General features: G+C 43.6%; 1 protein-coding gene across 1 annotated transcript; it reads left to right on the plus strand.

The window, feature by feature from the left end:
• The first annotated feature begins 34,783 nt into the window (after positions 1-34,783).
• Positions 34,784-51,660, plus strand: MMP19 (matrix metallopeptidase 19). The gene is made up of 9 exons (XM_066584862.1): positions 34,784-34,963; positions 37,372-37,460; positions 38,624-38,754; positions 39,860-40,072; positions 43,227-43,472; positions 45,769-45,894; positions 46,016-46,180; positions 46,382-46,509; positions 49,762-51,660. Exons 1-9 carry the CDS (start codon positions 34,877-34,879, stop codon positions 49,996-49,998), a joined length of 1,422 nt encoding a protein of 473 aa, XP_066440959.1. The 5' UTR covers positions 34,784-34,876; the 3' UTR covers positions 49,999-51,660.
• The last annotated feature ends 9,288 nt before the right edge of the window (positions 51,661-60,948 follow it).

The following is a 60,948-nucleotide window of genomic DNA, read 5'->3' on the forward strand; positions in this document are numbered from 1 at the left end:
ATTATAAGGCTAACCTCTCGGCCCAATATCGCGCTCGCCAACATGGTATTTCCCTGTGAAGCATTTTTATATCAAACCGCATCGCATCCGCAGGGGAAGTAGCAATCCTCAAGTGCAGCCTACAGCCGTGTCAGAGGATCGCAGACTGTCTCCCATTGTTCTCAATGGGGAAATCTTGCATCGCACTACGTGCACCTAGTACGCGGTAAGATGCTGCCGCCAGCCCTATTGAAAACAATGGGAGTTGCGAGGGCACACCCAAAGATAGGACGTGCCGCAATTTTTTCCTGCACTGCGATGTGGGGAAAAAAATTGCTCATGTGTACGACCCCATTCAAAAGAATGGGGTTCATATTCGTGTGAGATTTGTGTGTTTCTCATCTTGCGCAAGAATCTCACTCCCGTGTGAAGCCGGCCTTATTCATATATATGGTTATCTATATATATAAAGCTGAAAGCCCTCACTGACTCACTGACTGACTGACTGACTCACTGACTGACTCACTGACTGACTCGCCAAAAGTTCTCCAACTTCCCGATATCGTAGAAACATGAATTTTGGCACGAGCATAGATTATCTCCAAAATAGGAAAAGTAATTGGGTCCCAACTCGATTATTCAATTCTAGCGCAAAAGAATTGGCGTCGAAATTTTACGTACATAATCTAAATCTCTTACTTCCCGGTGTCATAGAAACTTAAAATTTGGCACGGGCATTGATTATGACATAAATAGGAAAAGCTAATAGGTCCCAACTCGATTATTCAATTCTATGCGCAAAAGAATTAGCGTCCAACTTTTACGTACGGAATCTAATTTTTTCACTTCCCTGTGTCATAGAAACGCGAAATTCGGCACGGGCATTGATTATGTCATAAATAGGAAAAGCTAATGGGTCCCAACTCGATTATTCAATTCTATGCGCAAAAGAATTAGTGTCCAAAGTTTACGTACGGAATCTAATTTTCTCACATAGAAACTTAAAATTTGGCATAAACATTGATTATGTCATAAATAGGAAAAGCTAATGGGTCCCAACTCCATTATTCAATTCTTTGCGCAAAAGAATTAGCGTCAAAATTTTACGTACGGAATGTATTTTTCTCACTTTCCAGTGTCATAGAAACGTGAAATTTGGCACGAGCATTGATTATGTCATAAATAGGAAAAGCTAATGGGTCCCAACTTCATTATTTAATTCTATGCGCAAAATAATTAGCGTCCAAAGTTTACGTACGGAATCTAATTTTCTCACATAGAAACTTAAAATTTGGCACGGGCATTGATTATGTCATAAATAGGAAAAGCTAATGAGTCCCAACTCTATTATTTAATTCTATGTGCAAAAGAATTAGCGTCCAAATTTTACGTACGGAATGTAATTTTCTCACTTTCCGGTGTCATAGAAACGTGAAATTTGGCATGAGCATTGATTATGTCATAAATAGGAAAAGCTAATGGGTCCCAACTCGATTATTCAATTCTATGCGCAAAAGAATTAGCGTCAAAATTTTACGTACGGAATGTAATTTTCTCACTTTCCGGTGTCATAGAAACGTGAAATTTGGCATGAGCATTGATTATGTCATAAATAGGAAAAGCTAATGGGTCCCAACTCGATTATTCAATTCTATGCGCAAAAGAATTAGCGTCCAAATTTTACGTACGGAATGTAATTTTCTCACTTTCCGGTGTCATAGAAACATGAAATTTGGCACGAGCATTGATTATGTCATAAATAGGAAAAGTTAATGGGTCCCAACTCGAATATTCAATTCTAGCGCAAAAGAATTAGCGTCCAAATTTTACGTACGGAATGTAATTTTCTCACATAGAAACTTAAAATTTGGCACGGGCATTGATTATGTCATAAATAGGAAAAGTTAATGGGTCCCAACTCGATTATTCAATTCTATGCGCAAAAGAATTAGCGTCCAAGTTTTACGTACAGAATGTAATTTTCTCACTTTCCAGTGTCATAGAAACGTGAAATTTGGCACGAGCATTGATTATGTCATAAATAGGAAAAGCTAATGGGTCCCAACTCGATTATTCAATTCCATGCGCAAAAGAATTAGCGTCAAAATTTTACGTACGGAATGTATTTTTCTCACTTGCCGGTGTCATAGAAACGTGAAATTTGGCACGAGCATTGATTATGTCATAAATAGAAAAAGCTAATGGGTCCCAACTCCATTATTTAATTCTATGCGCAAAAGAATTAGCGTCCAAATTTTACGTACGGAATGTAATTTTCTCACTTTCCGGTGTCATAGAAACGTGAAATTTGGCATGAGCATTGATTATGTCATAAATAGGAAAAGCTAATGGGTCCCAACTCGATTATTCAATTCTATGCGCAAAAGAATTAGCGTCAAAATTTTACGTACGGAATGTAATTTTCTCACTTTCCGGTGTCATAGAAACGTGCAATTTGGCATGAGCATTGATTATGTCATAAATAGGAAAAGCTAACGGGTCCCAACTCGATTATTCAATTCTATGCGCAAAAGAATTAGCGTCCAAATTTTACGTACAGAATGTAATTTTCTCACTTTCCGGTGTCATAGAAACGTGAAATTTGGCACGAGCATTGATTATGTCATAAATAGGAAAAGTTAATGGGTCCCAACTCGAATATTCAATTCTAACGCAAAAGAATTAGCGTCCAAATTTTACGTACGGAATGTAATTTTCTCACTTTCCGGTGTCATAGAAACGTGAAATTTGGCACGAGCATTGATTATGTCATAAATAGGAAAAGCTAATGGGTCCCAACTCGATTGTTCAATTTTAAGAGCAAAAGAATTAGCGTCCAAATTTTACGTACGGAATGTAATTTTCTCACATAGAAACTTAAAATTTGGCACGGGCATTGATTATGTCATAAATAGGAAAAGTTAATGGGTCCCAACTCGATTATTCAATTCTATGCGCAAAAGAATTAGCGTCCAAGTTTTACGTACAGAATGTAATTTTCTCACTTTCCAGTGTCATAGAAACGTGAAATTTGGCACGAGCATTGATTATGTCATAAATAGGAAAAGTTAATGGGTCCCAACTCGATTATTCAATTCCATGCGCAAAAGAATTAGCGTCAAAATTTTACGTACGGAATGTATTTTTCTCACTTGCCGGTGTCATAGAAACGTGAAATTTGGCACGAGCATTGATTATGTCATAAATAGAAAAAGCTAATGGGTCCCAACTCCATTATTTAATTCTATGTGCAAAAGAATTAGCGTCCAAATTTTACGTACGGAATGTAATTTTCTCACTTTCCGGTGTCATAGAAACGTGAAATTTGGCATGAGCATTGATTATGTCATAAATAGGAAAAGCTAATGGGTCCCAACTCGATTATTCAATTCTATGCGCAAAAGAATTAGCGTCAAAATTTTACGTACGGAATGTAATTTTCTCACTTTCCGGTGTCATAGAAACGTGAAATTTGGCATGAGCATTGATTATGTCATAAATAGGAAAAGCTAATGGGTCCCAACTCGATTATTCAATTCTATGCGCAAAAGAATTAGCGTCCAAATTTTACGTACGGAATGTAATTTTCTCACTTTCCGGTGTCATAGAAACGTGAAATTTGGCACGAGCATTGATTATGTCATAAATAGGAAAAGTTAATGGGTCCCAACTCGAATTTTCAATTCTAGCGCAAAAGAATTAGCGTCCAAATTTTACGTACGGAATGTAATTTTCTCACATAGAAACTTAAAATTTGGCACGGGCATTGATTATGTCATAAATAGGAAAAGTTAATGGGTCCCAACTCGATTATTCAATTCTATGCGCAAAAGAATTAGCGTCCAAGTTTTACGTACAGAATGTAATTTTCTCACTTTCCAGTGTCATAGAAACGTGAAATTTGGCATGAGCATTGATTATGTCATAAATAGGAAAAGCTAATGGGTCCCAACTCGATTATTCAATTCTATGCGCAAAAGAATTAGCGTCAAAATTTTACGTACGGAATGTAATTTTCTCACTTTCCGGTGTCATAGAAACGTGCAATTTGGCACGAGCATTGATTATGTCATAAATAGGAAAAGCTAACGGGTCCCAACTCGATTATTCAATTCTATGCGCAAAAGAATTAGCGTCCAAATTTTACGTACAGAATGTAATTTTCTCACTTTCCGGTGTCATAGAAACGTGAAATTTGGCACGAGCATTGATTATGTCATAAATAGGAAAAGTTAATGGGTCCCAACTCGAATATTCAATTCTAACGCAAAAGAATTAGCGTCCAAATTTTACGTACGGAATGTAATTTTCTCACTTTCCAGTGTCATAGAAACATGAAATTTGGCACGAGCATTGATTATGTCATAAATAGGAAAAGCTAATGGGTCCCAACTCGATTGTTCAATTTTAAGAGCAAAAGAATTAGCGTCCACATTTTACGTATGGAATCTAATTCTCTCACTTCCTGATGTCATTTTATATAAAGGAAACGTCGCATGGTTACCTCCCGTGGTGTTTCCTGGGTAACACAGAGAACTATGCAAAATGGTGAACATATGTTTTTCCGGTATCTCTAAAGTAACCACAACTTCATAAGATTTCTGTGTGAACACCAGATAAACACCAGTACCAAATTAACTCGGGCGAAGCCGGGTATATCAGCTAGTATATCATATATATATGGTATATATGATTATTTTCTACCATCATACCATGGAAGGAATTGTATCCTTCAAAAGATCTGCTGATATACAACACCTGATCTATTACATTCTAAGGTCAACTGCCATTTTTACTGAGTGCCCGGGTCCCTGCATATAGGGCTGACCACAGCTGCAAGCAGCCAAGGGTTGGTGTAATGTAGACAAACAGGCCAGAATATTTTTAACATCAAATTAGTGACTTAGGCCTTAGTCACACGACCATATATACCAAAAATCGTGACCATCTGAATCACTGGATTCCAATGTATTCATTCAGGTGAACGATTTTTGGGCGCATAAAAAAAAAAAACGCATGGGAAAGATAGAACATCAGCAACTTATTTTATAAGGCGTGTGAAAACATAGGTCTTGCCCTATCTTTTCCTGAGATATGCTGGAAGCTCCCATAGACTTCTATGAGAGCTGAAAAAAATGTAAGGGAGGGAGTTTAGCTGCGTCCAATACTGGAAAAAGAAGACAGCTGGCTCTATTTAAGCATTAGTGGTCATTCTGAGGATTTCTGCTGACCGGGGGATTTCCTCACAGTAGCGTATTTCTTTGCCATCACGCGGCAGCTGCTCATGTGAATGGCGAATATGCTAATTAAGATCACAAGTCGAATATTCTTCTTTCATGCAAATTGTTACTGCGTACGGCCAAGTGTATAAACGCATACGGACGTGTAAAAGAGGCCTTAAAGTGATTCTCTCTCTAAACAAAACCTACTCAGGACCCCCCTCTATTATCCAAAGGGGCTGCTGCTAACAAAGCCCGGCTCTCGTCCTGGCCTTCCATATCCCATTTGTACAGGCAGCTGTTCACCATCTGGGTGATCAGCTGCTTATTGGGACACATCCGTTGTAAGATGGGTCGTCATAAGAAGAAAAATAGCTTTTATCCTGGAACTCAGTTTGCTGCTTTAACTTTTTAAAGTTGATTTATCACCTAAATATACAGCTCCATGTAAGGGTAGAACAATACAAGGAAAGGTCTGCTGTTCTAGTAGCTCAGATGGTGCAAAAAGTAATATGCCATTTAGTTAATAGGAGCAATTAAAGAATATAGCACACTAAGGACTAAAGTACACTAAAATATGCCGATACGCGTGCAAAAAAGTATCATTCAATCTGCAAATACGCAGCGCTAAAGCATACGCAAATACGCTTATGCTGTCCTTGCAGTTATTAGTCCACTGTCTAGATGAGGAAAGTACTCCCCCGTCTCCCTCGAGTGATACACAGCAGCCCACCACTGCTGAGAATGTAAGGGGGAGAGCATGGAGGGGTAAGTAACTTCTCTCATAAATACACTATAAGGTCGCCTGCACACGAGCGGAAATTTTGCGTCGGGATTTCCGCCGCTGCAAGCCTGGATAGGATTGCGTTAACAAACGCAATCCTATGCAGACGGCCGCGGTTTGGCCGCGGGAAATCTCGCGCGACAAACAAACTGTGGCACGTCCTATTTCTGTGCGGGGCTCGCAGAGCCCGCACAGAAACATCACTCACCTGCCGCCGGCTCCGGTCTGAGCATACGACGGCTGCCCGGCAGCCAGCACATCAAACAGCCGGAGCCGCGGGCGCGGGTAAGTACGCGCCTCTCTCTGCAGGTGCTCGGGTCGGGTCCCACGGCGAGAATCCTCGCCGCCGGATCCGACCCGCCCGTCTGCAGGTGGCCTAAGTCTGCTGTAGTTTTTGATCACTGCTATTCACTTTACATTTTTTGTGCTGTTTGGGCTAATGGACAAATAGGACAGTGGACTTAAACTTACAATAAGCTGCTCTTAAAACCTGCGAGTCATAAGGTGACCATATTCTTTTATATTTTATAATCTTGTAGATATGATGCCTTTTAATGGTGAACAAAAATACATGATGTTATAGGGACTAGCGAGCTTTCGAACCTCTCAGGATTCTTCCTCATGTTGAGTGAAATAGATCCAAAGAGGCATGAATATATATACACATATATATGACAAAGCACAGACGTGGATGTGATTAATTTGTACTTAAAAGAATACCACAACAGGATGAGTAGAGAAATAAATAAATACTTACATAATCCACTGATAAACATGTGACAGATTTATGGTCTCTAAATTAGTGTTGGGGGATCATTAGGCCAGAATATTATCTGTGCTATAGATTCCTCAAACTTCCCATTCACACATGAATCCTCTTGATGAATGTACATTTTTGTTGAAAGTGTCAAAAGTTGTTATAAATTTGTACTCCTAAATTCTTCTATGGCTATGTGATTTGAAATTGCCTTTAAGTATAATAACTTTCATGTGCTCTATGTTGTGTCCGTGAATAGAAAAGTGCTCCGCCACAGGTAGTTCTGTCTTTTTTTCATTAATAGAGTGGCGATGAGATCCCATCCTCGCGTTCAGTTTTTGTCCTATTTCTCCAATATAAAGCCCTCCAATAGGACATTTACTGCACAGGATCAGGTACACAACATCACGTGGAACATATGAATGTCCCCGGGATATTATAGTCCTGCTGTGTGTTGGGGATCCGTATCCTGTCCGCAGTCAGTACATGTGAGCAGGTCTTACAGCTCCTTACATTGCAGGGATAAGTTCCTTTTTGTGTGTCAGAGGGCAATGCACTCCTGATTATAAAGTTCCTTCAAATTTGGAGGTTGCCTGTAACACAGAAGGGGAGGGTCCAGGAATATGGTCCTCAGACGGTCATCCTTGTGTAGGGTATGAGGGAGTTTCTTTGCGGTTTTCCTTAGTACCTCTAGCTGTGGATTGTAGGCGACTACTAGAGGCACACGACTGTTCCCTTCCTGCTCCGTGTATTGGAGTAGTTGACTTCTGGGTATCCTGGTGACTCTGGTGATTTGAGGTGGGATGGTAGCCCTGATTTATAAATGTTCTTTTAAGATGGTATAGATGTTCCTCTCTGTCTGTTGGTTTGGAGCAGATCTGGTTGTATCTGATGGCCTGGCTGTAGACGATGGACTTTCTGATGCAGGTGTGTCTCACGTATGCAGTGAACAAGAGGGTTTGCTTGGAACATGTTTGCCGGTTGCTCATGTGTTGATGCTTTTATATGGGTTGTGCGCTCCATTTTACTTTTAACATGATCTAATATATTTTAGAGCCACTCCGACCCCGCATCTCCAGAGAGAAAAAGAGCAAAAAGCACACATAAAGCAGGCAACAAACACAACTGTAAAAAGGTTCCCATAGTACAGAATATAATGTTTGAAGGTTCAAGTATACCAAGAGATCCTATAGTGACCTTAGATAAGCTTTACATTGAGTGAGTATCATGTATGATGGGACATCAAGGAGTGCGTACTCATTTAGGTTATATTCACATGAGTGATTGTCAATTTGATCGGTAATAATTAGTCAAATTTTTTTGTGCGATTTTCCTATGTTTTAACTATTTCTAAGTGCAATTTTCATCTCTTTTCATGCGTTTTTCTTGCGCGTAAAACAAAAAATCAAATTTATTTTTTTGGTCCCAAAATCACATAGAAAAATCGTGAATTTATCCTTACAGTTTTTTTTTTGTTTTTTTACAAAATTTAGCCATGGTTGCCATATTGATATAAATGTATTTCTAGAGTGGTACTCCCATCCAGCTATTTCTTTAAAGCAACACATCTGTGAAATGTTTTATCTCCGTAAGGAAAGCGTAGGAGGTTCGGTTTCTATTTCTGTGGGGTTAACCCTTTCCAATCCACTGTCTGACGTCTTCCTATATTCTGATTGAAGCTCATACAGCTCCAATGTCAGAAGATGTCCAACAGGGTATTCTTACCGTCTATTGCCAGCCACTCTGCTGTCAGATTCTGTCTGGTGCACACACACTGGCTTTAGCCAGCAGATGGCACTGTTGTATAACAGCAAAAAGAGAAAGCCTTTTAGGAAACCCTGAATCTAAAATTGGATTGGAAAGGGTTAAGAACGTTGCAGCGGAGCGCAGTCCTTGGTCTCTGTACTCTAGTATTGTATCCCGCTGTATCTGGAGATTGGCATGTATCACCCTGATTGCCTGTTATGTTTTAACTTTCTCTGTTTAATAAAAAGAGATTGCAGAAAAACAAAGACAACGCCATGAAGGTTCACGTTGAAGAGGTGGATTATAATATATAGAAAGAAAATCAACTGAGACTTTGTTTTACAGAGCCATGTAATACAGTACTACCACATGGCAAACATGCCACTTCAAAGCTCTGGAGACCGGTATTATATTTGACTCCAGTACAGGCAAAACAGTTGGCTCCAATAGACAATGGAGACTTCTTGGTAGGATTTCCTAAGGTTTCTTTGTGTGAACCTGACTGGGCTTGGAAATCCTTTGCTCACAATGAACTGTGCTTGTTTTGTACAAGTGCAAGACCTGAAACTTTGTTTCTAGCTTGGAAAAGCTGGCTTCTCACAAAGTACTTTTATAAATGACATTGTGTTCCAGTAATTGATGCTCGTTACAGCCTCGCCACGTAACATTTATCATTCACATACGCAGTATTCAGAATACCAAAGTGACTATTCGTACCGTTAGAAAGAAAACTTTTTTCCAACTTTTTGCAATCTTCCTAATAGTGAAACCTTTTTCCAGCTCTGTTTTTTTCCAAATAGCGGTGCCAGACCAAAGTAGAAATTTTATTCATGTTATTAATGTCTTATTTCAGAATTATGTGAATTTGACTAGATTTGCTAAATCACAGTATTACTAATGTCTATTTATTGCATAAGTACAACATGGTATGAGATGTAACATCTGCTTAGCTTGGTTAGTGTGCTATAAGAAATGGTAAAAGTTTTATTGCTTTCATTAAGAGAAACAATATAATATTCTTGCAGTTATGATACCTTTTAAAGGAAAAGTGCTGGAACATACTGTCTAAGGGTGCATTCACACGAACGTATATCGGCTCGGTTTTCACGCCAAGCCGATATACGTCGTCCTCATGTGCAGGGGGGAGGATGGAAGAGCCAGGAGCAGGAACTGAGCTCCCGCCCCCTCTCTGCCTCCTCTCCGCCCCTCTACACTATTTGCAATGGGGAGAGGCGGGACGGGGGCGGGGCTAATTCTCAGAAGCCTAAACTACAGACATCGTATTATGGAGCTGGAGAAGCTGAGTAGATTAATATATAGTTTTGTGGGGAAAGATTCAGTAGAACTTGTATTTTATTCATTTATATCTCTGCACATTATGATCTTAGTGATCCAACAGGTGGTCTTATCAGTGATTGACAGCCATGTGTGCATGACTGTGCATACAAAAAGAGCTGTCATTCACTGGTAGGACTGCCTACTGGACCACTAAGATCATAATGAATAGTGAATTAAATGCTTTGATCCCCATTGAATAGCAATTGTTTCCCATTTAAATTCAGGTATTTTGGGCTGACAATCATTTTTGCAAAAGGGTTTAATCAAAAATGTTACATCATTTCTTTTCTGCTGCTTCAACATATCATTGTATATAGACACTACATTTCAAGGGCTTATATACATAAAATGCGTAAACAGGCGCACAAATCTAATGTTTGTGCACCCGTTCAGACGGCAAAGGCCTAGCGCATATGCACCAAGGGCGCAATGTTGTTGGGCGGGGGGAGATAGTTTAGTTCTGCTTAGCTCTGCCCTGATCCTGTCCCCTCCCATTGCAAACAGCCAGCAAGGGGGTGGGAGTTTAGCAGTCACGCTGCCAAACTCCCTACCACCTCCCTTCTCTGGCATCTCTCATAGGCTCCCATAGGAGTTTATGCAGCCGTCGCCAGTGTAAAAGCACCCAGTTGAAATCTTGGCCGGCCGGGTGCTTTTACGCCGTGGAAATACGCCCATGTGTTCTGATGCATTGTAAACCAATGCCTGAAAACACGGCCGATATACGCCCCTGTGGAACTGGACTGATGGCTTAGTTCCACTCTGCACTCTCCTGTCTTGTACCCTCTTATTAGCTAATTTATGAATGTCACGGTAAAAGGATTTACAGGTTCTACAGTCACCAGCATGTGACATACAGTTCTCCTTCCTAGGATTCTCTTACCAGAGCCAAGGGTCCCCACACCCAACTTCTGTGCAGGAACTCAAAGGGGAAGAACCCTGTTGAGGCTTGAGGTACCTCTCTGTAAGCAAATAACAGGAGAGGGAGGTACCGCTTCCAGTTACGTCCATGGGACTTGACCAACATCTTAAGCATCTGCTTCAACAAAACAGAAACTGTATTAAATGGACCGTTCATTTTTTTTTTACATTGTACTCTATGGGGGACGGACACAAGCGAAGACTTCTCCGGTTGTATGCTGTTTAACAGATCTGTTTAATACGACTGTGAATGTGCAATTGTAAAATAGAGCTGCAATTCAGACAAGCAAAAAAACAGATCAGCTAAAAACTGCTCATATTGGATGTTTAACTGATGCAAATGTAAAAACAAATTCTGACAGAACAATTTGCTTCAGTTTGTATCAGATAAATATCCATTTTTTTGTTGTGAGCAGAAAAAAAATATGACTTCATTAAAGGGGTTTTACCGGGCACAAAATGGAAATTCTGAAAATTCTGAAATCTAACCGCTAAGTAACAGCAACCAGCTCACAAGACCTACAACTTACTAGCAACAACCTCCCTCTCATTCGGAGTACCAGAGAAAGCTGCCCAAGGAGACAGACCGGACCTTCCAGCACTCTGAACTGCACATGAGCAATACAGCGCAGTGCTTCCACTCCTGCCCTCCTGTAGTAGAAAATGATGAATTATTACCATAAAATGTCTATTGATTTGTATAAACTAGATGTATTACACAGCTATAGTGATTTATCTCTGCAGAGACTCCTAGCAGCATCGTTCATTATGGCAATTGCTTGACAATGGCATGATGAAAGGTTGTGTGCTATAACATTAGCCCAATGTAAGTTTCAATGCAGCCTCTCTAGGGTTAAATTACATAGGTATGCAGTTAAACTGGAAAGTATACCTTGGGCATCTCTCCTGCCCTTCCCCCTCCCTCTCAACTTCTGGGACAAAGGAAGAAGTCTTTGCCTGACCACATGTTGAGGGGACAAAGACTTGGGAGGGGAGGGGAGTAGATTCTATATAGCTCAAGCAGTAACAATAAGTATATACTACGTGTGTCATATGTTAGACGCCCATAAAGGGCAGGTATTATGTGTTTTAATAGAAGAGGCTCTGGCATTCTAACTGGCCAGAGCTGATTGAGATTCCAGACTGATAACTGCGTCAGAGTGGTTTCTTTCACGCGTGTACATGCTATACTATAAAATTAGGAAGCTACAGAATACCTCAAACCCTGCTGGAGAAATTCGGATCCAAAACACTCCCATCATGCACTGCTCACAGGAAGTTGGAGGCTATGGACAGGAGAGGAAGTAGCAAAGACAGACAAGATGTCAGAGGAAGGGGAGAGATTTTTCAGGCGAAAGGTCACGTTTAGAGATGAGCGGGCTTACTCGCTAAGGGCAAATACTCGAGCGAGTATTGCCTTTTGCGAGTACCTGCCTGCTCATCTCAAAAGATTCGGGCGCCGGCCGGGGGTCGGCGGAGGAGAGCCTTCAAATGAATAAAATACAAGTTATACTGAATCTTTCCCCATAAAACTATATATCCATCTGCTCAACTCCTCCGGCTCTACAACATGATGTTCAGTTTGAACATCACGCTTGAGGTGACCAAATAATGGAGATCTCAAATAAAAAATAATGTTTAATAGCAAGTTTTCAAGACTACTTAAAGGGGTTGTCCCGCGCCGAAACGGTTTGTTTTTTTTCAACCCCCCCCCCCCCGTTCGGCGCGAGACAACCCCGATGCAGGGGTTAAAAAAGAACACCGGAGAGTGCTTACCTGAATCCCCGCGCTCCGGTGACTTCTTACTTACCTGCTGAAGATGGCCGCCGGGATCTTCTCCCTCGGTGGACCGCAGGGCTTCTGTGCGGTCCATTGCCGATTCCAGCCTCCTGATTGGTTGGAATCGGCACGTGACGGGGCGGAGCTACACGGAGCCGACATCCTGCACGAGCGGCCCCATTGAGAAAAGAAGAAGACCCGGACTGCGCAAGCGCGTCTAATTTGGCTATTAGACGCCGAAAATTAGTCGGCTCCATGGAAACGAGGACGCTAGCAACGGAGCAGGTAAGTGAAAAACTTCTTATAACTTCTGTATGGCTCATAATTAATGCACAATGTACATTACAAAGTGCATTAATATGGCCATACAGAAGTGTATAGACCCACTTGCTGCCGCGGGACAACCCCTTTAAGTCTCTTTAGTAGTAAAGAGTGTGTATAGCTTTCCCTGCAACTCACACAGGAGGGCTTTAATTGACATTATTGTGCGTTCATTCTCCGTCTAAGCTATAATTTTGGTTTATTGTGGGTCTTCAGTTTCATATCTTTAAAAGAGATGGACTGAGATCAACCAAGGCGTCTGGCAGTGATTATAGCCGCACCGCCCACAAACGTTCTCAGCTGTGATATTAATATTACAAGCTCGTCGCCCCGAGGAAGACTTCCAGATTCATAGATTTTACAGCGCAGGACATCAGCTGTAAGGAAAAGGACAAGAACAGCACGGCACGGCAGATAAACCTCGGCGGACAACGTGAAGAAAGTTCACTGAACTGAGCCGAGTCAGGCGAAGTGCTCATTCCCACGGATGTCGGCAGCTTCGGTCTGTGAGATGCACAGCGTTTTCACGGACTGAAACTGCACATATTTACTGCGGATTTGGTCATTCTTGCATTTTTTTGCACACGTTTTCACTGTATTTTTCGTGCATGAGCACAAAAAACGCAAGAACGACCCATAAATACACAGTGAATGTACATGTACATGTATTCACTGCATATTTACGCAATTTCATTGTCTTTAGGTCCATAATACAAACCAAAATAGGAAATGGGCTTTATGCTGTCTGTATTACGTATGTAAAAGGTACACATGCAATACAGAGCCAAATACGCCCGTATGAATGAGGCCTAAGATGTATGCAGGCCCTTGAGCAACAGAGTCACATTGGTCCCCTATATGACCTATTCTGGGCTTGGCACACATTAAACATGTTTACCTGAATCAGCATTTGGCCCCGTAAACCTGTTGGCATTTGCCATGTGCTCTGGTTTGCCAGGTGCAGATACCAGCCCTGGAATTAAGTAGATGCCGTACTGAAGGTTTATACAGGGGCATAACTATAGAGGGTGCAGGGGATGCAGTTGCACCAGGGTCCAGGAGCCTTAGGGGGGCCACAAGGCCTCTCTTCTCCATATAGGGAGCCCAGTACCATGAATAAACCATTATAGTCGGAGGCCCTGTTACAGGTTTTGCATTGGGCCCAGAAGCTTCAAGTTACATCTCTGTTTATAAATATTGGGCCCCATTTATGAAAAATTTTCAAGGCCCCGTTCAAAGAGTGTAATTTTGGTGCAAATTCTGCACCAAAAGTCACATTGGGAATCCACACCATTTTGCTGTATGCTATGGAAATCCATGCAGTAGTTGATATGGCATGGGTTTCTCTTTGTGTGGATTTTCAAATACACATTGCCTAAAAAAAGATCTGATGCGTCAACTCAATGCGGAAACCGCAGTGGGTGGCTACACACAGATTTGGCCCACAGGCTAGGGCTAAACTCACATGCATATCCGCATGCAGATATGTGGTAGAACTGTGAGGCTCAGCCTAATGGCTTATTCCGATGAGGGTGGGTGTAACTACGCTCGGCGGCATGGAGCATAGTTGTGCCTGAACGATGGGAATCCCACTTTCCTGGCTTTCCCAACTCCACGGCAAAGTGCAGGAGTTTGAAAATAACCGCGAAAAGATAGGTGCTGCCCGATCTGCCCCGCATGTAGTATTCAGGACAGGTCCTATCATTTCTCGCCTGTTCTATTAAAGGACGTGAATCCCGCCAGTGAAAACAAAACCACTGAAATCCATTGATATCAGTGGCTTAATTTTGTCCCAGAAACTGCTCTTAACAAATTAGTCAATGACTATGGTTAACCCCATAAGGGCTTTTTGTCAATTTATGTTCTTAAGACCATTCAGTTTTTCGTCTTTTCCAGCTCTCTTTTTAAAGGACATCAATTTTATAAACCCCTTTAAGCCACATATCGGTTCTTATTTTCAGCTACTAACTATTTCACTTATGTCTTTGCTGGGGGCAATGCTCTTTTAATTTGGATTACCCTTAAAAGACTCAATTGTTTAAACTATCTGGCCTTATCTCAAGCCAAGACTATATTTACCATGACCGTTAATGAATTGGCAAGCTGAGCACAATGAAATATGTGATTGCATAAAGTCTGTTCATACTTTTTATAAGTCATTGCCCTGTGGTAAAATAAAATATACTAATTAATGATTACGTTGCTGGAAGTTCGTCTAAGGGCTCATTCACATGAGCGTATGCGTTTCTATGGTCGCCCGCACGTGCCTTTAAATCGCGTGAATGAAGAAAACATGCGATCAAGTCCCAAGCTTAATTAGCATTTCCTCGTCCATTCACACGGCCGGGTGCAACGTATTAGCGAAAACATAGCCGGCATACATCCTTGGAAGGACTTCTAATGCCTAAATAAAGGCACCTGTAAGCTTTTCTCTGCGTTGGACACTGATAAGTGTGTTTAACAAAGTGGATGCGTTGACAACCTAATGGTGTTCCAATTGGAAGGTCATCTTGAAAAATTACAGAACCTGAAAGAAACTTTCATTTCTAAGGGCATATTTTATGCGATTGTCCACACCATTTTGAAGGGTGGTGCCATGGAATGAGAGATAACTTTCAGACTGGTGCAGGTCCAACCACTCTTACCCCCTCCAATACCATGAATGGCATGTCATAGGCTGTAGGTGCAAAGAGACTGAGCTCCGTTTATCATAGGAACAAGTCTAGGTGAGACTTATCATGTTTTATTTAATTGTCTCCCATTGTCTTATCCATCTTCCTTTCCCTATCTTTTATTGGTAAGTTAAATTGATATCGGCATCCATCCTGTTATTGATACCTTGTAGCATTGTTAATTAGAGCTAAGCTATAGAAATGTAAGACGGGAGGTCCTTAGTAGAGATGAGCGACTACCCAAATGCTCGGATCCTCGTTATTCGAGTCGAGCTTTTCGTGACTTCAATGGGAGACTTGAGCATTTTTGTATGGGACCCGCCGATTGCCGAGCTTTTTTTTTTGCCTGTGTTCGTTCTCTCTCTCTCTCCCTCACGTCACAGCGGTGAGGGGCCAAAACTGGGACGGGGTCAAACACGGCGTGATGCTCACTCGAGTAGCGGGCACCTTTGAGTACGCTAATACTCGAACGAGCATCAAGCTCGGCAGAGTACGTTCGCTCAACTCTAGTCCTTAGGCCTGTGCATCACCCCTAAGTGCACCAACTTACGTGCTAATCAGAATTATACTAGAATTGAATCGGAAGCGAACAGTGGGCAGCAACTAAATCTAAAAGAAATCTCCAAACTTTTCCTTCTAAAAACTTTTTTTATCAAAACAGATAAGCACAATGTTAAAATCCTTAATTATGGGCCCTCTTTAGGCCTTAATGACCAATCAGTTTTTCATTATTTTTTTTCATTGTTGCATTTCTACAGCCGTAACATTAATGTTTCCGTTGACATAGCTGAATGAGGGCTTGTTTTTTACAGGATAAGTTGTATTTTTTAATGGCATCCTTTTTGGGTACATATAACTTTTTGTATAACTTTTATTAATGCTTTTTTGGGGGGGATTGGGAAAAAATAATTTCTACCATTTTTAAAATTTCATTCTAGGAACATTCAGCGTGAAGAATAAATGTGATAACATTATTTTATGGGTCAGCACGATTCCAAATGGATTGCTATTTTTGTACACTTATAACACTTCTTGTTTTAACACTTGCTTTTGTGTTGCAGCCTTCCAAGAGCTATAAAACTCTTGTTTTTCCATTGACAGAGCTCTATGAGGGATTGTTTTCTGCGGGATGAACTCTAGTCTTCATTTAGCCCATTTTTGGGAACATATAGCCTTTGGATCCGTTTTTATCATGTTTTTTTCTAGAGACAATTTTTTTTTATGGAGTTTACCATGCGGTATTGTAGTAGACATGATAATTAATTAGTATAAAATGTCTATCAATTTGCACTAGACGTATTATGTGTGTTTTGTGACTTCAGCCTAATGTGAAACTCTGCTGCATAAGGAAAGAGTTAAATCACAGTGTTATATGTTATTGCTTGAGTGTTCTCCCAGTCCTCCCCATCCCCCACACAGAATCTTCTTGAACAAAGAGATATCTACTTTCAGTTTCAGATTCGAGCACATGTTTCTGAGACAAAGACTTGCTTATACATTGGACTTGAGAGAAGGTGGGCAGGAAGGGGGGGGGGATTCTATATGATCCGACAAATGAGAATCCTATATGTTACTGATGTAACCTGTTGCCCGCCCATGTTATGCTGTACAATAAAAGGCCCTGTCTGGCTGTTTCTGGGCAGAGAGCCATTTTGGATATGAGGCTGATAGCTTGTGTCTAATTTGCTCCACGATGTGTGCAAACGATACAATTCAGAAGCGACAAAATACCCCGAAGCCTGCTGGAGAAAATCATAATCCGGATCAGTATAAATGTTAAAATTAATTCTGTTGATCAGTATAATTACATCAATGCTAAACCTATATAGTTTTTCTATATTTTGTTACTTTTTTCACACTTTTAAAAAAAAAATGCATTATTTTGTAACAGCATTCAAAGATGTTTTTTTTGTCAGTGGTGCTGTGTGAGTGTTTTTTTTTTGGGGACAAGATGTACTTTTTAATGGTACCATTTGGTGATTCATATGACTTTTTGATTGCTTTCTGTTCCATTTCTTGTGAGGTGAGATTTGTAAAATTAGCTATTTTTGCCATGGAATTTTTTGCACGCCATGCACCTGTGGCTAAAATAATTTTTTTTTTTTTACGTGGGTCATTATGAATGTGGAACGATATATATTAGAAAAAGGACCAAACTATATGACATTTAAGTCCTGTGGTGGGGCAAAAATAGAAAGTTGGTGGTGTCCTGGATAAAAAAGGAACTGAATTTACGTCAAACTTGCTCTTGAACAGAAAGGGGTGCTGTGGAAGTAAAACGAACCCCCTTCCTATGGATGACAAATTAATTTTAACACTGTGCTCAAAACATCGGAAGGCATACTCCAAATCTTTGAAGCTACAGATGGAACAAAGTGGTGTCAAACAAAGGAAGAAGAAGCTTTTGACTCCACAAATGAAGGCTAAACACCTTACTTGGGTAATCATCAGGTAAGAGAAGAAAATCTGTATAGGGAAAGTTGTCAGGGCCACACACACACATACATACACACATATACACTACCGTTCAAAAGTTTGGGGTCACATTGAAATGTCCTTATTTTTGAAGGAAAAGCACTGTACTTTTCAATGAAGATAACTTTAAACTAGTCCTAACTTTAAACAAATGCACTCTATACATTGCTAATGTGGTAAATGACTATTCTAGCTGCAAATGTCTGTTTTTTTGTGCAATATCTACAAAGGTGTATAGAGGCCCATTTCCAGCAACTATCACTCCAGTGTTCTAATGGTACAATGTGTTTGCTCATTGGCTCAGAAGGCTAATTGATGATTAGAAAACCCTTGTGCAATCATGTTCACACATCTGAAAACAGTCTAGCTCGTTACAGAAGCTACAAAACTGACCTTCCTGTGAGCAGATTGAGTTTCTGGAGCATCACATTTGTGGGGTCAATTAAACGCTCAAAATGGCCAGAAAAAGAGAACTTTCATCTGAAACTCGACAGTCTATTCTTGTTCTTAGAAATGAAGGCTATTCCATGCGAGAAATTGCTAAGAAATTGAAGATTTCCTACAACGGTGTGTACTACTCCCTTCAGAGGACAGCACAAACAGGCTCTAACCAGAGTAGAAAAAGAAGTGGGAGGCCGCGTTGCACAACTAAGCAAGAAGATAAGCACATTAGAGTCTCTAGTTTGAGAAACAGACGCCTCACAGGTACCCAACTGGCATCTTCATTAAATAGTACCCGCAAAACACCAGTGTCAACATCTACAGTGAAGAGGCGGCTGCGGGATTTTGGGCTTCAGGGCAGAGTGGCAAAGAAAAAGCCATATCTGAGACTGGCCAATAAAAGAAAAAGATTAAGATGGGCAAAAGAACACAGACATTGGACAGAGGAAGACTGGAAAAAAGTGTTGTGGACGGATGAATCCAAGTTTGAGGTGTTTGGATCACAAAGAAGAACGTTTGTGAGACGCAGAACAAATGAAAAGATGCTGGAAGAATGCCTGACGCCATCTGTTAAGCATGGTGGAGGTAATGTGATGGTCTGGGGTTGCTTTGGTGCTGGTAAGGTGGGAGATTTGTACAGGGTAAAAGGGATTCTGAATAAGGAAGGCTATCACTCCATTTTGCAACGCCATGCCATACCCAGTGGACAGCGCTTGATTGGAACCAATTTCATCCTACAACAGGACAATGACCCTAAACACACCTCCAAATTGTGCAAGAACTATTTACAGCAGAAGCAGGCAGCTGGTATTCTATCGGTAATGGAGTGGCCAGCGCAGTCACCAGATCTGAACCCCATTGAGCTGTTGTGGGAGCAGCTTGACCGTATGGTACGCCAGAAGTGCCCATCCAACCAATCCAACTTGTGGGAGATGCTTCTAGAAGCGTGGGCTGCAATTTCACAAGCTTACCTCAACAAATTAACAGCTAGAATGTCAAAGGTGTGCAATGCTGTAATTGCTGCAAAAGGAGGATTCTTTGACGAAAGCAAAGTTTGATGTAAAAACAATGTTATTTCAAATACAAATCATTATTTCTAACCTTGTCAATGTCTTGACTCTATTTTCTATTCATTTCACAACGCATGGTGGTGAATAAGTGTGACTTTTCATGGAAAACACAAAATTGTTTGGGTGACCCCAAACTTTTGAACGGTAGTGTACATACACACAAATTACATACATATACATACATACATACATACACCACACGCACACATATATATATATACAGTATATATATACACATACATACACACACAAATATTCACAAACATATACATACATACACACATATACATACACATATACAAAGACATATATATATACACACACATATAATAATCTTTATTTATATAGTGCCAACATATTCCGCAGCGCTTACAAGACAGGGGAAATAAAAAACAAGACCCTGGTTACATGTAGTAATCATTTGATGATAACAACAGGGGTGAGGGGCCTGCTCCAACGAGCTTACATACTAGAAATAATTGGGTGATACAGAAGGTAAAGGGGCTGGAGAGGTGCATGATATGGTGAGGTGGAGAGTGAGGGATGCTATACATAGATAATAGTCAGATATTGAGCCGCGTGACAGCATAATCGGTATGACTGCAGTGGCAGTTGATGGTGGCTAGCAGGAATTGCAGTCGGTAGGTCCGGGAGCATGTTATCAGGTGGAATACAGAGGGGTTTGGTTTAGGGGATATGGTATGCCTCCCTGAAGAGGTGCGTTTTTAGAGCACACCTGAAGTTTAGTATGTCAGTGATTCAGTGATACACATACACACACACAAACACACACACACACACACACACACACACACACACACACACACATACATATACACACACAAAAAGGAACACAATCACAGGCACGCATGCACATGCAGGTATACACACACGCACGCACGCAGGTACACACGCCTGTACACACACAAACATATACATACAGATATACATACACACACACATATTACATACATATACACACACAGCACTGCTGTACACAGATACACACACACACTTAGCACTACTACATGGAGGTACACACACACTCAGCACTGCTACATGCAGGTACACACAAACACACACACTCAGCGCTGCTACACGCAGGTAAACATTTTATGTTCGCGTAGCGTACATCAGGTCAATCTAGTTCTTAAAATTTAGTAAGAATTCACTAGTAAGAAGTGAATTTAGTAAGAATTTACTAGTAGGAACTGAATTTAGTAAGAATTCACTAGTAAGAAGTGAATTACTAAGAAGAGAAACAGTTTAATTAGTAAAATACTGTATGCAAGCAACATCAAACAACATACTGAATTTTAACCCTTTTGCAACCCCTGACGGTAAGTTTACGCTGCTGCTGCCTGGGCTCCGTGCAGCAGCAACGTAAATTTATGTTGGGCACTCCACTGGTGATCGCAGCCCTCCACACCTGGCAAAACATCTGAACAGGTTGTTACTAACAGCCTGTTGTGGTGCCATCATCAGGACCTGATTGGTTTAGCTCCTGATTATGTCACCACTGACAACCAATCAAAGCTTTGGCCAGGAAGGTTTGTATACATGTCAGCGCTGTAACACGCAGCATCCCTCACCCTCTCTCCTCTGCGCTCCTGTCAGTGTGGGATCGGAAGAGAACATAATGTGTAATAGACCTGACATGGACCACATATTAACCCCACATTAACCGTTTCTATTACAATCACCTATACTATTTAGTTAGTACAGGTGACTGTATAGTATAGGGTTAATGTTTAATAGCTTAACTAGAAATAAATGACATTTATAAGGGTACATTCACATGCATATTTTATGCAAATCCACACCAAAATCTGCATCAAAATCCATACCATTTAGTGTGGATTTTTTTGCAATTTTAACATTCTTTGTTTTATTCAAAATAACAAGCATACAGGTTATTTCAACAATTGACAACTTGCGATTGTATACTTGTTTAACAGTTTGATTGTAATTACAAAAGTAGATTTTTAGGGGCTAGGTAGAGGGGTAGTGGGAGAGGGCAAAGGAGATGAGGAAGGGCGGATTTAGTGTGGATTTTGACATGGATCCATGGGTGATTTCACCCTTTCAAATGTAGTGGTGAAAACTGTTGTGGATAAATGTGAAAATCCTCACTAGTTGAGTAGTGCAGAAATTAAGGCGGATTTTACCCAGCGGAAAATCTGCACGAATTCCACTACATGTGAACAGACCCTTACATTAAGTTATTACATCAATTAGTTTTTACATCGATTAATCCTCAATACCATGTATATACATCAAAAATTATAAATGAAATATAAATGAAAATTAAAAACAATATAGGTTGTTAGCGCAATTTTCGCTATTCGATATACTGTGGGTGCCATATTAGATAGGAATAATGAACAGGCCCGGAGACCCTTTAAAAGACCACACGCCTACATCATGTGCACCAAAAAGGTTCTAACTTTATTCAGGCGGGTAAAAGTTTATATAAACTTTTCAAACACAGGAAGTTAGGTAATTCAGGTTGTGTGCTGATAGGCCATTCTCATAGGGAGGTATTTGTGAGGTAGCTGTGAGATCATTCACCCGGGAGGAGCTTCCCTTGAGCATGCTCTATTCATTCTTGACTTGTTGTCCAAAGCAAATACTTCCTGTTTCTCTCCCGCCAGCCATTTCCTGTCCTTTTACACAAAGACATTCCTGGATAGGTTTTCCACTGGTTAAAACTGGTTTGACAGGCTTTTGGACACAATGCACTGCTCCTTTAATTCTTGTGAAGGTGGGGAGGGTGATGTTCCCTTTCACCAGAGGTTTAGATTAGAGACACAATATAGCATCCCCATGTTAGAATCTTCACAGCTGATAAAAATACAGAAAATACAGACAAGATGGCAAAACTCTCGGCCACCTGCCACAACGTCAAAATTAGAGATGAGCGAACGTACTCGTTCGAGTATTAGCGTGTTCGAGATGCTCGTTACTAGAGGCGAGTACCACGCGATGTTCGAGTTACTTTCACTTTCATCTCTGAGACGTTAGCGCGCTTTTCTGGCCAATAGAAAGACAGGAAAGGCATTACAACTTCCCCCTGCGACGTTCAAGCCCTATACCACCCCCCTGCAGTGAGTGGCTGGCGAGATCAGGTGTCACCCGAGTATATAAATCGGCCCCTCCCGCGGCTCGCCACAGATGCATTCTGACAGAGATCAGGGACAGTGCTGCTGGTGTCGGAGCTACTATAGGGAGAGCGTTAGGAGTTATTTTAGGCTTCAAGAACCCCAACGGTCCTTCTTAGGGCCACATCTGACCGTGTGCAGTACTGTGGAGGCTGCTTTTAGCAGTGTTGCACAATTTTTTTTTTTTGTATATCGGCCGTGCAGAGCATTGTGTCTGCAGTCTGCAGTCATTGTACAGAGTATAGGGCCAGTACTGGTGAGGCAGGGAAAGAGATATTCAGGCTACATAGGCAGTGGGCTTTTTCCAAAAAATTGGGGAAAAATACTATATTTGGGCTGCCTGTGACCGTCTTCAGTTTACTGCGTGTCTGCTGGTAACGCAGCTAAGCGTTACAGCAGGCTTGCGCAAAATTGTTTCCTGGATCTGCTGTCTCTGTTAGATCAGCGCTGTCATCCCGCCAGAGGGAAAGAGTATGCATAATATTATACGCTGCCTACAGTTTCTATCTGCTGGGGGTAGTAGTCCTAATTAATACGCAGCTAAGCGTTACAGCAGGCTTGCGCAAAATTGTTTCCTGGATCTGCTGTCTCTGTTACATGATCGCCATCATCCCGCCAGAGGGAAAGAGTATACATAATATTATACGCTGCCTACAGTATCTATCTGCTGGGGGTAGTAGTCGTAATTAATACGCAGCTAAGCATTACAGCAGGCTTGCGCAAAATTGTTTCCTGGATCTGCTGTCTCTGTTACATGATCGCCGTCATCCCGCCAGAGGGAAAGAGTATACATAATATTATACGCTTCCTACAGTATCTATCTGCTGGGGGTAGTAGTCCTAATTAATACGCAGCTAAACGTTACAGCAGGCTTGCGCAAAATTGTTTCCTGGATCTGCTGTCTCTGTTACATGATCGCCGTCATCCCGCCAGAGGGAAACAGTATACATAATATTATACGCTGCCTACAGTATCTATCTGCTGGGGGTAGTAGTCCTAATTAATACGCAGCTAAGCGTTACAGCATGCTTGCGCAAAATTGTTTCCTGGCTCTGCTGTACGTTCTGTAAGGGAAGTCAGCCTCCAACCACAGGCCAATAAGCGGCACATTTAATTACAGCGTTCTGTTTCTGCACTACTGGTAATACACCATGCTGAGGGGTAGGGGTAGGCCTAGAGGACGTGGACGCGGGCGAGGACGCGGAGGCCCAAGTCAGGGTGTGGGCACAGGCCGAGCTCCTGATCCAGGTGTATCGCAGCTGACTGCTGCGGGATTAGGAGAGAGGCACGTTTCTGGCGTCCCCACATTCATCTCACAATTAATGGGTCCACACGGTAGACCTTTATTAGAAAATGAGCAGTGTGAGCAGGTCCTGTCGTGGATGGCAGAAAGTGCATCCAGCAATCTATCGACCACCCAGAGTTCTACGCCGTCCGCTGCTGCAACTCTGAATCCTCTGGCTGCTGCTCCTCCTTCCTTCCAGCCTCCTCACTCCATTACAATGACACATTCTGAGGAGCAGGCAGACTCCCAGGAACTGTTCTCGGGCCCCTGCCCAGAATGGGCAGCAATGGTTCCGAATCCTCTCCCACTGGAGGAGTTTGTCGCGACCGATGCCCAACCTTTGGAAAGTTCCCGGGGTCCGGGGGATGAGGCTGGGGACTTCCGGCAACTGTCTCAAGAGCTTTCAGTGGGTGAGGAGGACGATGACGATGAGACACCGTTGTCTATCACTCAGGTAGTAGTAATTGGAGTAAGTACGAGGGAGGAGCGCACAGAGGATTCGGAGGAAGAGCAGCAGGACGATGAGGTGACTGACCCCACCTGGTTTGCTACGCCTACTGAGGACAGGTCTTCAGAGGGGGAGGCAAGTGCAGCAGCAGGGCAGGTTGGAAGAGGCAGTGCGGTGGCCAGGGGTAGAGGCAGGGCCAGACCGAATAATCCACCAACTGTTTCCCAAAGCGCCCCCTCGCGCCATGCCACCCTGCAGAGGCCGAGGTGCTCAAAGGTCTGGCAGTTTTTCACTGAGAATGCAGACGACCGACGAACAGTGGTGTGCAACCTTTGTCGCGCCAAGATCAGCTGGGGAGCCACCACCACCAGCCTCACCACCACCAGCATGCGCAGACATATGATGGCCAAGCACCCCACAAGGTGGGACAAAGGCTGTTCACCGCCTCCGGTTTGCACCGCTGCCTCTCCCCCTGTGCCCCAACCTGCCACTGAGATCCAACCCCCCTCTCAGGACACAGGCACTACCGTCTCCTGGCCTGCACCCACACCGTCACCTCCGCTGTGCTCGGCCCCATCCACCAATGTCTCTCAGCGCACCGTCCAGCCGTCGCTAGCACAAGTGTTGGAGCGCAAGCGCAAGTACGCCGCCACGCACCCGCACGCTCAAGCGTTAAACGTGCACATAGCCAAATTTATCAGCCTGGAGATGCTGCCGTATAGGGTTGTGGAAATGGAGGCTTTCAAAGGTATGATGGCGGCGACGGCCTCGCGCTACTCAGTTCCCAGTCGCCACTACTTTTCCTGATGTGCCGTCCCAGCCCTGCACGACCACGTCTCCCGCAACATTGTACGCGCCCTCACCAACGCGGTTACTGCCAAGGTCCACTTAACAACGGACACGTGGACAAGCACAGGCGGGCAGGGCCACTACATCTCCCTGACGGCACATTGGGTGAATTTAGTGGAGGCTGGGACAGAGTCAGAGCCTGGGACTGCTCACGTCCTACCCACCCCCAGAATTGCGGGCCCCAGCTCGGTGGTGGTATCTGCGGCGGTGTATGCTTCCTCCACTAAACCCTTTGACAGCTTTCTGGCTCCCCAGCAAGACTGTGTCACCGCTCCCCAGTCAAGGCTGAGTCGGCGGGAGCACTGTAAAAGGATGGTGAGGGAGTATGTAGCCGATCGCACGACCGTCCTCCGTGACGCCTCTGCCCCCTACAACTACTGGGTGTCGAAGCTGGACACGTGGCCTGAACTCGCGCTGTATGCCCTGGAGGTGCTTGCTTGTCCTGCGGCTAGCGTCTTGTCAGAGAGGGTGTTTAGTGCGGCTGGGGGAATCATCACAGATAAGCGCACCCGCCTGTCAACCGACAGTGCCGACAGGCTTACACTCATCAAGATGAACAAAGCCTGGATTTCCCCAGACTTCTCTTCTCCACCAGCGGACAGCAGCGATACCTAAACAATACGTAGGCTGCACCCGCGGATGGAAGCATCGTTCTCTATCACCATCAAAAACGGGGACCTTTTAGCTTCATCAATCTGTGTATAATATTCATCCTCCTCCTCCTGCTCCTCCTCCTGAAACCTGACGTAATCACGCCGAACGGGCAATTTTTCTTAGGCCCACAAGGCTCAGTCATATAATTTTTGTAAACAATTTTTATACATTTCAATGCTCATTAAAGCGTTGAAACTTTCACCTGAACCAATTTTTATTTTAACTGGGCTGCCTCCAGGCCTAGTTACAAATTAAGCCACATTAACCAAAGCGATTAATGGGTTTCACCTGCCCTCTTGGTTGGGCATGGGCAATTTTTCTGACGTACATTAGTACTGTTGGTACACCAATTTTTTGGGACCCTCGCCTACAGTGTAATCCAATTAATTTTTTGCCCACCTGCATTAAAGCTGACGTTACATCAGCTGTGCTGGGCACTGCAATGGGATATATTTATGTACTGCTGGTGGGTTCCAGGGAGCCACCCATGCTGTGGGTCCACAGGGAGTTGTAACTGCATGTGTCCACTTCTAAAGAACCCCAGTCTGACTGGGGCATGCAGTGTGGGCCGAAGCCCACCTGCATTTAATCGGACGTTACCTCAGCTGTGATGGGCACTGCAATGGGATACATTCATGTACAGCCGGTGGGTTCCAGGGAGCCACCCATGCTGTGGGTCCACAGGGAGTTGTAACTGCATGTGTCCACTTCTAAAGAACCCCAGTCTGACTGGGGCATGCAGTGTGGGCCGAAGCCCACCTGCATTAAACATGACATTACCTCAGCTGTGATGGGCAATGCAATGGGATATATTTATGTACCGCCGGTGGCTTCCTGGCACCCACCCATGCTGTGGGTCCACAGGGAGTTGTAACTGCATGTGTCCACTTCTAAAGAACCCCAGTGTGACTGGGGCATGCAGTGTGGGCCGAAGCCCACCTGCATTTAATTGGACGTTACCTCAGCTGTGATGGGCACTGCAATGGGATACATTTATGTACAGCTGGTGGGTTCCAGGGAGCTACCCATGCTGTGGGTCCACACGGACTTCACAATAGGGAGTTGTACCTGCCTGTGTCTATGAATTAAAAACCTCGGTCAGGTTGGGGCATGCAGTGTGGGCCGAAGCCCACCTGCATTTAATCGGACGTTACCTCAGCTGTGATGGGCACTGCAATGGGATACATTAATGTACAGCCGGTGGGTTCCAGGGAGCAACCCATGCTGTGGGTGCACACGGAATTCCCATTGCGGAGTTGTACCTGCCTGTGACTATTTATTAAAAAACGCGGTCTGACTGGGGCATGCAGACACCTTGACAGAATGAATAGTGTGTGGCACATAGGTTCCCCGTGTGCAGCTCCTGATGGCGGTGGCACAGAATTATATTTCTCATTGCTTCTGTACAGCATTGTGGGCTATCGCCCCGCCCCTTTTAAAGAGGGTCGCTGCCTAGCCGTGCCAACCCTCTGCAGTGTGTGCCTGCGGTTCCTCCTCATGGCAGACGCACTTATAAATAGACATGAGGGTGGTGTGGCATGAGTGCAGCTGAAGGCTGCGCAGGGACACTTTGGTGTGCGCTGTGGACACTGCGTCGTGCGGGGGGGGGGGGGGGGGGGGGTTGGGCAGCATGTAACCCAGGAGAAGTGGCAGCGGGGTGTCATGCAGGCAGTGATTGTGCTTTGTTGGAGGTAGTGTGGTGCTTAGCTAAGGTATGCATTGCTAATGAGGGCTTTCAGAAGTAAAAGTTGTTGGGAGGGGGGGGGGGCCCACTCTTGCCGCTATTGTGGCTTAATAGTGGGACCTGGGAACTTGAGATGCAGCCCAACATGTAGCCCCTCGCCTGCCCTATCGGTTGCTGTGTCGTTCCCATCACTTTCTTGAATTGCCCAGATTTTCACAAATGGAAACCTTAGCGAGCATCGGCGAAATACAAAAATGCTCGAGTCGCCCATTGACTTCAATGGGGTTCGTTACTCGAAACGAACCCTCGAGCATCGCGATAATTTCGTCCCGAGTAACGAGCACCCAAGCATTTTGGTGCTCGCTCATCTCTAGTCAAAATGTAAAAAATTAATTTTAAATTAGTAAGTCTCCTAAATTGCTCAGAAACCTGACAAATGTTTCAAATATGCATTCAAAATAATTGTAAGGAAGTGGAAATATATATATATATACTAATTAAAACAATATATATGTTCATGTTTGTCGTAAAGAAGTAAAAAAAACAACGCATACCCATTTTAGCATTTTTAATAAATATACTCAAATCATATCAATCTACTTTTAGCAACAGAATCCTTCATTGTTTCAACTGTTGACTCATCAGAGAAGCATACTTTCTCAGCCAATGGAACTGCGTCTGACAGGCTATCAGCGCTGTGTGCCACAGAGGAGGAGTCCAGCGGAGGGAGGACTCTGTCACCTGTGGTGGGGAGGAGGAATGCAGCAGTGCTGAGAGAGCCTCCAACAGAGGAGGGGAAAGGAGCGCCAGCGTCCCGTGCAGGGAAGTACTCTGTACTCTGTGAAGCACTTGGGGAGCACTTTTGCTGGCCTTCTTCTGATGATGCGGGTCTGCGTGGATTTAGCAACGCGTCACTCTCTGTAACCGCGCACCACTACAGTTAGCCGCGCGCCCATAGACTTAACATTGGGAAGGTAAACTGCTCTAACAGGGGACTCGCTGTACCAAAGTCTAATTTTAGGATTTTACGGCCGTGGTGAGGATGGTACAAATCCATTGACACCAAAATCAGCCACCAGAGGTCTCACAAAGGGGTCAAAGAGTGGTGCAGGAAAAAGCCTGTAGGCTTATTTATATTAGATATTATTGCATAATGCGTGTATGCTATTAATTTGGCCAGTACTGTAAAAGAAACAAGTCTCGTTTCTCTAATTCTATACATCCCCTTTAATGTTAACACAGACTGTTAGTAATAATCAACTCTATTAATAAAAGCTTCTTTGAACTTCTTCTGAAAATTAACCTTCTTGACCAAATCTAATCATTTTTGCTTCAAATTAGGGGCATAGAGTTTGTTTGGTAAGGACAGAGACATGGTGACCTTGAGAAGAATGCAGTGCTACAGTGTTTCCCATGCTAAATATCAGCTTTTCTCGCGCTTCATTACCAAAACCACAGAGTAATGACCTACTGCGACAGCACTCCTTGTAGCAAAGAAGTGAGATAAGTAACTGGGTAAATAAAGTAAAAAGGACATGTGTTTACCAAATTACGCACATGAAAAAAAAAATACAGCATGTCCTATTTTGGTGCTTATTACGCATTTAATATACACCAATATAGGCTATGGGAATTTAATATATATGCATGTTACATACATATTTGCTGTGTACTGCTTATTACGCATGTGAAAAATACACGCGTGATACACAGTGACTATACGTCTGTGTGAGTGAGCCTTCAAACTGACTGGAGTATGAGAGTCATATACAGAGGCGTAACTTGAAGCTTCTGGGCCCCAATGCAAAACCTGTAAAAGGGCCCCCAACTATAATGCTTTATTCATAGTATTGGGCTCTCTATATGGAGAAGAGAGGCCTTATGGGGCCCCCAAGGCTCCTGGGCCCGGGTGCAACCGCATCCCCTGCATCCTCTATAGTTACGCCCCTGGTTATATATACTGTCCTGTGAGATTGGAGTTGGGATCAGCAAGCATAAAACTAAGCCAAAGACTCTGAGATCCTGTGGGAGGTGATCTGCCGCTCTGGGCTCTTGGACTCTATACTGTGACCTTGTGTGGAGCGGCTGACTTGAGAACGTCCCCTTTAGTTAGCATTCCTGATAAAGTGGGCCGGTTGTCAACCTGAAGTTTTCATTTTCCTGAACAACTTATCCAAAAATCACGGACAGGCAGCATTTTTTACAGACACATTGAAAAACCATACGGAATGATAATGATTATAAGTGATACATGTCTATAGGTCATGAACTTACTACTAGAATTTACTGTGACCTGTAAAAGGATGATAATTACGGCCATAATTACCTGGTCAAGTACCACCAGCTTCAAAAAACGAACACATCTAATATTTTTCATGACTAGAGGTAAAAAGTGCCCTATTTTTTGGACAGTCCAGGAAGTTCCAGAATGCTACCTGGGAGCTTGTACTATGGACTATTCAAGAGTCAACCTGGAAGAGCTTCGGGATGGACCAAAGTTGTTGGGCATAACCTGGTGCCCTATGTTTTGTTTTGTTCAAGTGAGTGCCCTGTGAATTAACAGTGACTGTAACTAATAAGCTAAGTGCCCTGCAAAGACACTGTAACCAATAAGCTGTGTACCTAAAGCTATGTGCCCCATTATAGAGACTGTAAGTACCAAGACCAATGCTTTAGATAGAATGTGCAACCAACAGAGTTGTACACATTGTCACTATAACCGCTACACTTTGTGCCTCCTTTGAAACAAAGTATTCTTAAGCTTACTGCTGGTGTCCACCTTGATTACGGCACAATCCTGAGCCCCCGCAAGCGGGTCAAAGCCCACACGTGAAAACTGACTCTCGCAATCACATTTATGTGATGTTACTATGAATGATGAACTAGGATGATCAAGCTTGAGGAAGGCACAACAGTGCCGAAACGTCGCATTCATTTGTAATGGGGTAATAAAACGCTTTTATACCTTCATACATCCGTTTATGCTGCCAGTTCATCATTCATATGGACATTTATCTGGAGCCTTTCTGGTTTTTTGGCTCTTAACTGGCTTTTGCATTTTTTGATTGCCTGACCCAGGTAAGGGATTATTTAGTGCTGTTGGTGGGACTGACTTTATTCTCTACATTTATGTGATGTTACTGGACATTACATTCCAAAACCATGAGTGTTCATATGGATTTGGGTAGACATTTGTGACTTTAACAGCATCCACTTTTCTGGGAAGGCTTTCCACAAGATTTCGAGAGTGTGTCTGGGGGTATTTGTGCACATTCAACCAAAAGAGCATTTCTCAGGTCAGGCAATGATCTTGAAGGAGAAGGTCTGGCTCATAATCTGTGCTCCAAATCATTCCCAGGATGTTTGAATGCAGGCCACGCAAGTACCTCAACACTAAACTGGACACACAGGCACAGTCATTTTGGAACAAGAAAGGGCCTTCCTCAAACTGTTGCCACATCACTGAAAGTATACAATCATCCCAGATATCTTTGTATGTAGCAACATTAAAATTACCCTACACTGGGGAAAAAAGAGTCCTATCCCAAACCCTAGAAGTAGCCCCATATTGTTATTCCTTCTCCTCTAAATTTTACAGTAGACTTTAAGCATTTACTGGCAAGTAGCATCTCCGGGCATCTGCCAACCCCAGATTCATCCACCAGACTGCTAGATAGTGAAAAGCGATTAGTCACTCCAAAGAACACATTTCCACTGCTCCAGAGTCCAGTGGTGGTGTGCTTTATATCACTATCACTTTATATCACCCTCTAATGCTTGACATTGTGCATGGTGATCTTAGGCTGGTGTTAAGCTGACTGACCAAAGAAATCCATTCCATGAAGATCCCGATGCCCAGTTCTCACGAAGATGTCACTTCCAAAGACAATTAGGAACTCTTCAGTGAGTGATGCAACAGAGAATAGGAGTTTTCTATGTGCCATATGCATTAGCACTTGGTGGCCCTATCCTCTGAGTTTGCATTGTCTGCCACTAAGAAGTCCTGAATCGTATAAGACCCGATATATCACTGGAGGGGAAGATGGCCAGGCTCAAGATCACATATTTTGGCCATGTAATGCGAGCAGAGTCACTAGAAAAAGCTATAATGCTTGGACAGATCAGTGGCAAAAGAAGACCTGGAGCCAAAGAACAAGATGGCTGATGCTGTCAAAGCAGATACTGGCATGGATATCACACAACTGAAAGAAGAAGTGCAAAACCGAAAAACATGGAGGCAGGGAGCCTTTAGGGTCACCGAGGGTCGTGAACGACTAAACAGCTAACAACAACAGCAACCACTAAATGGCTGTTACTGTTACATGCTTCCACTTCACAATCATAGCATCATCAGTTGCTCAGAGCAGAACGGGTAGGTCAGAAATTTTAAGGACTGATATGTGGCAAAAGTGACAGAGCCATGTTCAAAGTCAATGAGTTTGTCAGTGTAAACCATACTACTGACAAAATACATACATTGCGAGAATACATTGTTAGCCATGAAAATTATTAGCACAGGCATTTACATGTCATTTAATATACAGAAGTAAACTACTTTATGGTGACAATGGGGTCCGTCCACTATCCGCCCAGCTGCCCGGCTTTTGGACAGAAGAAAAGGTGCTGCATGCATTGCTTTTTCCTACAGTATTTTGAGCCTGATATGTGACGGAACCTCCGGCTGAAGGTTACAATGCAGATGTGAAATTGCCCTTATGCACTCTTTGTCAAAGAAAAAAATCAAGCACTTAGTAGAAGTTGTCGTTTTGCTGCACAACATGGCATGCAGTTACATCTCAGGGTGGATATACAAATGATTAGAGTTGTGGTGTGAATAGATGAATGGTCTTGCCACCTGGGTCCCTAAAAGTGGTTCCTATAAAAGGCTCTCAGAAGCTCCTTGTGTGTAGTGACCTCTTCTTCCACTTGTGTAGAGCTTGTTGACCACTAGACGCCTCTACGACGCAGAGAAGAGATTTTACCCGTTACCAGGGTCTGAGAGGGGTGCATTATTGGGATGTGAGAATCTGGATGGTCGTATCGACAAATTGCCGCCACCTGAGCTGTTTTGATCTGACTGTTAGTAGATGTTGGGATGAGTGGATTTGTGAGGGCACAACCACAAGGCAACCGGGCTCAGGATGCCCTTGACATTACAGAGGATCATCTGACAAGATGAGCAGCTCCAATTGTTTCATTATCTGCCATCCAGAGACAGATGGCACCATCATTACAGGCCCCTGTGTCTCTCAGAACCATTTCCAGGGGCTCTGCTGAAGGAAATTTGGTCTCAAGGTGCCCATTATGTTTTCTGTGTTTGACAGCCACCAACCATCACCTCCATTTGCAGTAGAGTTGTGGACTGCTATGGAGTGGAACTGGGTTGTCTTCAGCGATGAATCCAAGTTTTGTTTGGGCACTGACGATGGAAGTGTTTGTGTCTGGAGACTTAGGGGTCTCAATCCAGATTTTATCTGGGGTCCATCATATATGACAATTGGTCACGCCAAGTAGTGGTACGAGGGACAATGGCAGCTCAGGACATCCTGCAGCCACATGTGTTCCTCTTATGGTGGCTTCCAAGAGGCATTTTCCAGCAGGATAATGCTCAGCCGTACACACAAGGGGGTCACAGGAGTGTCCCTACAACATTATCACATTTCTGTGGCCTTCCCGGTTGCCAGGTCTATCACCAATACAAAATGTATGGGACCATCTAGTACACCAATTTCATCAGGCCATGAGTATGTACGATCTAGAGGCAGCAAATGTGGACTGATGTGCCTCCATGTCCGCCTGTATCACATCTTGCATCCAAGCTAGGGCTGGTACAACAGGGTACTAGAGCCTCCATGCCCACCCGAATTGCATCTTGCATCCAAGCTAGGGCTGGTACAACAGGGTACTAGAGCCTCCATGCCCACCGGTATCACATCTTGTATCCAAGCTAGAGGCAACACAACAGGCTACTAGAGCCTTCATGCCCATCCGAATCGAATCTTGTATCCAACCAAGCTAGAGGCGGTCCAACAGGATACTAGAGCCTCCCTTCAAGTGTTCAGTTTTCCGCAATTCTCCTTTTGCCCTGATACTGTAATCACTTATATCAATGTTACAATCACACAGGAAGTTTCATTTGATTCTGACAACTCCTTCTAAGGAAGGGATTTTTTTTGACAATCAGTGTACTTCACTAGAATCACAAGCTCTAACATACATATCATCTGGAGCTGATGTCATCTGAAGTCCCATCATTTTCGTTATATGGATATGTGAATGCATTGTCCATTTTCTGATTAGATTTTATCCCAATATAAAACCTGTTGGAATTAGGGAATACAGCTTTATGTTTAAACGGCCAATCGGCTTTTAGTTATCCAGCATCACCTCGGCTTACCTGCAAGTATCTAAGTTAATAAATAAGTATATAGTTGTGATAATGTAAACTTGATATGTAAAGAATCCTGTCTCAACGTAATGGGGATTTCAAGGATAATTTCACAAGATGTCAGAAAGTGATAACAGTAGCTTAAAATGAATAACCAATCAGAAACAATTGTTCTCTTCTGAGTAAAGACTGACATATCCTATACATATGGCTCAAGTAGGGAACTTCCGCATTAGTGGATACCAATAAAATATTCTGTGTTATCTAATGACACAAGATCAAAATTGAACCTTTGCAGTATGTTAAGATTCCAATCTCGTGCCATTAAATAAAATGGAAGATTTTATTCTTTTCCTCCCCTGCTGGACGTCTCTATTCTGTGCCATTCTTCAAGCCACATTGCTGTATACATGTAATATAATATTGGAACCTAATAGCCTTGTAAAAGTATACTGTAACACCCGAAATGCAGAATACATGTAAGTGATGGGACAGCCTAAAATCACTGCGAATATCTATGTTATGAGTATAATACAACTTAGTGTAATCGTTTACTAAACAGATGCACATCTTGGACAGTGACTCATTGGAAGTGACTCTTCCCTTAATCTCAGATACTACCTGTCAACAAGCAATGACCAGAAAATAAATGAAGCTTTGTAAATGACTACAAGATGAGGGCTTTTGTTTTTTATCTCTAAAGTTGTATAAAATTATTCATAGGTCTGAAGCAGAGAGTTAATTCTGCATTCCAGGGACATTTCTCAAGAAGGAAGATGCAAGTGGGAGGTTTGGGAGGAGGAAGGAGCAAAGAGTGTTTGTGAGTCATTCTGGCAGGACTCTTAAAGGCTTGCAGGGGGAACCAAAGGAGCAGAAACTAAGCCACTGGGACCTCTACAAACTTCAGGATGCTGCTGCTGCCTTTGCTGGGGGCTCTGGCCTTCTCTGCTTATGCTGCGACACTGGTAGACCCCACCGCTGAAGAAGAAGCCATGGTGAGTCCACTGACATATCCATTAGTCATAGATTGTAGTTCAATGCCTTATAATTCTGCAAATACCTTTAGTTTCATTGATTAGGTAGAATATTTAATATTTCCCTATATCAAATTTTGAATGTAGCAATTTTGATGTGATCTATATATTTAATATACTGCAAACTGCAAGCTGCATTACAGAAATGTATTCATTAAAGCGACAGCGCACCTTCTACTATCTCTGTTTTCCCAAAATATTGTAAAATGTATGGATATTCTTTGCTAAGGCAGAAAATTTGATGCTTAATCAATTTCTATACTGTAGGAATGATTAATAGAGAATTACTGGCATATTGTACTAGATATTATTAAATATTAGGCTATAGCATGTTAAAAGAAGGAGGTCCATTGTTCAGGACTTGCATCAGTTAGTTGGAGAGCTACAAAGAGTCTCTCTCAATGGAGTAACCAGCATATAAAGTACTTTATGTGCATTACATTAGATTGTCCATTGATTATAATATGCACCATGTAATACCTTTTTTCTCCTGTGGTGGTGCTGCAGGGGAATTGATGCTTGCTTCCAGATCCCTGTGCACATTACAGCAGATTGATTAGGGGACAAATTGCAACCAGCTTATAATTATGGAGGACCATTTTAACCAAAAGCGACTGTAAAAAGCAGCCAAGCCTGTCAACAACCACAAGATGATATACAATAGCTTGACATATGGCATATATATAATTCACACACTCACGAATAGACAAACTATAACGATATGTTCCCATGTGGCGGATTTACTGCAGATTTTTTTGCCATGTGTAATGTAAGGTATGAAATCTGCACTAAACCGTTCAGATTTTGGTACGGATTTGCTGCTGATCTTTCCACTGTGAAAAATCCAAAGCAAATCTGCCACATGCCGTAAGTTTGAAAGGGGGCTCCGTTACTGTTAGGGTATGATCACATAGTAAGACTAATTGCACACGGGCGAGCGTGATATGGGGCAGTGAGACTCAACCCGATATCGCGCTCAGGAACGTGCGATGTCCCTGCGGATGCAAGATGTTTTTGTGTCAAAAACTCCTCCCATTACTTCAGGGAAGTAGCAATCGGCAAGTATTTCCTATTGTTTTCAATGGGAAAGCACGGATCGCAGCGTACTCACGTGCACCTCGCATACCGTGCAATGTTTTTGCCGGCCCCATTAAAAACAATTTCAGTGAAAAAAATAAAAATAAAATATAGCCCTGTATGTAACAAAAAAAAAACTGCTGCAAATTTTTTTTTTGGTTAGGGCGGAAAAAATAAAATTAGGGTCATAAAACCATCACATGGGTAAAAATTTCCAATAAGTGTCTGGTCCTTTAGGGCCCGAAATACTCTGGTCTTTAAGGGGTTAATGAAAAAATGGAGCAAGACAAACCAACTTTAACACAATTTATAACACCATGGATGCATTTTGAAAGTCAAGCAGTGGAAAAAGAACAGATAATGAAGAACAGGCTAACTGCCCTTATGTGCATTTTAACTAACTGTAACGTAACCCACTAAGATCATGTGGATCCAACACTACATGCAATACAAGCAGCTGTCAAGTCTTATGCAATAATACTTAAAGGGGCATATCTACAGAACATTCCAGAAATGTCTGACACGTTTTGGTTCCACCTGCGTGGAGAGCGGGGGTCCCCCAGTTCCAGACTCACCTAGTGTTGCGGTTGCCACAGAAGATGAACTTCTTTGGGAATTATGGAAAAAGTCAGGTAGCTCTGCTCCACTGTTTCCATGAATTACACAGAAATTAGTCATTGGGAGCCGCACACATGGGCAACCAGCTCTTCTGTTCATTCTCTGCTTGGACATGGCGGCTGCCCCACCAGGTTCTTCACATAGGTGCACAACCTTGGTGGATGTTTTGCAATCTGAAGGTCATGGTGTCTGTAACTTGTGAGTCACATCATGACCCCGCTGGCTTCAATGAGAGTACGAGGCTGCAGGAATACACAGCGATCTTTGGTTATGCAATCAAAGTCACCGTGTAGCCATAGCCTTAATTACAAATGACTTTCAAGTGACCCTTCAGTCCTGGACGAATAAAAATGGCAGAACCACTTCTTGGACTACTTGATGCACTCTGTGTATAGTATGTGTCATTAGTCTACAACACTACACCTACTTTGATTGACCAGTGTGCCCACATAAGCAGCCTGTAGTGTCTTAGACTAATGATGTCAGACTAACGATGTAGTCAGACAGGTGATTCAGCCATCTTTGTTTGTCCAGGACCGGAGGGTCGCTTTCAGTCGTCTTATGCCATAGTGGTAGCTACAATGCTGAAGATGCCACAACATTTTCAATCTATTCAGCTACAATATCCAATAAGAGGTTTACATAGAATTAGAAGCCTTGTGTTCTGTTTGCAGAAATACCTAAAGGAGTTTGGATACTTGCAGAAGCCACTTGAGAGTGACAGCGAGGATTTCAGTTCTGATGAAATTCAGGAAGCTATACGGTAAGTTGCCACATGAGAAAATATGGCTGCCTTCTTTCACTCTTGCCAACTGGCTATGCCATGCTTGATATTGTAGCTCACCCCCTTTTCAAGTGAGATCCAATAAGATAGGCTTTGTTGACATAGCTTCCATTCTTACAGGACTGATTGATCGTTATCTGTTATATTCTGTTTGATGTAGCCAGTGTGAACAGGTATTACGTAGGAGTGTACAGGAGCTTTAAAATGTTGGGCGATAGCTATTTCATATGCACCATAAATCTTTTGTGCTGCCAATATAATAAGAAGACCCACATGGAGAGCTGTCATAGTCAGTTTTTTAGCCACTAAGGGAGAAAGGGTACCAAATTGTCATAAGATTACCTAAAAAGCTGCACACGATAAATAAAATGGAGGTCCTTTTGGTCTAGAACTCATACAACTTGCAAAGCGGAATTGGCTGTAGGGAAGTCCATGGTGCTATTAAGGGCCCTTTAAGGCTGGTTACACAGATCGTGTGATTTTCTCGCGATGCGACAGTGCTACAAATCACATGTGTGTAAAGCCCATGCTTTAGTATGGGTTCCTTCACATTAGCGATGTTTTGTAGCATGCGACATTGTGAGACAAAAAACTCGCAGGTTGCTAGAGATGCCCGCGACTTGTGATGTTTTGTAGCTCATGTTTCGCTATGGAGCCTTTCTCTCTGTTGTATCACAACGCACAAAAATGCACATCTTGCGGAAATCCTACTGTAAAAGCCCTAAAATAGGCATTAAAAAAAAACCCAAAAATACATACATCACCTAAGAATTGCTGTCAGCTCCGCTTCATCTTCTCCCTGCTCCCTGGCAGTTGTCTTCAGGCATCTTTTCTGGTCAGGGATTGGAAAATCCCTGCCTCTGCGAAGCGCTGCTTCTGATTGGTTGAGCGGCACAGTGCTCAGCCGATCAGAGCCAGCGTTCAATAAACCAATCACAGCCATTCATTTTTTTCCTGTTTTTATGCAGCTAGGGCTTATCTTCAGGTAAGGCTTATTTTTTCAAGCCCCTCCCCTGCAAATTCTCGCACGTGATGCGACTTTGTAGCAATATCACTGAGATTTTGTCGCGGCGATATCGAGTCGCCACCATGTGAAACAGGCCTTATTCTGATTTGTGATCTTGATTTATTTACTTGTACAGAATTTTCCAGCTGGCTTCTCAGCTACCTGGAACAGGGGTCCTGGACAATAATACACTGGAGAAGATGAAGCAGCCACGGTGCGGATTAGAAGACCCATTTAACCAGAAGACTCTGCGATATCTGCTATTAGGTACTATATTCAAGAGATATTAGGTTATACAAGGTTGCTCATATATACAAGCCAATTTTCCTCCTATTAGGAAAATTTCCAATCTGGCAATCGGAATAATCTTTGAGTCATCAACCCTTCTGAAGTAATCAGTGATTATAACATATAATATTGTATTGTTTAAGAAAGATGTCTAGACCCCTCTTGTACTCTTTTAGTGAGTTCCCCATCACCACGTCCTCCGGCCGAGAGTTCCACAGTCTCACTGCTCTTACAGTAAAGAACCCCCTTCTATGTCGGTGTAGAAACCTTCTTTCCTCTAGATGTAGGGGGCGCCCCCTTGTTACAGTCACAGTCCTGGGTATACATAGATGATGGGAGAGATCTCTGTATTGTCCCCTGATATATTATGCATAGTCATTAGGGCGCCCCCTTGTTACAGTCCTGGGTATAAACAGATCATGGGAGAAATCTTTGTACTGACCCCTGATATATCTATACATAGTTATTAGGTCGCTCCTCAGCCATCTTTTTTTTTTAACAAAATCAGCCCAATTTTGATAACCTTTCTGGGTATTGTAGTCCGCCCATTCCATTTATTACTTTAGTTGCTCGCCTTTGTACCCGCTCAAGCTCTGATATGTCCTTCTTGAGTACCGGTGCCCAAAACCATCCACAATATTCCATGTGTGGTCTGACCAGTGACTTGTAAAGAGGAAGAACAATATTTTCGTCATGTGCCTCTAGACCTCCTCTGATACACCCCATGATCCTATTTGCCTTGGCGGCAGCAGCCTGACACTGGTTGCTCCAGTTAAGCTTACAGTTAACTAAAACCCCCAAGTCCTTCTGTATGTCAGTGTTCCCCAGTGGTTTCCCATTTAGTGTGTAATGGTGACATGTATTTCCTCTCCCCATGTACATAACTTTACATTTATCAGTGTTAAACCTCATTTGCCACTTTTCTGCCCAATTTATCCAGATCCTCTTGCTACCGCCTTGTGTTAATTTAATAGTTTTGTATCTGCAAATATTGATATTTTGTGTGTATTTGGAGGGCTTCTAAGCAAGCTGATTCTACACTATTAGTAAACGTTCCTGATTTGTTGATTTCACAACTTAACAGGTCGATGGAGAAAGAAGAACCTTACTTATCGCATACATAATTATACGCCCGACATGACAAAAGATGAAGTGAGGACCGCCATCAAATCTGCTTTTAAATACTGGAGTGATGTCACCCCTCTGACATTCAAAGAGATCACCTATGGAAGAGCAGACATAAGGATTTCATTCCACACGAAGGCAGACAGCTGCTCACGTCCGTTTGATGGCCCCGGTATGCATTGCTGTAATCATCCGTTCTCTCAAATGTGGCTTTACAAAATGCTTGATGGATAATATCTAAGTGAAATCTGTGGTGTATACTGAGTGTAACGTGGTGCGTGGCATAAGATACATGGTGTAGTACAATATTCCTCTTCATAAAGATATCCCAAAAAGTTGGTGCCTAGGGTGGCGGGGGGAGGGGGGTGCTTAAGACATATCCAAAGTCTTCTACTTCTACTCTACACCATGAAAACACCAGCAAATCAAAGGAAAGCAATTGCATCTGGGGTAACTCTTTTTGTCCAATATTGGTTCCAAAGAAAACCTTCTTAGTAGCTTTTGTAGGGTTCCAAACACACCATTGTCCTGCCTACTGTTAGAGCCAAATTAAGCATGGCTTTATCTAAACGTGACTGGTTAAGTAAAGGCCCATTTAGACCCAACGATTCTCGCTCAAAATTCGCTCAAAGCCGTTTTCTGAGCGATAACTGTTGGATCTAAATGCATAGACATCCTGCAGTTTTCGTGCATGAGTCATTCCTCGCTCAATTCTAGTTTCCTTGAATTGAGTGATGAACTCGTATCAGCAGTGCAGTCTGGTTGTTCACAGCGGGACGCCGGCTGTAATTGTGAAGAACAATACAGCTGTTTGCTTATGCAAAACAGCTGTATTGTTCACCGAACCATAGCGGTGGTATCCAGCTCCGCCTGCATAGCTCTTAAGTATCTACTTAGCTACTATAGACTATGCAAAGATGATTGCTCAAAATTTTTGATCATCTGTCAGTGTAGAAGGGGTCTAATACTTTGGGTTGATGAGGGTTTGCTACCTACAGCTCAAGAATTATTCACTAAAATGTTAATAAGCCTCATGCTGTAGCACCATGCAGAAACTTATAGCACTAAGGATTTATACACATGGTCATTTTATGGCTCTGTGCAACCTCCATGTTGTAGACATATTAAAGATGAGAAGATGGAACAATGCCTCTACAGCACCACCTATTGGAAGGCAACATTCCTGCAAGTCAATGTTAGACCTTTTAACAAGCCTTGTAACAATGATTGGAAACTATAAGCCAAAGCCAGAGTGTTCTCCAAGAGGAAAACATAAGCATGTACACACAAACTGTTTTAGGGTGATTGCCCCTCATCAGTGTGCAGTAGGTTTCTGGTTTCGCTAGCAAAAGACAGATAGATTTGGGTCAGGAAGGGTATAGTTTCTACTTAGGGAGAGCACTTATAAGGTGTGAGAAGACTTATAAGGCCATGCATGCTCCTCAGGGAAATATGCTAATGTAAAAATGGAGCAATGCCACTACAGTGCCACCTAGTGGAATGCAGCATTCCTGCAAGTCAACATCAGACCTTTAAACAAGCCTTGTAACTATAGATAGGAATTATGACTCAAAGCCAGAATCTTCTCTAGAAGAAAAGATCACCATGTACAGACAGACTCTTTTAGGGTGTTTGCCCCTCATCAGCGTGCAGTAGGTTTCTGATATGACTAGTGAGAGGTCAATAGATGTGGGTCAGGAAGGGTGTAGTTTTTCCTAGGGAGAGCACCTAGTATAGGGGAGGGGCGGGGAGAATTATAAGGCCATCCATGATCCGCTAGAAAATCTGCAAATGGAAAGATGGAACAACACTTCTACAGCGCCACCTACTGGAAGTCCTCTCACTAGCCAAGCCAGAAACCTACTGCATACTAATGAGAGACAATCACCCTGAAACAGCTTGTTGTGCAGTTATCTTTTCCTTCTGGATTCCCACCAAATGCCATCTTTTGGAGCTCTTTTTTAGTTACTTGCATTTTGACATACATTTACATTGTGTGGATGCAGCAAGCTCAGGAGCTGTGCCCGCACTACCCACAGAGGGTGTCAGATGTTACATACACCCTTCTGCAATGGCCAGGATCCAAGCTAACTCCAATCTCAGTCATTTAGGAATGGCATCTAGGTGGCTAGAGAGGGAAGGGCTCCCTCTGTCATCTCATCAGCACCCCATAAATGTGTTTGCATTGTGGACTCACCTAGGAAGCGCAATACATTGCCTGTTAGTGCAATGCTGACAGCTAATAATGCACTGCAATACAGGAATATTACAGTGTATTAAATTAATGATCAGATTATCGCACAGTCAAGTCCCATAGTAAGCCTACCGAATGCATAATCTTTGCTTATTATTGTGTGGTTGCTATGGTGTCATTGTAGAGTCATATCTCGTATGTTTGGAATGGTAGAATATGGTGTTCTTATTAAATACCGCACTGTTCTCATTCTTTAGCCTTTAAAAGGACAATATCTGTTCTTATGTCTGGATTATATCTGTACACAGCGCTTTAAATATTTGGAGAACGTCCAGTGTTATGTTTGCTCATTCCCATCAGGCAGTAACATGTATATTGGCAGGGTCTAATAGAATGGTATGATTGTCAATTGGTGTTCCACGTTGCTGGAGGTAACCCAGTACATTCCGTATAATAGCAGATTATGTAGTGCACAGAATTGCAGAAAATTAAATAATCAGTCTGATGTTGTACTATTAAGTTGTAAACTATAGATGGCCTATCCTTAGGACCTTTAATCAATAGTAGATCAGGGGGAGCCTGTTACCTAGGATCTCTGCCAAACAGCTATTAACCAGGTCGCTGCACTCGTGCACTGAGCTGATTTCTGCAAGAAGCAGACAGCTCCATTTTTATTGCAGTGGCCAGGCTTGTTATTGCAGGCATTGAAGTGAATGGAAACTTGGTCTGCAAAACCAAGCCTGGCCACTGCAGTAAGAACGGAGCTGTCTGCTTCTTGCAGAAATCAGCTCAGTGCACGAGCATGTTGACCTTGGCACACAACAGTTCGGTGGAGGCCCTAGGCGACTGACCCCTGCTAATCTATTATTGATGACCTGTCCTAAGGTCATAACTAGTTTACAGCAAATCAACCCTTTTAATGGTGCTGATCTTACACAATGTGCTATTTTATTTGCATTAACTACCATGTAGTTGCCATATCTTGACTAAATTCTTATGCGTTGTCAAATCATGTCTTCTAAGACACCCGCCCATTAACTCAAGTCGTGTCACGACAAACTATTACTAAGACTGTAGAAATGACTACACCTCTCCCTATTAATGTTATGGATATTGTATGTTGGTCTTGCAGGAAAAGTGCTAGCACATGCTGATATTCCTGAGCTTGGCACAGTACATTTCGATGAAGATGAGTATTGGACTGAAGGAACGTACCTCGGTGTCAATCTGCGCATCATTGCTGCACATGAACTCGGACATGCCTTAGGTCTGGGCCACTCTCGATTTAGCAGTGCACTGATGGCTCCTGTGTATGCCGGATATAGACCGAAGTTTCGACTACATGATGATGATATAAAGGGGATTCAGGTGTTGTATGGTAAGTATGGTTATTAGTGATACTGCTGTGCCGAAAAAGAAGGGAACAGAATCATATAAAACCACCTAATCGACAACACCCAACATAAAGAAAAAAAATGGAGCAAAAGTTCCCGTTTATAGGAACAAGACAATAAAAATTAAACTGTGACACTAACTTTTCGGGTGCATTCAGACAACCGTATATCGGCTGGGTTTTCACGCCCAGCCGATATACGGCGTCTCTCTCTGCAGGGGGAGGAGGCTGGAACAGCCGGGAGCAGTGCTGTGAACTCCCGCCCCCTCTCTGCCTCCTCTCCACCCCCCTACACTATTTTCAATGAGGAGAGGCGGGACAGGGGCAAAGCTAATTCCCGGAACTTAGCCCCGCCCCGTCCCACCTCCTCTCATTGCAAATAGTGTAGAGAGGCGGAGAGGAGGCAGAGAGGGGGCGGGAGTTCACAGCACTGCTCCCGGCTGTTCCAGCCTCCTCCTCCTGCAGAGAGGGACTCCGTATATCGGCTGGGCATGAAAACCCAGGCGATATACGATCGTCTGAATGCGCCCTTAATTAGATCTCATGAGGGAATGATGTCGAGGCAATTTTACTATCTCAGTTATGCTTCAGATAATCGAGCAACTCTTGTTCCATTAGATTTGGAATGATGAAAGCAGTAGGAGATGAGTGTGATGACTTTGTGGGAGGCAGTGCCCTTCCACTTATGTAATTAGTATAGTGAACTCAGTGTAATAATGTAAGAAGAAAATGGCTGAAAAATGAAGACAAAGATAGACGAAGTAGCATCCTCAACCGGTGTAGAAATAAGTAATTTATCCTACATACTTGTTTTTGGAATGTATTAAGGTAGTGCAGAAAAGTTAAAAAGCCTGACTGGCACCCACCTGACTCCAGAGTAGATTTGCAGAACAGTTGCCTGGCTCTCACTACTGCTTCTGCACTGCTTTTGGACCTTGAAAATCCAAAGTAAATTGTCCATCAAGAGTTCATGGACATCGGCACAAAGTCGTACATGGATATTGTATAGCTCCTTAGTACAGAGCTGAGGACTAGAGATGAGCGAGTATACTCGCTAAGGACAATTACTCGATCGAGCATTGTCCTTAGCGAGTATCCCCCCCGCTCGGCAGAGAAGGTTCGGCTGCCAGCGCGGGTAACAGGCGAGTTGCGGCAGTCAGCATGGGGGGGTGGGGGGGAGAGAGGGAGAGATCTCCCCTCCGTTCCTCCCCGCTCTCCCCCACCGCTCGCCGGCAGCCGAATCTTTGCTCCCGAGCAGGCAGGTTCTGGCTAAGGGCAATGCTCGATCGAGCAATTGCCCTTAGCGAGTATACTCGCTCATCTCTACTGAGGACCCTCTGTGTATTGCCATACAGGCTACATCAGGTACTGTATGTAGAATTATTCTTCAATGGGATAATACCTCTGTATATATGGAGTCTGATAGAGCATGATCCCATTTTTTTCAGTATTTGCATGGAATTCAGCAGAAAAAACTGTGTGAGCTTCCATATGGAGGTACAGTAGAGGCTTCATGCACCTCTATGGAATACATACCGGTAGTAGCATAGACAAAACTGAAAAATGGTCAGCTCACCACTTGACCAAGTCATACAATCCACACAAGCTTGAGCTCCACAAAAGCAATATAAAGGGCAGCTTCAAAATAGATTTTTGATAAAATCTTCAAAATTTTTTGGATTTTTTTTATCTGAATGTAATAAAGCTTATAGATTTTATCAAGAATGCATTCTACTGCTGGGCTTTTTTCCTGTTTTTGACGCCTTTGGAAACCCCGCTGTGTAGAAAACAAGTAAAACTTTCTAAGAACTTGGTGTTTCCGAATGTTTATAATGAACCCAGCCTTGTCTACATTCAGTCAGACCAGGAAAGGATCTGCAGCTTTAGCTGAGAGTTACAGGATCAGCGAGGAAACACTTAACTCTTGCCTTGCTTAAAAAATATCTTGGCTGCCGTTGATGGGCAGCAATGAGCACAATATTGTTGTAGGGTTCCTGGAGGTTTCCTGTGTGGAATCTCAAGCAGAAGTCCAGACAATGAAAGGAAGAGATTACTCATTGAATTAAAATAGAATTTGCTCAACTTTTTTTTGATAGAAGTCTGGATTATATAGAAATTAAACAAAATCTATGATTTTTTTTAAATTTAAGAATTATGTAGACTTTGTAGATCAGGAAATTGTTATTATATTGTAATTACGTTGATTTATCTATCAGTCCTGCATTCATGTATCCAAATATAAAAACTTATAGAGAACTTATATATCAAAATGTATTCAAAGGTAAAAACAGCAAATATGAAAATGACAAAGAGGAACGTGTCACAACGGTTGCCCCTTCTGTCTCTCCAACCACCACCGGTCCGATGCCTGATCCATGCCAGGACAACCTAGATGCCATGATTCTTGGTGAGTGCCCAATCTTGGCATACTCTACAGCTGATTGGACCATTTTTGTGAATATGCAGCAATATCAGTCATTCTTTAGTTCTAGAAACAAATTCTAACACTTCTGGTTGACTTATTGTAGGGCCTTATGACAAAACGTATGCCTTTAAAGGAGACTATGTGTGGACAATCACTGACTATGGTATTGGTCCTCTCATGAAAATCCAATCCTTATGGAAAGGGCTACCAGGAAACTTAGATGCTGCCGTTTACTCAAAACGCACCAAACGAACATATTTCTTTAAAGGTGAGATACCTCTATTTTTTGTATTGGGAATAACTAGATTTCTGTGGTACTGAGCGAATGCAATATCGGTACATATATCATTATTTTGTTTGAGTAATATTACGGTATGGTAATTTAACAAGTGAAAAATGTAGAGATAAGGAAGGAAATTACTTTTACTTAATCCAATATGATAACATCCGTTGTGTGTTCTTTTTATAGGAGACAAATTATGGAGGTACAACGATTTTAAACTGAACTATGGATACCCTAAAGCTTTAACTAGGATCCCCCCAAACATTGGAGCAGCCTTATATTGGGAAGCAAACCAGAAAATATTCCTGTTTAAGGTAAACTGCCTACTTAATAGCACATATACAGGGTGAGACAAAAATGTGGACACATGATTAACTGGTGTAATAATGAGAAAATTGGCTTCCAATGTGTGAAAGTTTTAATTAGGAGAGAGATATGGATAAAATAGAAATTCAAAATGGCTGCCGATAATGTCTCCTCCATTAAAAAATGCAGCCTCCCTCCCAATTAATACTTTCACACATTGCAAGTGATTTTTCTTAGTATTACACCAGTTAAATGGGTGTATCCAAACTTTTGCCTCACCCTGTATATAATTTACCATGTAATGCTAGCACTACACTGTTCAGCTCACCAGACTCCCCAATAAGTGTGCATTCTCTGATCGGCCAAGTAAGTACGTTTACTGCTAGGGGGATAACCAGCAGGCATAATCAGAGTTCCACAGTAAAAGCTGGTTCGGTAGGGATATTAGACCAAGATTCTAAATCTGCCTCAAAAATGGTTAAAAAGCATTAAAGGGTTTATTCCTGATTGGAGTAAGATGTGTTCTTTCTCCTGAATTCAGCCCCGCATTTCTCCATGTGCACAATGAACAGCATACAACCAAAGGCGTAACTTGAAGCTCCCGGGCCCCGATGCAAAACCTGTAACAGGACCCCCAACTATAATGCTTTATTGATAGTACCGGGCTCCCTATATGGAGAAGAGAAGCCTTATGGGCCCCCCAAGGCTCCTGGGCCCGGGTGCAATTGCACCCCCTGCATCCTCTATAGTTACACCCCTGCATACAACCGTCTCTGCTTCTTTTAAGATTGGTGTGGTGGAGACTGAGGCTCCTGTGCTCAAAGAAGGACATTTCACTATCTGAGTATAAGATATTAATTTTACACCATTCTGTATTCCTATTTTCTTAGTCCTAGAAAATCCCTTTAAGACAGCACACCAATAGAAATCCCTAATTCACGTGCAATGTTGCAGCTACAATGAGTCTTTCTCATGCAATGCAATAGTGCTAGCGTGTCTAAAATAGGTTGGGGGATTCAAAAAGAATGGAGCAAAAGTAAAGCTGATTTCTTAATACATAAACTAACATACAACTAAGTTTCGAATGCACCTTGTAGATGTTCGATGTGGGCGCCGGTGGTGACACTAGACAAACTAAAGCAACGCATTTCCACTGCAGTGGATTTGATCTGCCATGTGACCAACAGCACCCACATTGAACATCTATATGACATATTAAAAACTTGAAGAGTTCTTCTATCTTTTCATGTCATTCTGGCTGTTGGATGTCAGTTCACGTATGAATAAAATAAGCATTCACTTCAGCTACAATTTCATAGAGCCAGATAATCAATCAGTAAACTTCTGACTCCCCATTGTTTCACCGCGTCCTTTCCTCTGGACTGTGCATGTCCTCTGCCAAAGCCTTAAAGTGAGTAGGATGGTAGCTCAAAAATCAGGACCGAACTCTTCAAAAGACCAACATAGGGTAGAAATTGAGGACAGCAAAACTCTAAAGGATAACAAATTCCCAAAGCATATATCACGGAATATATATATACAGTATATATATAAACAGTATATATATATATATATATATATATATATATATATATATATATAGTGAGACGGTGACCGGCAAGGTGCTGGAGGGCAGGTATGTGTCGCCTAGGATGCTCTTCTATGCTGCCTTGGGGAGCGCTTGGGCAGATACGTGCCACCGAGCAGCCTGGGCTCGGTGGAGGAAGCCGGCAGTATAGCTACTACCACGTTGTAGTAAGTAAGTGGCTCCAAGCCGCATAATCCGGGCCGGCTTTTCCTGGAGTGACCAAAGTGAAGGGTGGGATGGTCACTCCCACGTACCAGGTGGGGCTGGTACCAGGCCTTATAAAGCCTGGGCCTACAGGGCCAGGGGGAGAGCTGAGACCTCTGCAGGTCTGAGAGTCCTGGCTGGCTGTGTGCAGGAGCCATTTGTTTACCAGTACGTAGACAGGGACGCTACATGTTTAGTAAGTGCTCAGACGAGCAGGATTTACTTTATGTTTGCCTGGCGTTAAGGCTTGTATTTTGCTTTGTATGCTTGGAAATAAACCCAGGCAACGCCTGGACTAAAGACTTTATCCCAAGTGTCACTGTCTCTGACTGCTTATGCCCAGGTTGCTACTGATCCTAAACGCTAATCCCTCACAATATATATATATATATATATATACTGTATATTACCCCGCAAGCCTTTCTAGTCTTTAATCTTCTATTTAAAGAGGCTGGCAAGTTGCAAAGCTATTGATGGCTTATCCTTACGTCAGATAATCAATAGTAGATCACCAGAAGTCTGCCGATCAGCTGTCCACTGGGTCACTATGCTCATGCACCAAGCTGATTCCTTTGAGCAGTTTCCATTGAAGTGAATAGCCTGCAATACTAAGCCTGACCTCTGTAGTAAGACTGTAGCTGTCTGCTTCCTCCGGGAAACAACTCAGCACATGAGCACACCGACTCAGAGAACACTTATTCAGACGTGATCCTGGGCAGTGGACCCCCACCAATCAACTATTAATGGCCTGCCCTAAGGATATGCCATCAATATTTGACAACTGAACAACCCCTTTAACCCTTTGCAATCCAATTTTGGATTCAGGGGTTTTCCTAGGGGGCTTTCTCTTTCTGTCATTATACAATGGCGCCATCTGCTGGCTAGAGCCAGTACTGCGGTATGTGACATGCTGGAGAGGCCCCCGACAACAGAATGGCCAGTAATAATCAGTAAGAATACCCTGCCGGACGTCTTCCGCCATCGGATCTGTACAGCCTTCAATCAGAATGTTTTTAGACGTCAGACAGTGGATTGGAAAGGGAGGGCTCAGTGATCAGTATTCAAGAAAAATATAATCATACAATGGTAGAGTTGGAAGGGACCTCCAGGGTCATCGGGTCCAACCCCCTGCTCAGTGCAGGATCACTAAATCATCACAGACAGATATTTTTTATTGATGCACATAACAAAGAATATGATAAAAAAAACACCAAGAAGGACTTATTCACACCAACATTTATCCTCCGTTCAGGCTTTTCGCTTCTCTGCTCTGTTTTTGGAGCAGAAAGACACAATTAAATGCTAATGTAAATGAGCCGTAAAATGATATATGTATTGTTTATATAAATATATATCAAGCACAAGTCTATTATAATGAGCGATTCAGTATAAATCCCTAATTATTGTCACATGTAGCAGTCACGTTTTGACCTTGCATGGTATAACTTGTAGTCTTTGCTCTCTGCAGGGTGATGACTATTGGCAGTGGGATGAGTTGGCCTGGAGTAGCCTGCATCCCAAAAAAATCTCTAGTCTATTCTCGGGTGTTCCTAGTAAGTTGGATGCGGCTCTGACCTGGAAGAATGGAAAGATTTACTTCTTTAAAGGCGACAAGTATTGGAGAGTGAACAAGCAGCTACGCGTGGACCGTGGATACCCGCTGAGCAAGTCTGAGCGGTGGATGCAGTGCTACAACATGGACTAATGGCCTAGAGAAACTGCAGAAGGCCTCATTATAGCGGTCACCGATGACTAAGTTCACCGCCAGTAAAACGGACTATAGACTGATACATGCTGCACTCTGAGACGTGCTCGCCCCTTAGAAAGCGACGCAAGAATCGCCAAGACAAGTGATGATATGAAAGACGTTTAAGAAATATTGCTAAACATAATCATTTCTTTGTAAGACCATCTAAGGGCTCCTTCTTCGCATATTCAGCAGTTTTCTCACTCCTCAGAGGTCATCCTACTGTCACTAATTGCTGGATCAGCTCCTGGACCAAGGAGTAAGCACAGCCTACTGGACTTGACAGTGAAACACTGCCACCTATGGACAAACACCAATAGTGCAACGTACAAAGTCAATATTTCTGCAACTTCAGTTTGTGTATTATATATATATATATATTTGGCATTACATATTTATCAAAGTGAATGTTCTGGATGTTCAGACAAGAGCTGGTTCACATGCTGCACAGCGTAGAGTGTTTGTCACCCACACGTTTTTGTGCTTTACTAATATCTGTCCGGGGAAAAAAGAGCGAGGCAACAAGTTTTCTGCCGTGGAAGTTTGGAGAAGGGAATAAAAACTTCTCAGGCATTTAGGCCGGCTTCACACGGGCGTAATTCACTGCATTGCATTCACTTACTGAGTGCCACCAATTGCCATGCACTATCATGGCGTGTATGCACATGTAATATACGCCAATATAGAACATGCTGCAATCTTTCTTGCATGCGTAGTTCACATGATATGTGTGAGTGGCAACATAGGAGCGATTGGTACAGCGATCGGTATTACAAGCGCAAAACCCATTGTGCGTAATGCACTGTCAGCACACGGAGCTTAATAGGGTTTTCCGAAGAAGGGTCGAAATTTTTTTTTCCTCGCCTATAAACAGCGCCCCTCTTGATAATGGGCTGTGTCTTATATTACAGCGTTGGACAATTCTGACAATGCCTTTAAGGGGGAATCTATAAGATGTGGTTAATGTTAATGTATCAATAAATTTAAATCTTGCTTCTGCTACTCAGTTAAGACCCGTCATACTGCAAGGTTAAGAAGCGATCAGTGAGAATCTAACGATTGGTCGCTTGGTGGCAGTATGAATTCACACCTCATCACTATCGTGATTTAACAATTAGTGCCATGTAAAAGGCCTTTTAGGGTATTTTCAGATGGCAGAATTCGCTACAGCATGAATTCCGCCTCTAAAAACCGTGTCAAAGTCCACATCTTTCTCATGCTGGTTTTTGCGCAGATTCGCCCCTTGTTTTAGCTTTGTCAATGCGGAAAAAAAAGCCGCGTCAAGAAATGACACGTCGTTTCTTGATGCAGAAATGCGATTTTCTGCATCAGAATTCCGCACGTGAATTCTGATGTGGTTTTTAGAGACGGTATTCACACGGCAAATTCCTCCATCTGAACATACCCTTATTCTTCATTTAGATAATACGTCTATTGTTTTGCTATGCAAGCACAATGGTCGCCATGCAGACTTGCATCATGTGACATGATCTATGCCTGTACAACAATGTGCATGCAATTGGAAAAATTTGCCCTTGTCCTGAATTGCAGAAGTCTGCAGTGCCTCCTGCTGGCAGGTGACACAATTTACATTCAAATAATAAATATGGAAAAATTGTACTCTGTGTGAAGTTATTATTCAACCTTTACAATCAGCACATGTGAAAAAGACTTGGGTATACTAATAGATCATAGACTGAACATGAGTCAACAATGTGATGCAGCAGCCAGAAAGGCAAACACAATTCTGGGATGTATTAAGAGAAGCAGAGAGTCTAGATCACGTGAGGTAATTATCCCCCTCTACTCTTCCTTAGTCAGATCTCATCTGGAATACTGTGTCCAGTTCTGGGCACCCCAATTTAAAAAAGACATAGATAAACTGGAGCAAGTTCAGAGAAGAGTTACCAAGATGGTGAGCGGTCTGCAAATCATGTCCTATGAGGAACTGTTAGTGAATCCTGCCCTGAGCAGGGGGTTGGAGCCGATGACCCTGGAGGTTCCTTCCAACTCTACCATTCTATGATCACAGAAAGAGGTTTATAGTAATATAACGGTGAAAATACATATGTGCTGAATGGGTCAAAAGTTTCTGAAGCATTTTAGTTGGAAATAATTTTGGATGTTGGCGCCATATGACCCATACACACATAAAACAACATATTGTTGTCACTGCAGAAAAGGAAATGTATGTTACATTGTGTCATTGTGAATAGGTGTGAATGTTCTCAGTAAGAGAAATCAAGTAATCTTGTAGATGATACCTTTTAATGGCTAACAAAAATACATGATGTAATAGCGAGCTTTCCAACCTACTCAGGGCAGTGGCATAGGAAGGGGGTGCGGCAGGGGCGGCCCACTTTGAGTGCTATCAGTGAGGGGGTTGACAGCTTAGCTGTGGTCCTGTCCACCCTGTACTTCTCCGCACAGCATCAGCAGCACTCGGCAACCACCACAAGGAGCTCTCCTGAAGACCAGAGGAGGAGCGAGGCACAGAGGAGCCTTCCTGGGAGAAGGACCAGGGCCGCCCTGCTGCATACAGAGGAGGAAGAAGAGGGGAGACTGACAGGGGAGAGACAGCCGAGGGGAGAGAGAGAAATGACAGGATATCAGAGACAGCCAAGGAGAGAAACATAACAGGAAAGAGACTGCAGAGAGAGACATGACATGAGAGAGAGGGACAGCAGAGGAGAGAGACATAACAGGAAAGAGACTGCAAAGAGAGACATGACAGGAGAGGAGAGAGCCATAAGAGGAAAGAGGCAGCAGAGAAAGATAGCAAAGGAAAGCAACATGGCAGGAAAGAGAAACAGGAGAGAGAGAGAGCAGAAGAAAAAAACATGACAGGAAAGAGACTGCAGAGAAATATAACATGAGAGAAACTTGACAGGAAAGAGACTGCAAAGAGAGAAAGGAGAGAGCCATGACAGGAAAGAGACAGCAGAGAAAGATAGGCAGCAAAGGAAAGCAAAACAGCAGGGAAAAGACAGAGGAAAGAAACATGACAGGAAAGAGACTGCAGATTGAGACATAACAGGAAAGAGACTGCAAAGAGAGACATGACAGGAAAGAGACTGCAGAGAAATATAACACGAGAGAGACATGACAGGAAAATAACAGCAGGGGGGAGAACCATGACAAAATAGAGACAGCAGAGGAAAGCAACATGGCAGGGAAGAGACCGCAGTCGGAAGAGACAGAGGAAAGAAACATGATGGTTAAGAAGCAGGAGATAGAAGAGAGAGCAAAGGAGAGAAAAAAGAGAGAGACATGACAGGAGAGAGAGACTTGACAGGGAAGAGAGAAGAGAGAGACATGATAGGGAAGAGACTGCAGAAGACAAAAACATGAATGAAGAGAGACATGACAAGTGAGACAGACAAAAAAGAGGTGAGAGGTGACAGGAAAGAGAAAGCAGAGGAGAGATGGACATGACAGGGATGATAGAGGAGAGAAACACAGCAAAACGAGACAGCAGAAAAGAGAAACATGACTGGAATGAGACAGAGAATAAAAAGATTGACATGCAGAGAAATATCAGAAAAGAGAGATCAGAGGAAAGAAATGGGAGAGGAGAGAGACAGTACACAGAGCAGGAGAGACAGTTGGTGGAGAGTCAGGAGACATGATGATACTTTTGGTGAATTATGCCCCATGTACTATGATGAATATTATATGATTATTATGTTACAGATCACACAGGAGAGCGCTGCTCTCTCACACTCCGTACCAGACACGTACCCGGGGGGTCCTGTGCCACAAATTATATAGGCGTCACTGCAGCCAGTGAGGGGACTGGCACAGAAAGAGATAAGGGCACCTCCGTGGTGACTCAGGTAGAAGATCCTGCCAGTGACTTCTGGGATAAGTGTATTGTTGTAGCCCAGAGTTAGTGGGGCCCCTCCCTAATGTTAAATGTCTGTCTCATGCCATTTGTCTTTGCCTAGTGTCTTATATGTAGTGTGCATTTGGTATTAGTATTTGGTGTATTGCACCTCTGCGGCACTGAATGGGTTAATGTCTGGGTTATGTCTGGAAAATGTATCTTGTTGTAAGTCATGCAACTTTGTGATATACATGTGTTTGCAAGGATGCTATGCTAGGAGAGTCTGAGAGTTAGTTAGAGAGTGTTCTGGAGAGTAGTCTGTGTAAGGCCGCCTGCTGACGGGCGGGTCGGATCCGGCGGCGGGAATTCTCGACGCGGGACCCGACCCCAGCGCCTGCAGGGGGTTCCGATAATTAGCCCCGCCCCCATCCCACCTCTCCCCATTGCAAATAGTGCAGAGGGGCGGAGAGGAGGCAGAGAGGGGGGCGGGAGCTCAGTTCCTGCTCCTGGCTCTTCCATCCTCCCCCTGCACACGAGGACAACGTATATCGGCTCGGCGTGAAAACCGAACCGATATACGTTCGTGTGACTTCACCCTAACGCCTGGGTCCTGCTGCTGTCAGGCTCCCCGCCCCAATCAGCTGCTGGGGCGGAAGTTCTGACAGCATTTTTAACTGCTCAGTTCCTTCAGACCTTTGCCAGTGCTTGTTAGGTTTTCTGCTGCACTCGCGTTCCTTGGATTTGACTGACTCCCTGTTTTGACCTACTTGCTTGGACCCCGACTTCGCCTTCGCCTAACCCTTTGAACTGCGTACCCTCTTGTTGCCGACCCGGATTACTTGACCAGCCTCTGTGTTTGTTTGTCTCAGTGCTTTGTTTGTAGTCTGACTCCTCGCCCCTCATCCCTAGAGAGTCTAGCAACTGTCACCCTGGGGCTTAGCCCAGGGGGGCAAGTAGGTAGGGACAGGGGTTGTGGGCAATTTCAGGGACTTCCAGTACCCGGACCCCAGTTCCTTGACAGGTCAATCTTTGAGATTCTGTACCAAATCTGACTTAAGCCTTATTATTCTTGTTAACATTATATGTTTCATTGGCATCGTGTGAGAGGAGTTTTGCAAAACTAACATTAATCAAGGACAAAGGTTCTAAGTGTTTATGCTCACAATGTTAAGTAAATAGTCCAGAAAATTACATATGCAACTGTAAGTATCTTGTTTTTCCTTTATTTAATGATTTCAAATTTGGGGGGGGGGGGGGGGGGAATGTAAAAAAAAAAAAAATTCCGCTCCGGGTACCACCTTATTTTGCTACGCCACTGACTCAGGGCATAATGAAAAAATCTAAAGACGTATGTAATATATGCACATGATCACAAACATGGTGTACTTAGATAAATACCAGAGACAGGATAAGAGGGCACAGACATGTTGTGATTAGTAGCATTTAGATAAATACCAGAGAGAGAGGCAGTGGTGTGGGCTGCATTCACACGAACGTATATCAGCTCGGTTTTCACACCGAGCCGATATACGTTGTCCTCATCTGGGGAGAGGCGGGGCAGGGGCAGGGCTAACTCTTGGGACTTAGCCTTGCCCCCGTCCCGCCTCCTTTCATTGCACATAGTGCAGAGGGGCGGAGAGGAGGCAGAGAGGGGGCGGGAGCTCAGTTCCTGCTCCTGGCTCTTCCATCCCCCCCCCCCCCTGCAGATGAGGACGACGTATATCGGCTCGGTGTGAAAACCAAGCCGATATACGTTCATGGGAATGCAGCCCACGTTAGTGGTACCATGAAGAGTGGTTAATTCTTACATTTGTGCAACACCAAAAATGGACATTCAAGTAATCTATTTATACTTTCCTACCAATAATTGGACACCTGAGCAAGAACCAAAAGTAGCATTTAGTTGGCCCTCCTTTCGTCCTAATGACATCTAATACTCCCCGCTGCATACTTTCAACTAATGTCTAATACACTTTAGCTGGTATTTCTCTTCATTCATCCTGCAAATGTCTGGTGAGTTCTCTCAAAGAAGATGGACCTTGATCATATTTCCTGAACCGACATTCAAGTTCATCCCAAAGATGTTCAGCAGGGTTCAGGTCAGTCCAATCGTGGAACATCCATATCCTCAAACCAACAGAAAACAGTGTTGGATTTGTGACAAGGTGCATTGTCCTGTTGGAAGTATAGCTGACTATTCCCAGAATCTTACCACATTGTCGGCAGCGCATTATTGTCTGGAATGTCAGGGTACATCGCCGTGTTCATGGTTCTTACGACTACAACCAATGGGCTAAGACCATGCCACGTAAAACATCTTCAGACCGTAACGGAACATCTGCTGTACTTAACTGCTGTCACAATGCACTCTGGCAAAAGACGTTCACCAGAATCCTCCACACCCAGGTACCTCCACCTGATTTGAAGATGGAGTGGCACGATTTGTCACTACACAAAACATTCTTCAATTGCTCAACAGTCCAATGATGATACTCCTTCTTCTTTAAGAGAACTTGCCAAATGTTTGCAGGATGAATGGAGGGAAATACCAGCTGAAGTGTATCAGATATTAGTAGAAAGCATACCACTGAGAGTATCCGATGTCATTAGGGCCAAAGGAGCCCAACTAAGTATTAAAGGGGTGGTCTCGCGAAACAAAGTGGGGTTATACACTTCCGTATGGCCATATTAATGCACTTTGTAATATACATCGTGCATTAAATATGAGCCATACAGAAGTTATTCCACTTACCTGCTCCGTTGCTAGCGTCCTCGTCTCCATGGTTCCGTCTAAATTCGCCGGCAGCTTGTTTTTTTAGACGCGCTTGCGCAGTCCGGTCTTCTCCATTCAGCACGAGCCGCTTCAGTGTGCTCCCCGCTACAGCTCTTCTGCGCATGCGCAGACGAGCTGTCACTGCTCGGGAGCGCGCTGCAGCGGTCATTCTGTACCTTCCTCTGTTAGAGGAAGGTGCAGAGCTGCCCGGAGAAGCCGCCCAGCTGTCCCGCCGTCCAGCTGTCCTGGTAAGTGAGGGGCCGGGGGGGCTCCCGCTGCGCCGGGCTGCGCCGGGGGGGGGGGGGCTGTCGCTGGGCCGGGGGGGGGGGGGCTGCCGCTGCGCCGGGGGAACTAGCGCTGGGCCGGGGGGGGGCTGCCGCTGTGATGGGGGAACTAGCGCTAGGCCGGGGGGGCTGCCGCTGTGATGGGGGGGGCTGTCGCTGCGCCGGGGGGGCTGCCGCTGTGATGGGGGAACTAGCGCTAGGCCGGGGGGGCTGCCGCTGTGATGGGGGGGGCTGTCGCTGGGCCGGGGGAACTAGCGCTGGGCCGGGGGGGGCTGTCGCTGGGCCGGGGGGGCTGCCGCTGTGATGGGGGAACTAGCGCTGGGCCGGGGGGGGGCTGTCGCTGGGCCGGGGGGGGCTGCCGCTGTGATGGGGGAACTAGCGCTGGGCCGGGGGGGGGGCTGTCGCTGGGCCGGGGGGGCTGCCGCTGTGATGGGGGGGGGGGCTGCGCCGGTTACCTTCTGCCTGGCGGTGGGTGACAGGTCGGCCGTGTTCACTCCAGGAGTCCGGTCGGCGGCTGCGGGGCGTCTGGTTGCCATGGAGACACAGCTGGTAGCGTCTCGGGAGCGCGCACGTCGGGCTACAGCAAGCGATGCGAAAAGAGCTGGCGGCCATCTTGGGAAAAAGTTTTATAAGTTGCTGAAACGCTGGAACGGTAAGTAGAAACCAGCTAGGAAAGTAATTTACAGGGGTAATTAGTAATGTATGTTTAATTAGGGGGACTGGGCAAAAAAAAAAAATTCACTGCTTCCTCGAGACATCTCCTTTAACATCTGTAAACTAATACTAATTTTGAGTTTTGCTCAGGTGTCCAAATACTTTTGGCAGGATAGTGAGTGTTCATACGCTGCTTATAAAAACTGCCTCGAACTGCACCAACAATTATACTTCTAACCTGGGTCTTTTAAAAGCATCTCAGGGTTTTATTAGCTTTTGGACCAGTTGTCTGGCCCTGAATGCTGCCAAATGACTTCATGGCCATCAGTATTTCATGATTGTTTTTGCAGATTGAAAGTTTAAGTTTGGGCTATCTATAATACACTCCAGCACTTTTATAATAAGTTGGAGAAATACCAAGGGTGTGTCCATCTGGTCTGGATGAGGTGAGGAGCACTTTTGAACTCAAGAACAGTATTGTGTGCCTTGACCCAAGTTCCTGTTCCTACAGCAGCAGCAGAGTTGGCGGATCTTTCCAGTAGATGAGGAACCAGAGAATAAATTCATACATGACATAGTTGTTGCATTTGTTTTTGTGACTGAAATCAATCTTAATGGGGTTGTTTCTGCATGTACATAGATTTCTGCAGCGCCTTGGAGATGAATGGGAGAGTCACAGAAATGGTTATAAGTGTTCTGAGCACGATTGTGTTTACGAAGGGTGTTTTTTCAGACGCTCACTATTAAGGGCTCCTGTCCACGGGCGATGATTCACTGGCTGTAAATCGCCGGCGAATCAGACTGTCTGAAGCTTTACATTTGTCCGGGACTGCCAACAGAAACCTGGTACAGGTGGCAGCCAGAACTGATGCGCAAAGTAGAAATACGAGTGGCTAGATGCAGGAAAGGTAACACATTCAAACAGTATACACTGACTTGAACACCAACAGGACAGTGAACTGCATACTGGGTACTGGACACACAGACAGACATAACGTAGGGACTGACAAACGACCAAAACACTCACCTTGCACACTGCTCCTGCACAAAAAAACTGATGGAATTGCTATGAAAGTATGAGGTATTGATTCATGACCTGGCAAAGTCACTTAAGCCAAAAAGCCACTTTAAGGCTCCTCGTTATCTTGCCAAACAATTTAGTCTATAGACTTTTTCCGTCTCTGTGACAAACCCCAATAAGGGCGGCCCTGCACTGGAACATAAGGGCCACACTAGCCCAGAGATGACAAACGATCCAGCAGGACAGAACACAGTTCACACCAACACTCTAGGGCTAGCATGCAAAACAGAACAGACATCGAACTATCCATACCTAATGTCTGGCCACCTTCACAGTCACTGGACAAGACACTGTTCGCACACATAACACATTTGCAGGCAGGCAGGAAACCAAACCATAGAGCGAAGGGATACCAGCTTCCTCTTGCAGAGATATATATATATATATATTTATTTATGCGCAGCAGACCAGTGGGGATTGGCTGGCCAGAGGCAGTCCACACCCTGCCAGCTCAATTATCTCACACCTGTGAAGCTGTGCTCATAGAGACCTGTAGAACCACAGGCTCCAGCCGCACAACCTAACAGTACCTCCCCTTTACAAAAGGGGGCCTCTAGACCCTTAAGGCATAAAAAGAAAAAATTATGCAACTCCTTCAAACCACGCATGTGTACGGGGTTTATTTATAAAGGCCCTGACACCAAGGCAAAGATGAAAAAATGGGACAGAGTAAATTAATGTACATCGCCGCAGGACGGATGCAGGAGTGGAATAGTGTTCAAACAGGATTCATACTGTGTCTAGCACAATTTTATTGGGTCGATGATTATGATATGTTCGTCCTGGACAGCCAACAGGAACCTGGTATGGGGGGCATACGGGTGGCTAGACGCAGGAAGAGTAACGCATTCAAACAGGACGTGCTGGCTGGAACACGAACAGGGTAGTGAACTGCATACCGGATTCATGGACAAATATACGACCAAAACACTCACCTTGCATACCTGCATACAAATGGAATTGCTATGAAAGTACGAGGTATTTGTTCATGAATTGGCCAAGTCACGTAAGCCCGCAAGCCCACTTCAAGGCTCCTCGTTGTCTCAGGGGTCCCTATTCTAATGAGACAACATCCACCAGAACCCTGCCTGCAAGCAGTGTGATCGCCCCAATAAGGGAGGTCCAGCACCTGAACCTAAGGGCGACACTATCCCAGAGATAATACACGATCAATTATATCGTCCTTGTAACGTGTGGATGGGCTGCGTCCACCAGAGTGGGAGCTGCTCCTAGGCCTCTTTCACACAGGTGCTTTTTACCAAGATTAATGCAGCGTTTTGAACGCCACGCTAATCGCAGTATAACGCTCCCATTGAAATCAATGGGCCCTCGCAGGCATGTGCTGCATCGCGACGCTGGACAGCTCTTTCCAGCAATGCGATTTTCGAGCGGAGTCTGTTCTATATTTGTGCATTTAGTGCACTTCATCACCCACCACAATAATGAAGTGCCCTAAAACATGCGAAAGTAATATCACAGCAAAGCACATTTGAAATTGTGGCGCTTTGCCACATTCATGTGTGAGAGCGCCCTTATTAAGTGATGTTCTGTCACTAGTCTCCAGCTCTATGATACAACCCTTTTAAGCTGGGGCGTAGCTAAAAGTTCATAGGTCCAGGTGCAAAAGTTTATCTTGAGGCCCCCCAACTTCTCTTAACCCCTTAACGCAGAGGTGTAACTTGAAGCTCCTGGGCCCCAAAGCAAAACCTGCAACAGGGCCCCCAACTATAATGCTTTATTCATAGTACTAGGCTCCCTTAATGGAAAAGAGAGGCCTTATGGGCCCCACAAGGCTCCTCGGCCCTGATTGCAACTGCATCCCGTATAGTTATGCCAGTGCCTTTAAGAACATACTACACATTTTCTTCGGGGGGGGGGGGGGGGGGGGGGAGGGGATAGAACACAGCAGTCTGAAGTTGTGTTTTTCTATATTTAGTTTACTAGAACAAAAAATAAATAAATAATACAAACCATATGCACGCTTACAAGTGGTCTGGCATATAAAAGATTACGATGTGCTGTAATCATTAGAATACGGAAAAACAAAAATAGGTGGCTTTATACAGAATCTGAAAATTAAAAGACAAGGCTGTTAAAGAGAACCATATCACACTGAGCGGAATATATCTGATCTTCAGGCAGAAGGAGCTGGGCGGAATGATATACCGAATCTTATCCCATAGAAGTATAGCAAGTCCGTCATTTAAGCCTCCAATTTTTTGGGACTTAGGAGTCAGTGCGCAATTCTGTACTAAGACTGACAGCCTTCCGTGTATGACCGTACATACAG

This window comes from Eleutherodactylus coqui, chromosome 1, assembly GCF_035609145.1.
Source record: "Eleutherodactylus coqui strain aEleCoq1 chromosome 1, aEleCoq1.hap1, whole genome shotgun sequence".
NCBI classification, from domain to species: Eukaryota; Metazoa; Chordata; class Amphibia; order Anura; family Eleutherodactylidae; genus Eleutherodactylus; species Eleutherodactylus coqui.

What these genes read in the sequence shown, in the direction of transcription:
- MMP19 (XM_066584862.1), top strand. Translation starts at nt 34,877, where the DNA reads ATGCTGCTGCTGCCTTTGCTGGGGGCTCTGGCCTTCTCTGCTTATGCT. An exon ending in CCGCTGAAGAAGAAGCCATG is followed by an intron (nt 34,964 to 37,371) that starts GTGAGTCCACTG and finishes TTCTGTTTGCAG; the next exon opens with AAATACCTAAAGGAGTTTGG. An exon ending in GAAATTCAGGAAGCTATACG is followed by an intron (nt 37,461 to 38,623) that starts GTAAGTTGCCAC and finishes TTACTTGTACAG; the next exon opens with AATTTTCCAGCTGGCTTCTC.